The sequence below is a fragment of the Cetorhinus maximus genome, chromosome 21 (genome assembly GCF_964194155.1).
Source record: "Cetorhinus maximus chromosome 21, sCetMax3.hap1.1, whole genome shotgun sequence".
NCBI lineage: Eukaryota > Metazoa > Chordata > Chondrichthyes > Lamniformes > Cetorhinidae > Cetorhinus > Cetorhinus maximus.
Window position 1 is genome coordinate 30,706,794 of NC_135899.1, and position 64,042 is coordinate 30,770,835.

A 64,042-nucleotide genomic window follows, 5' to 3' on the forward strand; every position below is an offset into this window, starting at 1 on the left:
CGTGATACTATAGAACACAATAAGTCTTAAAGCTACAGTCACTACATTCCTTAAAGCTACAATTACTACACAGTTCATCTTTATCCGCTGTATCAACACCCTTCATGATTTTAAACTCTCCAATTAAATCTCTCTTTTACCTTTTCTGTTCTAAAGAGAAAAATAACAGCTTCTTCAGTCTCTCCACATCACTCATCTCTATTGCCATTCTAATAAATTCCCTCTGCATGCTCTCCAAAGCGTTGATGTTTTAAAAATGGCAACATGCAATTGTTTAAGATAAATTAAATTGTTGTCGCCAGCCTGTGTGAAAATAGATGAGTGTAATTGGATAAAATAATTGGAAAATAGATGAGTGCAATTGGATAAACGCTGTGGAGGTGTGGGGGGGGGCGGGGAGAGAAGTTGAGGGGGGGCGTGGTTGTGGAGATAAGCAAGCAGTGATAGGAGCAGATAATCAAAAAATGTCACAGACAAAAGGATCAAAGAGGTGTTGACGGTGGTGATATTATCTAAGAAAATGGTGGTGAAGTTGCCACTAGAGGGCGTCCACATCCCATTAATTGGGCAAGATTTCCCCAGACCACAGAAACCACTGCCATTTACCTTGGCTCCTCATGTCTTCTAGCTTACTCTGGACCTTCAGTTATGAAGCAACCTGTCTCAGAGCAAAACAAAAACAGAATTAGCTGGAAAAACTCAGCAGGTCTGGCAGCATCGGTGGAGAAGAAAAGAGTCGACGTTTCGAGTCCTCATGACCCTTCAGCAGAACTGATTATAGTTAAGAGAGGGGTGAAATATAAGCTGGTTTAAGGTGGGGGGGGTGTGGGGGGGGGTGGGGGGGGGGGTGGTGTCGGGGGGGAGGGGTAGAGAAGTTGAGGGGGGCGTGGTTGTAGGGTCAAGCAAGCAGTAATAGGAGCAGATAATCAAAAAATGTCACAGACAAAAGGATCAAAGAGGTGTTGAAGGTGGTGATATTATCTAAGAAAATGTGCTAATTAAGAATGGATGGCAGGACATTCAAGATACAGCTCTAGTTGGGGTGGGGTGGAAAAACTGACAAGGTATTAGTTGTAGATTTAAAAATAATGGAAATAGGTGGGAAAAGAAAAATCTATATAAATTATTGAAAAAAACAAAAGGGAGGGGGAAGAAACGGGGTGGGGATGGGGGGAGGGAGTTTAAGATCTAAAGTTGTTGAATTCAGTATTCAGCCCGGAAGGCTGTAAAGTGCCTAGTCGGAAGATGAGGTGCTGTTCCTCCAGTTTGCGTTGGGCTTCACTGGAACGATGCAGCAAGCCAAGGACAGACATGTGGGGAAGAGAGCAGGGTGGAGTGTTAAAATGGCAAGCGACAGGGAGGTTTGGGTCTTTCTTGCGGACAGACCACAGGTGTTCTGCAAAGCGGTCGCCCAGTTTACGTTTGGTCTCTCCAATGTAGAGGAGACCGCATTGGGAGCAATGAATGCAGTAGACTAAGTTAGGGGAAATGCAAGTGAAATGCTGCTTCATTTGAAAGGAATGTTTGGGCCCTCGGACGGTGAGGAGAGAGGAAGTAAAGGGGCAGGTGTTGCATTTTCTGCGTGGGCATGGGGAGGTGCCATAGGTGGGGGTTGAGGAGTAGGGGGTGATGGATGAGTGGACCAGGGTGTCCCGGAGGGAACGATCCCTACGGAATGCCGCCGGGGGGGGTGAAGGGAAGATGTGTTTGGTGTTGGCATCATGCTGGAGTTGGCGGAAATGGCAGAGGATGATCCTTTGAATGCGGAGGCTGGTGGGGTGATAAGTGAGGACAAGGGGGATCCTATCATGTTTCTGGAAGGGAGGGGAAGGCGTGAGGGCGGATGCGCGGGAGATGGGCCGGACACGGTTGAGGGCCCTGTCAACGAGCGTGGGTGGAAAACCTCGGTTAAGGAAGAAGGAGGACATGTCAGAGGAACTGTTTTTGAAGGTAGTGTCATCAGAACAGATGCGATGGAGGCGAAGGAACTGAGAGAATGGGATGGAGCTCTTACAGGAAGCGGGGTGTGAGGAGCTGTAGTCGAGGTAGCTGTGGGAGTCGGTAGGCTTGTAATGGATATTGGTGGACAGTCTATCATCAGAAATTGAGACAGAAAGGTCAAGGAAGGGAAGGGAAGTGTCAGAGATGGACCATGTGAAAATGATGGAGGGGTGGAGATTGGAAGCAAAATTAATAAATTTTTCCAGGTCCAGACGAGAGCATGAAGCCGCACCGAAGTAATCATCGATGTACTGGAGAAAGAGTTGTGGGAGGCGGCCGGAGTAGGACTGGAACAAGGAATGTTCCACATACCCCATAAAGAGACAGGCATAGCTGGGGCCCATGCGGGTACCCATAGCCATACCTTTTATTTGGAGGAAGTGAGAGGAGTTAAAAGAGAAATTGTTCAGTGTGAGAACAAGTTCAGCCAGACGGAGGAGAGTAGTGGTGGATGGGGATTGTTCGGGCCTCTGTTCAAGGAAGAAGCTAAGGGCCCTCAGACCATCCTGGTGGGGGATGGAGGTGCAGAGGGATTGGACGTCCATGGTGAAGAGGAAGCGGTTGGGGCCAGGGAACTGGAAATTGTTGATGTGACGTAAGGTGTCAGAGGAATCACGGATGTAGGTGGGAAGGGACTGGACAAGGGGAGAGAGAAGGGAATCAAGATAACGAGAAATGAGTTCCATGGGGCAGGAACAGGCTGACATGATTGGTCTGCCGGGACAGTTCTGTTTGTGGATTTTGGGTAGGAGGTAGAAGCGGGCCGTCCGAGGTTGGCCGACTATCAGGTTGGAAGCTGTGGTAGGAAGATCTCCAGAGGAGATGAGGTCAGTGACAGTCCTGGAAACAATGGCTTGATGTTCAGTGGTGGGGTCATGGTCCAGGGAGAGGTAGAAGGCAGACATTTCCATTTCTGACACTTCCCTTCCCTTCCTTGACCTCTCTGTCTCAATTTCTGATGATAGACTTTCCACCAATATCCATTACAACCCTACCGACTCCCACAGCTACCTCGACTACTGCTCCTCACACCCCGCTTCCTGTAAGGACTCCATCCCATTCTCTCAGTTCCTTTGCCTCCATCGCATCTGTTCTGATGACGCTACCTTCAAAAACAGTTCCTCTGACATGTCCTCCTTCTTCCTTAACCGAGGTTTTCCACCCACGGTCGTTGACAGGGCCCTCAACCATGTCCGGCCCATCTCCCGCGCATCCGCCCTCATGCCTTCTCCTCCCTCCCAGAAACATGATAGGGTCCCCCTCGTCATCACTTATCACCCCACCAGCCTCCGCATTCAAAGGACCATCCTCCGCCATTTCCGCCAACTCCAGCATGATGCCACCACCAAACACATCTTCCCTTCACCCTCCCGGCGGCATTCCATAGGGATCGTTCCCTCCGGGACACCCTGGTCCACTCCTCCATCACCCCCTACTCCTCAACCCCCACCTATGGCACCTCCCCATGCCCACGCAGAAAATGCAACACCTGCCCCTTTACTTCCTCTCTCCTCACCGTCCAAGGGCCCAAACACTCCTTTCAAGTGAAGCAGCATTTCACTTGCATTTCCCCTAACTTAGTCTACTGCATTCGTTGCTCCCAATGCGGTCTCCTCTACATTGGAGAGACCAAACGCAAACTGGGCGACCGCTTTGCAGAACACCTGCGGTCTGTCCGCAAGAAAGACCCAAACCTCCCTGTCGCTTGCCATTTTAACACTCCACCCTGTTATCTTGCCCACATGTCTGTCCTTGGCTTGCTGCATTGTTCCAGTGAAGCCCAACGCAAACTGGAGGAACAGCACCTCATCTTCCAACTAGGCACTTTACAGCCTTCCGGGCTGAATGTTGAATTCAACAACTTTAGGTCTTAAACTCCCTCCCCCCATCCCCACCCCGTTTCTTCCCCCTCCCTTTTGTTTTTTTCAATAATTTATATAGATTTTTCTTTTCCCACCCATTTCCATTATTTTTAAATCTACAACTAATACCTTGTCAGTCTTTCCACCCCACCCCCACTAGAGCTGTACCTTGAGTGTCCTGCCATCCATTCTTAATTAGCACATTCTCTTAGATAATATCACCACCTTCAACACCTCTTTGATCCTTTTGTCTGTGACATCTTTTGATTATCTGCTCCTATCACTGCTTGCTTGTCCCTGCAATCACCACACCCTCAACTTCTCTCCCCCCAACCCCACCCCCACCTTAAACCAGCTTATATTTCACTCCTCTCCTAACTTTACTCAGTTCTGTTGAAGGGTCATGAGGACTCGAAATGTCGACTCTTTTCTTCTCCGCCAATGCTGCCAGACCTGCTGAGTTTTTCCAGGTAATTCTGTTTTTGTTTTGGATTTCCAGCATCCGCAGTAGTTTTTTGTTTTTATCTCTGTCTCAGAGCAATCTGTGGTGTCCAACTGGTAGTCAGCAGGTCAGAGTTACTGTGGATTGCACTGAAGGTAGCAACAAGGAAGTAAAAGGAGACGGAAGTAAAAGGAAGAACAAAAGGGAAGGTCCAGCACCCGCAGTATTTTTCTTTTGCTGCAATAAAAATGAAGGTACGAAAAGCACTGGGGATTGTTAGATAAGGTCATGGCTTAAGGGGGTAATATGAGCTGAGTATTGGTTAGTGGGTAGCAACCAGAGTAGGGAACAAAGGGTAATTTGAGGGATCACAGAGTGAAACCAGTAAGGTGCCACAAGGATCAGTGCCTGAGCCTCAGCTATTTGCATATTATATCAATGTATATCCGAGTTTGATGACGATATAGGTGGGAAAGTAAGCATTGAGAGGAGGCTACAAAGAGAAAGAGAAACAGTCAGGGCAAGAAGATGGAGTATAAAATGGGGAAGCGTGAGGCGATTCGAAAGAAAGAAATGAAAAGCATAATTTTTTTTGAACAGGAGAGACAGCGCAATGTTGATATTCAACGAGATTTGGAGGTTGTTGCACACAAATCACAGGAAGTTCACATGAGTATTGTTGAAAAAAAAACCTTTTTTGTTAAGCTCCCTACCCACTGTCCAATCAAACACTCCCAGGACAGGTACAGCACGGGGTTAGATACAGAGTAAAGGTCCCTCTACACTGTTCCATTAAACACTCCCAGGACAGGTACAGCACGAGGTTAGATACCGAGTATAGCTCCCTCTACACTGTCCCCATCAAACACTTGCAGGACAGGTACAGCACGGGGTTAGACACAGAGTACATCTCCCTCTACACTGTTCCATCAAACACTCCCAGGACAGGTACAGCACGGGGTTAGACACAGAGTACATCTCCCTCTACACTGTCCAATCAAACACTCCCAGGACAGGTACAGCAAGGGGTTAGATACAGAGTAAAGCTCCCTCTACACTGTTCCATTAAACACTCCCAGGACAGGTACAGCACAGGGTTAGATACAGAGTAAAGGTCCCTCTACACTGTTCCATTAAACACTCCCAGGACAGGTACAGCAAGGGGTTAGATACAGAGTAAAACTCCCTCTACACTGTCCCCATCAAACACTCCTAGGACAAGTACAGCACAGGGTTAGATACAGAGTAAAGCTCCCTCTACACTGTCCCCATCAAACACTCCCAGGACAGGTACAGGATGGACAAATACACAGTAACACTAGCTCCACAGAGCTCCATCAAATATCCGAAGAAGGAACACAGGATCTGTTCTGGAGGGTGCTGGCATGATCCCCAGTAAAGTGTTCGGAATCTGAGGAGAATGTGGGAAGAGAATGGAAGAAAATAAATTATTCCCGGGCATTGGCTACTGGGAATGGAAACACAGTCGGTTAGCAGTAAGGAACTTGACAGTCTCAGCAGCATGTATTTTTTGAAGATTTATTTTACATTTACAAATAACAGTTAAGAAGCAGATGAACAATCTTTGCCCCATGAATGTATCAATCTCTGCTGATCGCTGCTAGTCTCTGCCATTCTCTGATGGTTGCCGCCAGTCTCTCTGATCTCTGCCATTCTCAACTGTCTCGGACAGTTGTTGCTGGTCATTGCTGCTCTCTGCCACTATCTGCTGGACTCTGCCAGTGCTTGCTCATCTCCCATCAGTCTCTGCACATCCTCCGCCGGTTGCACCAGTTTCTACTAGTCTCTGTCAACCTCTGCTGGCCTCCGTCAGTCTCTGTCAGTGCCTGCTGGTCTCTGCCAGTCTCTGCCGGTTGCTGCCTGTCACATCACTTGGCCTCTGCCTCCAGAAACCAAACCCAATGATAATGCCAAGAAGAGTGAGTGAGAGGGCTGCTGCTCCAATCACAATTCTGACCTTCACGCCTCCTTGTGTCACTCTCTCTGCTGACACATAACAGTGTTATTAAAATGATATTGATAAATAATAATTTACTACCAATTCTGTACTTCATTAAGCCACAAACTAGTACTGTCCATGTCTGATATTCGAGAAATAATGTTTTACATTTATGTGCAACCTTTCATGAACACAAGATTAGTTTGAGATTGGTGTAGGACTATGGGGGGAAGAGTGGGACAATGGACCATTTTGAGATTGATACAGGGCTATGAGGTCAGAGGAGGACAATAGGATTAGTTTGGGATCAATACAGGGCTACAGGGAGAGAACAGGACTGTGGAATTAGTCTGGGATTGATACAGGGCTATGCAAAGAGAGTGGGAGAGCGGAATTATTTTGCAATTGATATAGGGCTATGGGAAGAGAGTGAGACAGTGGGATTAGTTTGGGATTGAGAAAGGGATATGGGGAGAGAGTGGGGCAATGGGATTAATTTGGGATTACTCTAGCAAACAGCACAATCACAAAGGGCCAAATGACTGTTCCATAGACTTGATCACTCGCTCAATCAAATATTGTTTCTGCAGTATACACCCCACTCGCACCCCAGCTCAACAGTCCTGTTGTCCTCCTGTTGTGGGCCAAGTGAAACAGCTTAATCCAGTCTACATTGTAGCAGCAAAGAATATCGTAAGAACATAAGAAACAGGAGCAGAAGTAGGTGATATGGTCTCTCAAGCCTGATCCATCAATCAATAAAATCATTGCTGAACCTCTACATCAATCCTCTTTTGCACCCTACCCTAGACATAATGTGACTAGAGTCCACAGGGATCAGTGTTGTGGCCTCAACTATCCACTATTTATTTAGAACAGAGTTGATGGGATGGAAAGCTGTATATCCAAATTTTCTGAGGACACAAAGAAATTAGTTAGCAGTGTAGATGGAAACTTAGAACCCACAAGAGTTATTGATAGACTAAGTGATGGACAAAACTATGGCAAATGCATTTCAATGTAGGTCATCCACTTAGGATCTAAAAAGGATAGAACAGCCTATTTTCTAAATGGGGAAAGGGTAAAACAGCAGCAGTCCAAAAAGTACTTGGGAGTCCAGGTACACAGGTCATTAAAATGTCCTGAATAGGTTCAGAAAATAATCAAAGTGGGTTAATGGAATACAAAATTAAGAGGGGAATAGATAGAGCGAACAGGATAAAATTGTTTCCCTTGATGGAGAATTCTAGAACCAGGGGACATAGATTCAAGATAAGTGGCAGAAGGTGTAGGGGGGACATGAGGAAGAACTTTTTTACGCAGAGGGTAGTGGGTGTCTGGAATTCACTGCCTAAGTTGGTGGTAGAGGCAGAAACTCTAAACTCTTTTAAAAAGTACCTGGATCTGCACCTTAAGTGCTGTAAACTGCAGGGCTATGGGTCGGGTGTAGGAAGGTGGGATTAGAAAGGGCACCTGAGTGCCCTTGGGCTAGCATGGACAAGATGGGCTGAATGGCCTCCTTCTGTGCTGTAACTTTTCTATGGTTCTATGGTTTGGAAGTCTCTTCTGCAAAAGGTGATTGATGCTACATCGATTGTTAATTTCTAAAAAAATGGCATTGATAGATTTTTGTTAACCATATTAATAAGGGATTTGGGACAAAGGAGGGTAACTGGAGTTGAGTCACAGCTCAATCACTGGATGGTGGAACAGGCTCATGAGGCCTATATCCCTCATTGTATAGGAATGCCCCAATCCTTCTGACTACCAACACTTAGCAGTCTCTCACCTTTTAAAAAATAAACAGGCAAGACCAGCTAACCCAACCCTGGGGCTTCTTGCTCTGAATGAGCGAACCGAGTGATAAGACCATAAGACATAGGAGCAGAAATTAGGCCCTTCGGCCCATCGAGTCTGCTCAGCCATTCAATCATGGCTGATAAGTTTCTCAACCCCATTCACCCGCCTTCTCCCCGTAACCTTTGATCCCCTTACCAATCAAGAACCTATCGATCTCGGTCTTAAATACACTCAATGACCTGGCCTCCACAGCCTTCTGTGGCAATGAATTCCATAGATTCACCACTCTCTGGCTAAAGAAGTTTCTCCTCATCTCTGTTCTAAAAGGTCTTCTCTTTACTCTGAGGCTGTGTCCTCGGGTCCTAGTCTCTCCTACTAATGGAAACATCTTCCCCAGGTCCACTCTATCAGCAGTATTCTGTAAATTTCAATCAGATCCCCCCTCATCCTTCTAAACTCCATTGAGTATAGACCCAGAGTCCTCAAACGTTCCTCATATGTTAAGCCTTTCATTTCTGGGATCGTTCTCGTGAACCTCCTCTGGACCCTCTCCAGGGCCAGAATATCCTTCCTGAGATATGGGGCCCAAAATTGCTCACAATATTCTAAATGTAGTCTGACCAGAGCCTTATAAAGCCTCAGTAGCACATCCCTGCTTTTATATTCTAGTCCTCACGAATAAATGCCAACATTGCATTTGCCTTCCTAACTACCGACTCAACCTGCAAGTTAACCTTAAGAGAATCTTGGACTAGGACTCCCAAGTCCCTTTGCACTCCAGATTTCTGAATTCTCTCCCCATTTAGAAAATAGTCTATGCCTCTATTCTTCCTACCAAAGTGCATGACCTCACACTTCCCCATGTTGTATTCCATCTGCCACTTCTTTGCCCATTCTCCTAACCTGTCCAAATCCTTCTGCAGCCTCCCCGCCTCCTCAATACTACCTGTCCCTCCACCTATCTTTGTATCATCTGCAAACTTAGCCAGGATGCCCTCAGTTCCTTCATCTAGATCATTAATGTATAAAGTGAAAAGTTGTGGTCCCAACACTGACCCCTGCGGAACTCCACTAGTCACCAGCCGCCATCCTGAGAAGGACCCCCTTATCCCCACTCTCTGCCTCCTGCCAGACAGCCAATCTTCTATCCATGCTAGTACCTTGCCTCTAAAACCATGGGCTGTTATCTTACTGAGCAGCCTCCTGTGCGGCACCTTGTCAAAGGCCTTCTGGAAGTCCAAGTAGATAACATCCACTGGCTCTCCTTTGTCTAACCTACTCGTTACCTCCTCAAAGAATTCTAACAGATTTGTCAGGCATGACCTCCCCTTGATGAAACCATGTTGACTTTGCCCGATTTTACCATGCACTTCCAAGTATTCTGAAATCTCATCCTTAATAATGGACTCTAAAATCTTACCAGCGACCGAGGTCAGGCTAATCGGCCTGTAATTTCCCATCTTTTGCCTCACTCCCTTCTTAAACAGGGGGGTTACATTAGCGACTTTCCAGTCCCCTGGGACCCTCCCTGACTCCAGTGATTCCTGAAAGATCACCACTAACGCCTCCACTATCTCTTCAGCTATCTCCTTCAGAACTCTGGAGTGTAATCCATCTGGTCCAGGTGATTTATCCACCTTCAGACTTTTCAGTTTTCCTAGCACCTTCTCCTTGTTAATAGCCACAATACTCACCTCTGCCCCCCGACTCTCTTGAACTTTGGGGATGTCACTCGTGTCTTCCAGCGTGATGACTGACGCAAAGTACCTATTCAGTTCCTCCGCCATTTCTTTGCTCCCCACTACTACTTCTCCAGCGTCATTTTCCAGTGGCCCAATGTCTACTTTTGCCTCTCTCTTACCCTTTATATATCTAAAAAACTCTTGCAATCTTCTTTTATATTACTGGCTAGTTTACCCTCATATTTAATCTTCTCCCTCCTTATTTCTTTTTAGTTGTCCTCTGTTGGTCTTTGTAGGCTTCCCAATCCCCTGGTTTCCCACTGCTCTTCACCGCATTGTATGCTTCCTCTTTAGCTTTTATGCTGTCCCTAACTTCCCTTGTCAGCCATGGTTGTCTCGTCCTCCCTTTAGTATGCTTCTTCTTCCTAGGGATGAATTTTTGCTGTGTCTCCGAAATTACTCCCAGAAACTCCTGCCATTGCTGTTCCACTGTCTTTCCTGCTAGGCTCGTCTCCCAGTCAATTCTGGCCAGCTCCTCCTCATGCTTCTGTAGTTGCCTTTATTCAACTGTAATACCGCTACATCTGATTCCAGCTTTTTTCTCTCAAATCGCAGGGTAAATTCTATCATATTATGGTCACTTCCTCCTAAGGGTTCCTTCACCTTAAGCTCCTTTATCAAATCTGCCTCATTACACATCAGTAAATCTAGAATTGCCTGTTCCCTAGTGGGCTCCACCACAAGCTGCTCCAAAAAGCCATCTCGTAGACATTTCACAAATTCCTTTTCTTGGGATCCACTACCAACCTGATTTTCCCAGTCTACCTGCATATTGAAATCCCCCCATGATCACTGCAACCTTGCCTTTCTTACATGCCTTTTCTATCTCCTGGTGTATCTTGTGCCCCACATCCTGACTGCTGTTCGGAGGCCTGTACATAACTCCCGTTATGGTTTTTTTTACCTTTGCTGTTCCTCAACTCTACCCACACATATTCTACATCATCTGACCCTACGTCATTTCTTGCTATCGATTTAAATTCATTTCTTACTAACAAAGCAACCCCACCCCCTCTGCCAACCTGCCTATCTTTTCGATAGGATGTATATCCTTGGATATTTAGCTCCCAGTCCTGATCCCCTTGCAACCACATCATATCTGCCAATTTCAATCTGCGCCACAAGCTCATTTACCTTATTTCATATACTGCGTACATTCAGATACAACACCTTCAGTCCTGTATTTCCCGGCCCCTTTCTCATTGTCGTCCTTTTATCTGGTGTGTTTGAAGTTAGATTCCTAGCCCTTTCCAAACACTCTGTCCTATTTTCTACCAGGGCTGGTGGAAGGACCCTGCCACCATGTAACTAGTCACTTACCCCAGGGCATGTCAAGGCCCTGCAGGAGGCTGGCATGCTCGACATGACAGGAGTATCTCTCCCCATCATCTCCACTTAGCTCAATCGTTTTCATCACCCGGTATGTCTCATCCTGGTTGGGCAGCGTGCCACTGGTTTCACTGTCGGAGACCTCCTCGCCATTCCTCAGCCACGTCACATCGATGGGCCATGGATAAAAGCCCGTCACAAGGCAGGAGAGCCTCAGCCCTCGCTCAGCCTCGGTCTTATTCCCAATGAACACCTCCGGGGTGGCTGACAGATTGAAACAAAGACTAAAATCACTGACCTTGTAGTTCTGATGAGAGGTCATCAACCTTAACAATTAACCCCCTTTCTCTCTCCACAGGTGCTGCCGAGATTTACCTGCCTTTTCTAGTTCTTTCAGAACTCCAGCACCTTTTGGATTTTGTCTTTCTATTCATGACAAATTCTCTTTTAATTCCTTTATCATTTCCCTGTCCATCAACCTTCTCAGCTGAAGGCAGGTGACTGGTGCTGTGACATACAACATAAGGAAAGAGAAGCTGAGGGGGTGACCGACTAGATGTTTTTAAAATTATGAAGGGGTTCAGTATGGAGATGTAGAGAAGATGGGGGAGTGGGTGGTGGTGGCATTGTGGTAGCTTCACTGGACTAGTAATCTAGAAGCCCAGGCTAATGTCCTGGGAACAAGGGTTCAAATCCCATCACAGCAGCTGGTGGAATTTAAATTTGATTAATAAAATCTGGAATTATGAAGCATATGAAAAATTGCTGGTCTTGCCAGCCTATGAAAGAATAAAGAATAATGTTGTTCCACTTGGGCAGATGACAAAGACCATAAATATACAATAGTCATGAATAAAGACTTCAGGAGAAACTTCCTTACCCAGAGAGTGGTGAGAATATGAAATTCACAATTCACCCAGGGAGTGGTTGAGGTGAATAGTAGAGCTACATTGTACTAGCTGAGCACATGAGGGAGAAAGGAATAGAAGGACGTACTGATAGGGTGAGATGAAGTCAGCTGGGAAACAGCTCGTGTGGAACATAAATGCCTGCATAGACCAGTTGGGCCAAATGGCCTCTTTCTGCGCTTTGAATTCTCTATAATTCGACACAAAGCCACACTTTTGCATGGCACACAGGTACCCATTATTCACACAATGAGACCCAGGAAGCCATTCAACAAAGTGGGTATTATAGCTTAGGCCAATCCTATCCCATCCTGACATGATGACTAGGTAAAAAAATTGAATTTAGCTCAGCTGCCGAAATCCTACCCCCTCCCCACCTCACACCCTACAGCAAGCACTGCTGTGCATTGTGGCCAGTTGCAGCACCAACTCACTTGTACCCTGTCCAGGAGCAGCTGGCTAAGGAGAGACCCGGGCATAAAATTTAGTCTGTACCACTGGGGGGGCGCTCCCTCTGGTCACCATTCCCACGACGTACCTCTCCTCTGCAAAACCCCTTGCCCACACTCGAGGTAAATCAGCAGCCATTTCACACAGTCCTTTTCCAACAGAGCCTTGAAGTACTTGTTCATGAAGGAGTTGGCATTCCATCGGGCTGCTAACCTCTGGAACTCTGGATTTAGCGCGATCCAACTTCTTCTGTCCTTGTCAAAAACAAATGCATCCTCTCCCTTGTATCCCAGCTTTATAAAGCCATCTGTAGAATTATCGCTGGATATTTTGCAGCCACATGTTCCCTGGACAAAGAAAATACCTGGAAAGAGCATTAGTATTCAAATCAATCCACAACGTGAAAAGGGTTCAATCAGGTAGTTTGCATTTATACAGCAATTTTAACAGCATAAAATGTTCCAAGGCTTTGCAGAGGGGCATCATTGAACTAGATTTGACCCTGGGCCACACGAGAAGATATCAGGGCAGGTGATCGAAAGCTTTTATAAAGGGGTCAGTTTTCAGTAACACCTCAAAGAGGGAGAGAGAGGTGGAGAGCTTAATGGAAGGAATTCCACAGAAACAATTTCCCCTAATGGGGGGGAATCAAGGACAATCAGGATTGAAATGTCTTCAGGGCTCTGCCCTGCAGTGAAAAGAGATGGTAGCTCCTGCTGAATGATTCCTTGAGCAGACTGTCAAAGTTATTTGGAAGAATACCTCATCGCCAGGACTTTCAAACAAGCCGCAAGGCATAGCTTGATGAGAAAGATCCTCCCCAATCAGATCCTCTCTGCAAGTCCGGAGTCACACCCTCTCTGCAGACTGCTCTTGAGGTGGCTGTGTTGGGGAAGAGACCATCACCCACCTCCCTCTGGAATATGCCTTTTTGCTAAGCAGGTCTGGAATAAGATGCAGCAGCTTTTGTCGAGATTCATCCAGAGCAGTTCCATAATGTAGGGCTCTGTGCTCTGCGGGCTGTTCCCAGGGACACATCCAGAGATAAACGTCATCTGTTGCTGGAGGACCATGAACTCGGGTGAACAGCACACTCTGTCCTGCCCGAAACTTGTTGGTCTTCCAGTGCCAAGAGCTGTCAATGATCCAGTGTTGCAGACTGGCACATCCCAAAGTCCAGGACTGCGTGCCCATGGACGCAGTAACATTTGGAACAGCCATTGCAGAGGCTCAATGGGGAAAGGCCACTGTCTAAGGCCCTCCTGCCATTGTATACTGAGAGGCTGGAAACCGTGTAAAACCCCTTGGGCCATACGTTTGACATATAAATGTACATTGTAAGTATAACCTGTAATTTTAAGCGTAGTGAGGCACCTCAGATTGCCACTGCATTGAATGAAACTGATCCATTTTGCAAGTTATATGATGTCAAATTTGAAATGTTTTGTTAATGTACTTTTATAAATGTTAGAAATAAAGTTTAATTTGGGGGGAAAAAAACCAAGGACAATCGCATCATCTTAAAATTAGAGCCAGCACATCTGGGAGCGAAATCAGGAAGCACTTTTCCACAGAAAGGGTGATAATAAGATGGAACTCTCTCTGTCTCTGTCCCTCTCTCTCTCTCTAAAAGTCCATCGATGTTGGGGGACAATTGGAACATCAAAGGCAGAAATCAAAAGATTTTTTACTTCTCTTCAGCTCTGAAGAAGAGCCATACAGACTCGGAACTTTAACTCTGTTTCCCTCTCCACAGATGCTGCTAGACCTGCTGAGTTTTTCCAGCATTTTTCATTTTTATTTCAGCGTCCGCAGTATTTTGCTTTCATCAAAAGATTTTTGTTGGGTAAGGATATCAAACGATAAGCAAAGTCAGGTCGATGGGTCAAAATGCAGATCAGTTGTTAACTAACTGAATGATGGAGTAGGCTCGAGGGACTGAGAAACGTTATCCAGTTCCTACATTCCTAGTTACATTCAACTGAGACTCCATCCACCTGGCTCACCACCACCGTCTCTTCATTTTATAAAGGGCAATAAATACGGCCTTGCCAGCGATGCCCACATCTCAAGAAATTTTTTTTTTAGAAGTCCCGCTGTGCAGAACTTTTAACTTAGTAGAAGCTTACATAGTATTTACGGCAGAGAAAGAAGCCATTTGGCCCAAGCAGTCCATGGTTTAGAAGACAAGAGGAGCATCTTGTGACAAGGAATCACTGATCTCGGGAACAATTTGTCAGGATATGCAGTGAGTGTGGATTGGAGTGTTTGAAAGGAAGCAGGATGATATTTCAAGTTATCAAGGGTTTGTGAGGTTAACAGGGACCAGTCTAGTCTTCTGCACCTTCCTCAATTCGCCAGCAGAGGAAGTTTTTAGAGATTTTGTTCTCCTATATTGCCCAACGTTTAGTTCATACTTTTTGCCTGTCCAATCAGATTTCATAACTCTGACAGTGAGCTAATATTATCACTGTGCCAAAGTAGTATATTGGGCTGACAGTACTGAAGGAGGGCTGCACTGTCAGAGGGTCGGTGCTGAGGGAGTGCTGCACTGTCAGAGGGTCAGTACTGAGGGAGTGCTGCACTGTCGGAGGGTCAGTACTGAAGGAGTGCTGCACTGTCAGAGGGTCGGTGCTGAGGGAGTGCTGCACTGTCAGAGGGTCAGTACTGAGGGAGTGCTGCACTGACAGAGGGTCAGTACTGAGGGAGTGCTGCACTGTCAGAGGGTTGCCAGGTTATTCCAGAAAGTGACAATGAACAGCTAATTTCAAGTCATTTATTAGGCGTGAAGTGGTTCAGAAATTTCTAAGGCTCTGTATCAATACAAATCCTTTCCTCCAGTCATGGTCACTACACTGTCACTGTGAGGACACCTACCTGAAGCTCCACGGCGCTGCCGGTAAAATATCTCGATGTTTCCTCTGACGAGACCTTGGAATCCTGCCATTGTGATAGTCATGGCAGCCCAATGATCCCTCTGGAAGGACTCAGCCATCCATCGCTGTCTGGGTACAATCTGCTGCAGGGTGCTGTCGAAATAGGCTATCTGGCAGTCGTCCAGCATCGCCACCAAACTGTACTCAGGCAGCTCAGCCTGGCCAAAATTCAGTAAGTAGTAGAATGCGAGGATGTGAAAATCTGCAGGGTCACAAACAGGAACCTGACTCAAATTGTCATCGATTGTAAACTAACTGAAAGTGAGAATGGCACATGTTAATACTAAATTAGAGCACAAGACATAGGAGCAGGAGTAGGCCACAAGGCCCCTCGAGCCTGCTCTGCCATTCAATAAGGTCATGGCTAACCTTCTAGCTCAACTCCATTATCCTGCCCAATCCCCATATTCCTTGATTCCCTTACTGCCCTAGAATCTATCAAGCTCAGTCCCAAATATACCTGTTATAGAGCTGCCTTGTCACCAGTTTGTTACAGAGTTGCTCTTCAGACAGACTTCCTTAGTGGAAATATTTGGTTTATTTACTAGACAGCCAGCAGCAACTACATGTGTGCTTTCAACTCCATAACTTCATCTCTACTGTCTGTGGAGGTAACCCACACTGTTAACACATTGGTTTACACAGGTCATGCAATCTTACATCACAGGATATTCTTAAAGCTACAGTCCAACATTTCCCAAAACTATAATTACTACAATATCCATGAATAGGCATCCACAATTTTCTGGGATAGAGAATTCCAAAGATCACAGTTACAATATTGTGTCCAAGTTTGGATCCTGTCAAGGTCAGGGAGAGGTTGTGGAAGAGATTTGCCCAGGTCATTCCCTTGGTCTGAGGGGATTGAGCAACGAGGAGAGACTGGGATTCTTTCCACTGAGACAGACAAGGTCAAGAAGATCTTATTGAGGTGGCAAAGCTATTGGTGGGGTCAGTAAAGTAATGAGAATCAACATTTCTTATTGTTTGGTGAGTCAGTAACAATAGGGGCATAAGCTAAACATCATCATTACAGGAGCAAAGGGAGCGTTTATTTTCACGGAGAGGAATATTGGAATATGGAAGCCGGGGTTTTCTGCCACCTCTCAAAATGGACGCCAGCAATCCTTACTGGAAAATTCCTCTCGTGATTCTCCCGCCACAGGTGGGTACACTGGCATTGTCCGATATGCCAATTTATTCAAATTAACAACACAGTAAGATGATTTATTTTTATATTCATTCACGGGATATGGGCGTTGCTGGCAAATTTGTTGCCAATCCCTAATTGCCCTTGAACTGGGTGGCTTGCTAGGCCATTTCAGCAGGCAGTTAACAGTCAACCACATTGACTGGAGTCACATGTAGGCCAGACCAGGTAAGGATGGCAGCTTTCCTTCCCTAAGAGACATTATTGAACCAGATGGATTTTTACGACACGCGATGATAGTTTCATGATCACCCTACCTGAGACTAGCTTTATATTCCACATTTATTATTTAATTAAAATTCCACCAGCTGCCTTGGTGGGATTTGAACTGAGTGTCCCCAAAAGCTTTAGCTTGGCTTCTGGATTACTAGTCCAGTGACATTACCACTACACCACCACCTCCCCATATCTCAGGAATGTTTTGAATTACTGTAAAGTCAGCAGCGAATTCTCTCCATAATCAGACACATTGTTCACTTTGACCTTGACTCACTCAGACTATAATAAACCTGTAGTTTGCTTAGAAATAAAAATTCATTCTTGGGCAGAGCAGCAGCTTGGGCAGTGCCAAAGTTCATTGTGTTTCTGTGAGGCGAAGGTGGAGCCGGAGGGCAGGGTTAGACTCTACACCGACTTCAGTGTCTCCTGAATGATGGAGGAGGAGGTTCAGAAAGAATTTACATTTATATAGCGCCTGTCACAACCTCAGGACATCCCAAAAGGCTTCAAACCAATGAAGTAGTTCTGAAGTGTAATCACTGGTGTCTTGAAGGAAACTGCATTCATTACATGAGGTGGTTTGAACCCAGAGCTAATGCTGTTATAATATGAGGATATGTTGCATTGATTAGTGTATGCTCCATTAAATAGTGAAGAGTAAGGGGCTGTGTAATTTAGATGGTTAAAGAATTTGAAATGGTGGATAGAGGAAAACTGTTAGGGATGGACAATAAATGTGGTTTTGCCAGTGATGCCCACATCCCATAAACAAATAAAACTAAATTTTAGTGGGGGATTGCAGGACAAGGGGGCAGTGACATCAGGAAGCACTTCTTCACACAAAAGATGATGGAAATCTGGAACTCTCTGTCTCAAAGAGTTGTTGAAGCTGGGAGAGTCAGGTGAATTTTTTGAAACAGATGGATGGGATTTTTGTTAGGCAAAGAAGTTAAAGGTAATGGAAGCAAGACGGATTGATGGAGTGAAGATAGAAGTCAGCTATAATATAATTGAATGGTGGAATAGGTTCCAGGGGTTGAATAGCAACCTCCTGTTTCTATGAGATGCTTTGACTGGGTACAGCAGCTTACATCAATACAGATAGACACCTCAGAGCACCTAGCAGGAGGGAAAGCCAAGAATAAGGAGCGTTAGCAGATTCAAAATCACAGTTCACATAGAAGGATCTACAGCAGCTTCTGGAGGGTGGGAAGAGACAAGGCAGACATACTGAGGAAGAGTGCTGAAGAGGACTGGGGCATGAGAGACTGAGACTCAAGAACTACCAGAGCAGAGGCAATGGAGGTGGAGAATAAGCCAGAGTGGAGCAGCATGTGGCAACTACGACTGGAAGAGGTTGCATAGGCAGGAAGGATGGAGGCCACGGAGGGCTTTAAAATGTAGAAATGAACTTTAAGATCAGTTCCGCGGAGTGAGAGGAGCTGATGAGGTTTGACAAGGGATGGGGAGTGGGGGAAGAGGAAGAATAATCCACCCCAATGCAATATCAGGCGTGACTGTAGCTGAGTAACATCGGGGCAGATTTCCACCTTCGCCACCTGAATGTTAAGTAGCAACTGGGAGGAGAGCAGGAAGCAAAACCCGGAGAGGAGGATCACACAAGGGGGAAAAAAAAAGCTGCTGCACGTTCCTGTGATTGAGATCCAACCCACCTCCAGAAAATCCCATACCCAGGCCAGGTCTCCTTTCTGTTCCTCAGCCCAGCTGATGTTTAATGTCCAGGAGGTCAAGCGAAAATCTGGTCCATTACGTGAGAGAGAAAAGAAGAAACCTACTTCAAACACCCACCGAGGGAAGGGCATAAATATTGCTCAAAGAAATTCTCTCCCTGCCCTTCCCCTTTGCATTCTCCATTCCTAATCCCTCCCATTCTCATCCCTTCCTTTCAGTTCCATTGCCTTTTCCAATCCTCATCCCCACCCCTCACCTTCCCTTCTTTTCCCTTCCAAGTTACAGCTCTAATTCATGCCACCTCAATTACTATTATTTGTATGTCCATTTTGAAAATAATTGTCAGGCCATCAAACAGCTGCCCCATTGAAAAACTTTGCAAACAAATCTTTAACACAACTTCTCACTGTGACCCTCTCCTGCAGGGATCGTCCTTACTCTGAATCACTGACACACCGAAGGCAAAGAAAATGCTCCAGGCCCAGGGGACTCTCGACACTACCTCGTGACACTGCGGGTCTCCCCCTAATACTGTCCACAAATATAAGCTCTTTAAATTGCTTACCAGAGGAGACTGAGGACACAGAGCAAACATTCAGTAAAGTAACAAGCAGCATGTTGTAAAAACACACAGGACACTGATTAACCAGGAGAGAAGGTGCTATAACAGTAATGTAATCTCTTGTGCTTTTGAACACCAAGCTGGAGTGAAGCTACTTATTGGTCGTCGTGCAGCAGATCTGATAACCAGGTCCAGTGAGGCTGAAAGGATTGTTCTGGTCACTGGTTACCTGGGGCTGGAGTCTACTTAGATTCAATTTCAAAGGTGGATTTGAAAGATTACATGAAGTAACTCTGCATTATGAAGTAACTTGTTGCTTACCAGTAAGTTAAATATGTATCAAAAATATAGAGAATGAGTGTTTTTTGAGATTTAACCCTTCCCCTCTCAGGTTGCTTGTGCAAAGCATTGCTCGGCTCTGAAGTACAGCATTCAGTTCTGGGCATTGCACCTCAGGAAGGATGCATTTGCCACTGAAGAGGTTCTGTGCAGGTTTACTACCATGATTCAGTGAAACCTGCTTAACTTCAACCCCAATGGACAACCCCGTAAATTCCAATGAAATGGGTATTTACAAAAATAAAGGTGAGTAACAACCTTCATTTGTCTGAATTTCTAACACTATCTTACATCAGGGAGAATACAGTATCCCTTACCAACTGAAGAGAAATGCTCACCTCCCAGGAGTATTTATAATGCTCCAAAGAAGTCAGTGATTGTTAGGTGGAGATCAGAAGTCATCAAAACCTCGCCCTATCTCACCCAGTGCATAAGCTTCCTCAAATGTTTCACTAGCTTTTGACTTGATGGATCAGCGCTGATATCACAGTGCAGAATCTACCTCTCTACCTTCTGCAACCTCCAGCTCTGGCCCATCTTCATTTGCACCCTCTGTGGCCTCTGTTTCCACTGTGTGCATCAGTCATCTCTTTGCGCTTTTCACATCCCAATGTCAACTCCAAAGCAAATTACAGCGTGTTCTGGAAATCAGACCTAAAAGAAGAGAAACTGGAAATACTCAGTGGGTCAGGCAGCATCTGTGAAAAGTGAGAGTTAATATTTCAGGTCAATGACCTTTCATCAGAACTGGATGTTGCAGATGAACAGCTTTTAAGCAAGTACAGAGGGAGGGAAAGTGGGAGCAGGATAGAAACAAAGAGAATTATTGATGAAGGTGAAAGAGGGTGATAAAGAAACAAGATTAGAATCAAAAGATGGATCCAGGAAACCTTTAGTGGTCAGCATCTAAACTTTTAATAGTCATTGCTAGGCCCAAAAGGCAGTAAAGTGCCTAATTGAAAGTTAAGAGCTTCAATGGATCAGTGTCAGATGCTGAGGACAGAAAGGTCAGAGTGGAAGTCGGGTGAAGAATTGAAATGACAGGTGACCAGAAGCTCAGTGGTCATTGCTTGCAGACTGAATGCAGGTGTTAGCAAAAGAAAGACCCAATGTGCTATTGGCCTCCTCAGTGCAGAGGAGAACATGTCGTGAGCAGCAAGATGAAAGAAATTAAGAAAATCACTGTTTTGTTGAGATGCAATGTTTGGCACCCTGGGCAGTGGGAAACTCTTTCGAGTTATCAACAGTCACAGATTGCAACTCTTTTGAGTACAATCACAGTTCTTGGTTTCGGGGAGTGGGACATGAACCCACAACCCTCTGATTCAAAGGCGAGGGTGCTACGAACTAAGCCACAGCTGACACCTCCCCTGGGTGGTGGGAAGGGGCAACATGAAAGGATCAAATGCATCAACGTGAAACACCACACACCTGCTCCCCCTCTGTCCCATAAGGAATGGTTGCTGACCCTGTAACTGATTACTATTTCAGCACCATTCGGTTATTTGATAGGTAATCAAGGTCCTTATTACAAAGTTGGCAAAAACAGAGAACTGCTGCATTAAATAGAGTCGGGGGCACAGATCCCAGTTCCTCACTTAAGGAACAGGACCGTGAGCAGAGAGAATGGAAGGAAATGGCGGGATCTGAAAATCTCGGCAGCTCTGTCCTGAACACCTGGCTGCACTGCAGGAATTCAATGGCTTTGGCAGTGGGATTAGTTTTGGATTGACTCAGGGCTATGGGGAGAAGAGCAGGCCAGTGGGATTAAATTGGGTTTGATACAGGGCTATGTGGGGATTGAGTGAGACAGTGAGATTAGTTTAGGATCAATATAGAGCTATGGGAAGCGAGCAGAGGAGTGGGAATAGTTTGGGATTGATACAGGGCTATGGGAAGAGAGTGAGGCAGTGGGATTAGTTTGGGATTGATACAGGGCTATGGGAAGAGAGTGAGGCAGTGGGATTAGTTTGGGATTGATACAGGGCTATGGGAAGAGAGTGAGGCAGTGGGGTTAGTTTGGGATTCAGGTCTATGTGGAAAGAGCAGGGGCAGCAGGATTAGCAGAGGAATATGGGGATTGAGTAGGACATTGGGATGAATTTGCTTTATTTTCCTCTCAAATTTTATTTTTGGATATCCAAAGTTACAGATTAAGGTGTCTGTCTGTCTCCATAGAGCCATAGAAAAGTTACGGTTAGAAAGAGGCCATTCAGCCCATCGTGTCTGCGCTGGCCAAAAAAAGAGAAAAAAGTAAACTAGCTGCTCATTTTAATCTCAACTCTCCAGCATGTGGTCCAGAGCCTTGCAGGATACTGCACTTGAGATGCAGATCCAGGTACCTTTTAAATGAGTTGAGCATGTGAGCCTCAACTACCAACTTGGGCAGTGAATCCAGACGCGCACAACCGTCTGGGGGAAATAAAATTTTCCTCATGTCCGCTCTAATCCTTCTAACAATCACTTTAAATCTATGTTCCCTGGTAATTGACCCCTCAGTTAGGGGAAACAAGTCTTTCCTGTCTACCCAATCCAGGCCCCTTGTAATTTTGAACGCCTCAATTAGGTCACACCTTAGCCTCCTCTGTTCTAAGGAAAACAACCCGAGTCTATCCAATCTTTCCTCATAGCTGCAATTTTCAAGCCCTGACAGCATTCTTATAAACAAACACAGAAAATGCTGGAAAAACTCAGCAGGTCTAACAGCATCTGCGGAGAGAAAGAAAAACAGAGTTAACGTTTCGAGTCCGTATGATTCTTCTTCAGAGCTCTGTTTTTTTTTCTCTCCACCGATGCTGTTAGACCTGCTGAGTTTTTCCAGCATGTTCTGCTTTTGTTTCAAATTTCCAGCATCCGCAGTATTTTGCTTTTATCTTAACATTCCTGTAAATCTCTTCTGTACTCTTTCCAGAGCAATTATATCCTTCCTGTAATGTGGTGACCAAGCTGTACACAAAATTCCAGCTGTGGCCTAACCAGCATTTTATACAGTTCCATAATTACATCCCCACTTTTTCATTCAATACCTCACACAATAAAGGAAAGCATTCCATATGCTTTCTTGACTACCTTGTCTGTCTGTCCTGACACCTTCAAGGACCTGTATACATACACTCCAAGGTCACTCAATTCCTCAACACCTCTCAATAACTTGCCGTTTACTGAGTATTCCATTGTCCTGTTTGCCCTCCCCAAATGTATGACCTCACACTTTTCCAGATTGAATACAACTAATTTTGTTTAATTCAGAAATAGAGTCAGGAATTTTTTTTATTCATTTATGGAATGTGCGTGTCACTGGTGAAGCCAGCATTTATTACCCATCCTAAATGCCCTTGAGCAGGTGATGTTGAGTTGCCTTCTTGAACCACTGCAGTCTCTGTGGTGTAGGTACACCCAGAGTGCTGTTAGGGAGGGAGTTCCAGGATCTTGACCCAGCGACTGTGTAGAAACGATGATATATTTCCAAGTCAGTAATGCCATTGAATGTCAAGAGGCGAAGGTTAGATTCTTTTTTGTTGGAGATGGTCATTGCCTGGCACTATCAGTGAACATCCCCACTTCTGACCTTACGATGGAAAGAAGATCATTGCTGAAGCCGCTGAAGATGGTTGGGCCTAGGACACTATGCTAAGGAACCCCTGCAGTGATGTCCTGGAACTGAGATAATTGACCTCCAACAACCACAACCATCTTCCTTTGTGCTAGGTATGACTCTAACCAATGGTGAGTTTTCCCCGATTCCCATTGACTTCTATTTGACAAGGGCTCCTTGATGCCACACTCATTATCACATGGAGTGAATTGAACTGGCAGAAGATTGGCATCTGTGATACAGGGGACCTCTGGAGGAGGCCGAAATGGATCATCCACTCAGCACTTCTGGCTGACGATTGTTGTAAATGCTTCAACCTCATCTTTTGCACTGATATGCTGGGCTCCCTCATCATTGAGAATGGGGATATTTGTGGAGCCTCCTCCTCCAGTGGGTTACTTAATTGTCCACCACCACTCACGACCGGGTGTGGCAGGACTGCAGATTTAGATCTAACCTATTGGTTGTGGAATTGCTTAGCTTTATCACTTGCTGCTTATGCTATTTGACATGCATGTAGTCCTGTGTTACAGCTTCACCAGGTTGACACCTCATTTTTAGGTATGCCTGGTGCTGCTTCTGGCATGCTCTGCTGCACTCTTCATTGAACCTGGGTTGATCCCCTGGCTTGGTGGTAATTGTACAATGGGTGATATACCAGGCCATGAGGTTACAGATTGTGGTTGCTGCTGCTGATGAGGCCCACAGTGCCTCATGGTTGCCCAGGCTTGAGTTGCTAGGTCTATTCAAAATCTATCCCATTTAGCACGGTGGTAGTGCCACACAACACAATGGAGGGTATCCTCATTGTGAAGGCAGGACTTTGTCTCCAGAATGACTGTGCGGTGGTCACTCCTACTGATACTGTCATGGACAGATGCCTCTATGGTATGTAGGTTGGTGGGGATGAGGCCAAGTATGCTTTTCCCTCTTGTTGGTTCCCTCACCACCTTCTGCAGACCCAGTCTAGCAGTTATGCTCCTTAGACTCGGCCAGCTCAGTCTGTAGTGGTTCTAGCAAGCCACTATTGGTGATGGACATTGAAGCCCCCATCCAGAGTACATTCTGTGTCCCACCAACCTCAATGCTTCCTCCAAATAGTGTTCATACAAACATAGAAAAATTGAAACAGGAGTAGGTCATTCGGCCCTTCAAGCCTGCTCTGCCATTCAATATGATAATAGCTGATCCTCTATCTCAATGCCATACTTCCATTCTCTCCTCATACCCCTTGATGCCTTTAGACTCTAGAAATCTATCTATTTCCTTCTTAAATATATTCAGTGACTTGCCTCCCACAGCCCTCTGTGGTAGAGAATCCCACAGGCTCACCACCCTCTGAGTGAAGAAGTTTCTCCTCATCTCAGTACTAAATAGCCTACCCTGTATCCTGCGATTGTGACCCCTTCTTCTAGACCCCCCAGCCAGAGGAAACATCATCCCTGCATCCAGTCCTGTCAGGACTTTATATGAGGATTTTATATTTTATATTGGTGGATTTTAGTCAACCAATATCCATTACAAGCCTACCGACTCCCACAGCTACCTCGACTACAGCTCCTCACACCCTGCTTCCTGTAAGGACTCCATACCATTCTCAGTTCCTTCGCCTCCATCGCATCTGTTCTGATGACGCTACCTTCAAAAACAGCTCCTCTGACATGTCCTCCTTCTTCCTTAACCGAGGTTTTCCACCCACGGTCGTTGACAGGGCCCTCAACCGTGTCCGGCCCATCTCCCGCGCATCCGCCCTCACACCTTCTCCTCCCTCCCAGAAACATGATAGGGTCCCCCTTGTCCTTACTTATCACCCCACCAGCCTCCGCATTCAAAGGATCATCCTCCGCCATTTCCGCCAACTCCAGCATGATGCCACCACCAAACACATCTTCCCTTCACCCCCCCGGCGGCATTCCGTAGGGATCGTTCCCTCCGGGACACCCTGGTCCACTCCTCCATCACCCCCTACTCCTCAACCCCCACCTATGGCACCTCCCCATGCCCACGCAGAAGATGCAACACCTGCCCCTTCACTTCCTCTCTCCTCACCATCCAAGGGCCCAAACACTCCTTTCAAGTGAAGCAGCATTTCACTTGCATTTCCCCTAACTTAGTCTACTGCATTCATTGCTCCCAATGCGGTCTCCTCTACATTGGAGAGACCAAACGCAAACTGGGCGACCGCTTTGCAGAACACCTGCGGTCTGTCCGCAAGAAAGACCCAAACCTCCCTGTCGCTTGCCATTTTAACACTCCACCCTGTTCTCTTGCCCACATGTCTGTCCTTGGCTTGCTGCATTGTTCCAGTGAAGCCCAACGCAAACTGGAGGAACAGCACCTCATCTTCCGACTAGGCACTTTACAGCCTTCCGGGCTGAATATTGAACTCAACAACTTTAGATCTTAAACTCCCCCTTCCCCCATCCCCACCCCGTTTCTTCCCCCTCCCTTTTGTTTTTTTTTTCAATAATTTATATAGATTCTTCTTTTCCCACCTATTTCCATTATTTTTAAATCTACAACTAATACCTTGTTAGTCTTTCCACCCCACCCCCACTAGAGCTGTACCTTGTGTATCCTGCCGTCCATTCTTAATTAGCACTTTTCTTAGATAACATCACCACCTTCAACACCTCTTTGATCCTTTTGTCTGTGACATCTTTTGATTATCTGCTCCTATCACTGCTTGCTTGTCCCCACAATCACCCCACCCTCAACTTCTCTCTCCCCCCGCCACCCACCTTAAACCAGCTTATATTTCACCCCTCTCCTAACTATACTTCAGTTCTGTTGAAGGGTCATGAGGACTCGAAACGTCGACTCTTTTCTTCTCCACCGATGCTGCCAGACCTGCTGAGTTTTTCCAGGTAATTCTGTTTTTGTTCTCCTTCTCACTGTCCTCGAGATACCCCAAAAGGTCTGCCTCCTCTTCAATTCTGATCATCCAGCCCTGCTATTGGCAGCTCTTGTCCTTTTGCAGAAATATGCTCTTGCAACTTTTATACTTTTGCTGCTCATTTTAAACTTTGATACTCATTAATCTTTTTTTGAACCCTCCTCATTGCCTTTTTACCTGTTTTAAACGCCCTAAGGTCTGATTTATCCCAGCTTGAACAATCTTCCACAGATGCTGCTCACTGCGGTTTAGCAGCTAATTAATTTCATCTTCCGTGAGTCATCACAACTGTAACCCACATCCGTCCTCTGCAGACATGTTTCAAATAGCATAGGTATTTAACCCTTTCCATGCAGTTCAATTCGACAGAAACTCCCAATTTATTCAACATAGCTTGATAAATCATAAACTTAGATATAACAGAATGAACTTACGATTAAAGCTAGTACGTACTGTGTGCTGTGCTGAAAGCATACAGAGGCACTGGAGAGGGTGCAGAGAAGATTTACAAGGTGATACCAAAACTGCATGGGTATACCCTTCTTAATGACCTCGTTGAGATTGTTGTTGCTCAGTGTGGAGCTGGATGCAGAGGAGAGAGGAGGTGTTCCTGCTGCTCCAGCTGAATACGACTGACTTACTGCTTCTACTGCTGCTCCTGGGTGCAGTGTCTGTTGCTGCTGCTGCTCCTGCGGGGCCAGAAGAGAGAGAGGAAGAGAGGAAGACCATACTGTTGCTACAGGACAGGAAGACCAGGAGGCCTGACCTTGGGACTTTTAACATCCTAGGTGGGTGTCTGGACTTACTGCTTTGTTTCAGGTGGGGGTTATTAAGAACTGTGTGTTGTAGGGGGAGGCCAGAAGACTACCAGGAGGACTTGGGGAAGGAAGAGGGAGGGGGTGTGTGTGTGTGTGTGTGGCTTCAACCATCTTGCTGCCACCCCCAACCCCCCCACCCCCCCCCCCCCCCCTTTTCCAGTGGCCATTGCTGGCTGAAGGCATCGCCTCCCCCTATCAGAAGATAAACAAGCCCTCACCCACCATCCATCTTCAGACCAGGAGACACCCACCTGGACTTTTCCCCTTTCCCTCCTGTGCCTCCCTGTCCTCTACCCCTCTCCCTCCTCTCCTCTCCTGCATTAAAGGGGGAGGTTATTTCAACCTTTCTCCCCCTCTCCCTTCTCCAGGGAGAACTTTATTTAAAAAAAAACTAATAGATATAATTAAAAAAAATATATCATGGCTAATCCTTCCCAGGGTGGGTGTAGCTCGGGCCCAAAGGCCAATTCACCATCGCCTGTGGCCGGGCCCTCGAGGGCCAATGTGGAGGCGGTGTTGTCACCGGTGGCAGGGCCTCCCAAAAAGACCTATAAGAAAAGGATTAACAGGCTGGGTCTCTTTTGCCCCGTTGTAGCCACTTTGCTATGGTTTCCTCCTTGAAGAGGAACGTTCACAGTAATGGAGACATTGGTGTGGGCTAACAGTTAGAGCTTAGGTATTTAAATGTCAAATGGTGATTAAGTGGGAAAATGTGGACGAAACACAACTTTATAGAATGCCATAATGCAAAAGTGGCAAAAAAAAATCATTGAATCATAAAACAGTTACAGCACAGGAGGCTTCTATACCCCTATTTATAAAGCTCAGATCCCATATTCTTTATTTGACTGCTTTCTCAACCTGCCCTACCACCTTCAGTGCTTTGTGCTCATATATCCCCAGGTACCTCTGCTCCAACACCCACTTTAAAATTGTACCGTTTATTTTAGATTGCCTCTCCCAGTTCTTCTAGCCAAGCTTCACACTTCTCTTCATTAAAATTCATCTGCCACGTGTCCACCAATTCCCCCAGTGTATGTCCTTTTGTAGTTTATCGCTATCCTCACAGTTCACAATATTTCCAAGTTTTGCATCATCCGCAAATTTTGAAATTATGCCATGTACACCAAAGACTATGTCAGAAAGAGCCATCCTAACATGAAGGAAAGCATAAGGAATGCACAGCCAGTCTGTATTGTCTATGTTGGAGCATCAGAACAATTGAGGAGAATACAATCAGGAGACTACTTCTGTTCTTAATGAATATATCATATATGCTTGTTTAGGAAGAAAGGGCTTTAAGTGGTTTCCATTGTGACACTGATCACACACATATGAATATATGAACAAGTGAGTGAAAATATACACATATTGGAAGAAGTATAGCTGCAGCATAGAGCTGAGCGCTCATTGTAAGTGATATGGATACAATATGGTGCTATGTTCAATGCGGACATTCTCATAAAAAGGAAGAGGGTAACTAGTTCAAAGAGAAAAACTTGGGCCAGCTAAGCAAACCAGATCAAACAGCAGGACAACACAACATAAATTATCTGTGAATTTATCAGTCATCTAAGTATGAACCAGACAGGGGTGTTTTAACACTTACTGACTTGTTTAAACAGCTGTAAAAACAAAATTAATACCATCATAAGTTTAAGATGGACTTTCCAGTAATAGCAAGGGGATTGGGGAACCTCAACCACTATTGGGTTCAACAGTATCTCAGTATTGTAACAGTGTAAATTAGAGACTTGGCAAGGCTAAAGTGACACTATATTCGCTGCTCAGTTTCTGGTGGTATAACTGTCCTTCCAGGATATCACTCAAGATACGCAACCTATCATGTAGGAAGGAAGCTGCTGTGATATTGGGCAGTTCCTGCCGAGCTGTTCAGTCTCCATTCCTGGGAAACCTGGAGCAGATCATCATCTATGGTCATTGTCACCTTTCTTCAGTCCTTTTCTAGCTTCAGCTAACCCAGTCAGTGCTGGAATTCTCTCTTTTGTTTCACTACTGCATTCCTTGTTTTTGTTCAGCTAAACACAGCCAGAAGACTTCCAAATTCTGCTTTTAAACTGCTTCTAACTACTGAAGAATGGTCCAAACCTCTTTACAGTATTCTCAAACTTTGAGCCTGCCTGAAAGCTCTTGGCTTCAGAACCTCTTCTGACTTCAGAGGAGTGAAATGTGACTACTTTTAAATATTACGAAAAGAATACTTCTCTAACTAGCCATTTGGTAGTACAGAGCTTGAGTATTGCTGAAAAAAGAGATATGTCGAAGTTTTTCATTTGGACTCCTCAGGACATTTTTCAAGAATACCAATATGAAGGGAAAGCAATTTTCCCCTTATATTGGTATTCTTGCGAAGTGTCCTGTTGAGTGCAAGATGAAAAGCTTTGACATGTCTCTTTTATCAGCAATACTTCTTTAGCTCTTTGTTTTTATCTGTCTCTCTTCTCTACAGGGGAAAGAAGCATCTGTGCTTGCTTTATTTGTCCCTCTGGAGGATGGAAGCATCATGTCTGAAAAAGCATTGCCAAATTGTGGATAAATGAGCTTTCCCCAGTGTTAGCAATCTTTTTTAACTCTATTCAGTCTCTCCCAAGACTTTTCCACCCCAGTGGAAATAATCGCTGATGTATTATTAACCAGGAAAAAAATCTGCTCCATAGTCCATGGTATTACTGTAGGTTAAGTGGTGATCTGTACAAACCACTGCTGAGACACCAGCTTGCAGTGATCTGATCAGTCAAAACTGAACATCTATTCAGCCAGAGGCAATAATTAACAAGCATGATGTGCCTTTGAGAAGGGGATAAGGACAAATCAGACTGCAGTGAAGAATGTGAATCAATGCTGAACATGGTATAAAGAATAGCTGAAAGAATTGGGGTTTCTTTACTATTGAACCTCAGTAATTTACAAAGTTCTGTCAGGACACAAGGCAAGCTATGGTTACATTGGACAGTGAGGCAGTAATAAGAGTGCACAGACTCGGGGGTGTCAGTGGAACAAGGAGGGGGAAGTTGGAGAGCTTATTATTATTGAAATCAGGCAACAATGAAAAAGGCCACTCGGCCCATTGTGTTCAGGGTGGGCTCTTTGAAAGAACTATGCAATCAGAAGTTTTCTTTTTCAAATATATATCCAATTTCTTTTGAAAGCTGCAATTGAATCTACTTCCATCACTCTTTCAGGTATCACATTCTAGATTCTAACACTTTGCTGTGTTAAACAAAAATGTTCCTCATTTCTCCCCTGGTTCTTATACTAATTATCTTAAATCTGTGCGCTCTGATAACCAACCCTTACTTACTCAATTAAATCCTCACATGATATTAAAGCAGCCCCCTTGATCGGCATCCCATCCACTACCTTAAATATTCACTCCCACCACCACCAATGCAAAGTGGCAGCAGTGTGTACCATCTACAAGATGCACTTCAGCAACTCACCAAGGCTCCTTCGATAGCACCTTCCAAACCCGTGACCTCTACCACTTGGAAGGACAAGGGCAGCAGATACATGGGAACACCACCACCACCAAGTTCTCCTCCAAGCCATACACCATCCTGACTTGGAATTATATTGCTGTTCTTTCACTGTCACTGGGTCAAAAGCCTGGAAAATCCTCCCTAACAGCACTGTGGGTGTACCTACACCACATGGGCTGCAGCGGTTCAAGAAGGCAGCTCACCACCATCTTCCTGAGGGCAATTAGCGATGAGCAATAAACGCTGGCCTAGCCAGTGATGCCCACATCCCAGGAATGAATAAAACAAACACTTCTATTCAGTCTTCCCATAACCTTCACTGCTCTTATAATAACAATGCTAACTTCTCTAGCCTCTCCAAAGGTATGAAATGCTTTGCAAGGGGTGGATGTTGGATCAGAGATTATAAAAATACTGATAGGGGAATAGGATGGATTCTGGGCACCTGCACATCAGGAAGGGAATATTGGCTTTGGAGGGGGTGCAGTGCATATTCACTATAATTTAAAGGGTTAAATCAAGAGGACAGGTTTCATAAAATTACTTTGTATTCCCATGAGTTTAGAAGCTGGAGGGGGCAATCTAACAGAAGAACAGATAACAGGATTCGCTAGGTTAGATACAAAGAAACCTCAACAAGCGGCCAAGGTTTTAAAATTAGAGTTAGGACATTCACGAATGAAATCAGGAAGTGCTTTTTCATACACTCTTGAACCACTGCAGTCCACATGGCGTAGGTACACACACACTGTTTATTTACTGCAGCAGTTTGATAACATTGAATGGCTTGCTAGGCCATTTCAGAGTCAGACCCACATTGCTGTGGGTCTGCTGTCATGTGTAGGCCAGACCAGGTAGGCAGATTTCCTCCCCTGGAGGTCATTAGTGAAACCAATAGACTTTTACACCAATTCAGTAGTTTCACAATCATTATTAATTGAGACTAGCGTTTTGTTCAGGCTTACTAATTAATTAATCAGAGGGTTGTGGGTTCATGTCCCACCCCCGGAAACCAAGAACTGTGATTGTACTCGAAAGAGTTGCAATCTGTGACTGTTGATAAAAATATATTTTTTTACTAATTAATTGAATTTAAATTCCCCCAGCTGCCATGGTAGGATTTGAACCTGTGTCTTCAGGACATGAGTAAGGGCACCTAGGTTACTAGTCCAATAACATTACCACAAAGATAAAAACAAAAAGCTAAAAGCTACTGCGGATGCTGGAAATCCAAAACAAAACAAAAACAGAATTACCTGGAAAAACTCAGCAAGTCTGGCAGCATCGGCGGAGAAGAAATCAGTTAACGTTTCGAGCCCTCATGGCCCTTCGGCAGAACTGCAGCATAGTTTCAGCAAGGGAGAAATATAAATTGGTTTAAGGTGGGTGGGGGGGGGGGAAGAGACACATTGAGGGTGTGGTGTGAAAGCAATGAAGGTGAGCAGGGCAGAAGAGACAGTCGGAAATCCTGTCGGAGGACAGAACCATACTTCTTCCAAGAGGGCATTTTTTTGAAGAGAGGTGGCAGTCAATCAAACACAAAGATAAAAACAAAAAGCTAAAAGCTACTGCGGATGCTGGAAATCCAAAACAAAACAAAAACAGAATTACCTGGAAAAACTCAGCAAGTCTGGCAGCATCGGCGGAGAAGAAATCAGTTAACGTTTCGAGCCCTCCCACCCAATAGAGTTAAGATAACAGAAGAAATATAGGGCCGAATTTTGAGTTCAGCGGGTGGGCCCAGCCAGCGAAACACGGCTCCTCACTGGTCGGGAAGGGCTGAGCGGGGGTGGGGCCTGTCGACCGCTAGGTCCAATGGCGACCCGGCGGCCGGTTTAAAAACAGCCCAGGCAGCCCCAGCAATGAAAACATCTTTGGTGCTGTCTACAGGAAATTATGGCTTCCAGTGAGGCTGCAGACGCCAGGCAGGGGGGGGGCAGGTCGGGTGGGCACTCGGTCCCCCAGTTTTCTGATGCGTGCCTCACGGTCCTCCTGGAGGAGGTGGCTGCCAGGAGGGGGCCATCGCACCTTACAAAAAAAGCTTGAGAGTAGGTGGCAGCGCTGGTCAGCAGCCATGATGCTGTGCTGCACACCGGGGTCCAGTGCCGCAAGAGGTTTAATGACCTGCTGCGCTCAAGAAAGGTGAGTACTATGTTGGTATGGATCAGCGTGTTGAAGTGTTAAGGCCTGGTTGTTGCCCCCGTGGAGCTCAGGGGTGTTAGAGTCTGTGTGCCCACCATTAATGATGCCGGAGCTGGCCAAGGGGTGCTTGGACTGAGTGCCTTGTGGCTTGAGGGCCACAACTCGGATGTCCAGAGCGACCTCACATTGGTGCACGAGCTGCCTGATGGGCAGAGCCTCCTTCGGCATTGCATCGCCACCTGTAAACCCTGGCAGCAGGGTAGTGGCGTTTTCTGCGGCCCCTAACACCTTGGACTACATGTTGGCCCTGTACCCCTTGTGCCTGTGCCTCCCCTGGAAGCTGCACTGGGACACCTGGCCTCCTCTCCCTTCTGTCCCTCTCTTCTTCCTCAGAGGAAGTGCCTCCAGTGGAGACCACAATCCCCATTACCAGGGTTACAGAGGCTATCTGATACCTGGAAGGGTCCACCTGGTCTGAATCCTCCGGGGTCCATGGAGACACCAAGGAGGCCTGAAATGAAGCCTAGAATGCTAAGAATGAAGACCCGAACAGAGATGAAGCTGCCATACACCAATAGGTCACCAGCAGCAAACTATCTACCAAGCTCCTCACTACTTGCACTGGCAATGCTGCTGACCCTTTTTATCCTGCCTGTGGATGAGGTTTTGCAAATTGTTGACTGGCCGCCTGCCCATTTTTCCTGTGCAATGAGCGCGAAATCGCACGAGCAACATAAAATCGGCACCAATTGCCTTTTTAATGGCCTTAGCTGGCCTCTTAACTAATGGCGGGCGCGGCTCCAGCTCCCACTCGTGCCCGCCAACCCGAGATATCGCGTGAGTGTGCAATGACATCGGGTCGCTCGCCCGACATCATCACGTGCTATTTTATGCTCCAGCGGATCGGTCGTACGCCCACCCACTCAGCGAAAAATACTGCCCATAGAAAATTTATGCTACAGGAGGAGTTGTGACTGCTTTTTCACCAATATAGCTTCCTTTTCAAAACCCCACTCTCTATCCTGTCTGAATACTCTATAACCAACAATGTTGAGCTGCCATTCTTGCCTTTAAGTTACATTTCAGTAATAGCTATGATATCATTCTTCCAAGTGTCTATCTGACCCTCGGTTAGCTTTATCAACTACACTCCTTGCATTGAACTATATACCACTAATCACTGAATAACTATGTTGTTGTCTGCTCTCGGGCCTCTGTTTCCTCGGCCTTCCATACATGCTTACCAATTTCCTGTCCTCTATTTCCAGCTTTGCTTATCTCCCTGCTGAACCTATGCTCAGTCTTCCATCCCCCTGTCAAATCTGTTTTAAAGCCTCCCCAACTGCCCTAACAAATCTGCCGACCAATATGTTGCTCCAGCCCTGTCAGGTTGCAACCCGTCTGGCTTGCACAGGTTCCAACTCACCCAGGTCAGATTCTAATGCCCCAGGAATCTAAAGCCTTCACTCTTGCACCAGTTGTCCAGCCATACATTCATCTGCGTTATCCTCCCATTTCTATCTTCTTTATCACATGCCACCGGGAATATATAGATCAGCCATGATCTAATAAAATGGTGGAACAGGCACAAATGGCCTATTCCTATGCCACAGTTTAGTACTTGTTGACCACTTTCCAAAGGTATGATTTGGAAAAAAAATGTGTTTTAAGGACTGGTTTAAGAATAAAGGAAAGCCACATCAATTGCAAAAGAGGCTGTAGGTATTTGTGGAATAGGCATTGGAAACTCAGACATTAAATCTCTTCCCAATGATCATTCAGAACAAGAGAAGCATGATTTCAACTAGGGCTCCAGAGAAACATTCCCACCATGACATTTTGGAATGTCCCTTCTTATTCCGCTTTACATGGAGCTTGTTTCAAAATGGGGAGGGAGAGAGAGATGGGAAATAGTAGCCTTGAATAGCAGGTTAAAACAAGAGACAGAAAATACTGAAAACACAAAAGGCCACATAGCATCAGTAGGGTGGCGAGAACAGAAATCTACCTTTCCACACATCCAAGAACAGTTCTGCTCTCTCCATTGACACTGGCTGACCTGTTGTTCCAATTTTCAAACTAACCCCCAGACTTAAGGACAAGTCAGGAACCAAGCCCAACTTCCTGATGGACAGGAGACAAGAGTACAAAGACCCACAGGTCAACAGGCAGTATTTTAAATAGAGAAAACTAGAGGTGGCACAAGGAAAAAGAAATTTGCACAGTGTGTTGCTGTGATCTGGAAAACGCTGCCTGAAAATGTGTTAGGAGCAGATTCAATCATAAATTTCAGAAGGAAATTGGATAAATACCTGAAGGGAAAAAAAATACAAGAGTATAAGGGCAGAGCCGGGGAGGGGGACTAACTGGATTGCTCTTTCACAGAGCGGTCACAGACATGATGGGCCAAATGGCCACTTCCTGTGCTGTGTCATTCTGTGAACTATGATGGCTCTTACTGAGATTCAGCAGGTTAGGAATTAAATTATTTGGTTTAACTCAAGCAGGGCAATAGGGCAGCATAGTGTGATTGTTATTCTATGTTAATATGTGAGCGCATTGTACAGATTGAAGTGAGCCCCTTTGGAACTTCTGCTTTGTATGTTCACTTACTGTAAATAATGTTGTTTAATGAGTTTCCCAAGTGTTTTTGTGCACTCATTTGGAAAGACTGGAGAGGCATTTGCAAAAGACTGGGATATCTGCTTCAGCTCACAAAGGGCTATTCATGTTACACGTGCAGGCGACACTATTGTAAGATAGGGTATCAGGCAGTTAGGGCAATCGCTGAAACATAAGGCGCTGATTCCTTACAGAAATGATAACAACCGCTGTACTCAAGAGAATATCTAACAGCAGACTCAATTCATAGAATCATAGAACATTTACGACACAGGAGGCCATTCTACCCATCATTTCTGTGCCTGTCAATGAAGAGTTACCCAGCCTAACCCCACCTTCCTGCCCTAGATCCGTAACCTGCAGGTCATTGCTCTTCAAATAGGCATCAAATGCTTTTTAAAAGTGATGAGAATTTCTGCCTCTGCCACCCTTTCAGGCAGTGTTCCAGGTCCCTACCATCCTCCCGTTTCATCCAAAAAATATGTTTCTTCACTCTAATCCTTCCTCTAATTATTTAAAATCTATGCCCCCTGGTTTTTGACTTCCCCTAATTACTCAATCCAGGCCCCTCATAATCTTATACACCTCAATTAAATCACCCCTCAGCCTCAGGGTTTCAGATGATCCAGGCTGACCATTCGTCAACACTGCAGTGCTTTGCAGTGTTGCCACGGTGATCATTTGCCCCAGGGTATCCAAGCAGGCTCTGTCTATCAAAACCGAACAAAATTCTGTGGCTCACCCCACAGCAACAACCCCCTCAATCCCTCTGAGTCAGGCCCAGGTTTAATTTATCACCAGCAAAGCTGAAAATATCTTTCCACAGAAGAGTCAGATTGGACACAAAACCTTAACTCTGTTCCTCTCTCCACGAATACTGCCAGACCTGCTGAGCTTTACCAGCGCTTTTTCTTTTTATGTTGAAAATATCTTTTGCCAGGTTCTCCTATATCAGGTGCAGGAATGGTCATGGTGGTAAATTCAGGGGTGCCTACACAGTGTCAATGTGTCATTACCCACGCCAGCTCTCCTGTAACCTCTCAGAGCCAAGCTGCTGAGTTTAAAAAAATCACTGCTCAATTAGCAACCACCCCAGAGCAGAGAAACCATCCAGTCATGACGGACCACAGCCTCATCACATCAGATATCCACCAATCAGCTTGGGCTTAATTCAATTCCAGAGGCGATTGTTTCCCAAGCTCTAAAGCAGGATTTTTATTTCATTGGGCGGGCGTGGTGGACAGGCCTGGCAAGGGTCGCAAAGTCAACTGCGATTGGACCCTGAAATAGATTTCATGGTTGCTGCCCAATTAACAACCAGCCAGCCAGGTACCAGATTGGAACTCGATATCAGAGAGACAGTGGGACAATGGGATTAGTTTGGGATCGATACACAGCTACAGGGAGACAGTGGGGCAGTAGGGTTAGTTTGGGATTGATACAGATTTAGAGTGTGGGGGAGTGGGATTACTTTGGGATTGATACAGGGCTATGGGGAGAAAGCGCAGCAGTGGGATTAGTTTGGAATTGATACTGAGTTCTGGAGAGCGTGTGGGGGAGTGGGGTTAGTTTGGGATTGATACAGGGCTATCGGGGGGAAAGCGAGGCAGTGGGATTAGTTTGGAATTGATACTGAGTTATGGAGCGTGCGTGGGGGCATAGGGTTAGTTTGGGATTGATACAGGGCTATGGGGGGGAAAGCGAGGCAGTGGGATTCGTTTGGAATTGATACTGAGTTATGGAGCGTGCGTGGGGGCGTAGGATTAGTTTGGGATTGATACAGGGCTATGGGGAGAAACCTCAGTGCCATTTTGTTTTACATGAATCAGTGCTCAGGGAAATAAAGATTTGCCAGACACTTTTGTCTGATGACAATGTTCCTTTAAGAGGATGGATTTGGAAGTGAGTTTCACAATAAACTGGAGAAATGAAACTGAAACTCGGGTGAGTGACAGAATAAGGAGCAGCAACTGAGATGGCTGTCAGTAAATCGATTTTATCCCTGACTGAGGAATTAACCTGCTCCATCTGCCTGTCTCTGTTTGTGGAGCCTGTGCGGTTGGACTGTGAGCACAACTTCTGTAAATCCTGTATCCAGAAGTGTTGGGAAAACCAATGGTTTGCTGTGTCTTGCCCAGAATGTCGAGTGGTTCTCCCCCGGGGATGTTTTACCAGTAACAGGGTGTTGGCCAATCTCTCTGAGAGAGCTCGACAACTGGAACTGAACCTAAAGCTGGAGGATTGTCTGCCTCACTGTGAGGAACACGGGGAGAAGCTGGTGCTGTTCTGCGAAGAGGATGAGATTCTGATCTGTGCCAGTTGTGTCGGTTCTCCCCCACATTCAGCCCACAGGTTCCTCCCTCAACAAACAGCAGTTCAAAAGTACAAGGTATGGGGACACAGTGAGTCAAAAACAAAAAGCTAAAAGCTACTGCGGATGCTGGAAATCCAAAACAAAAACAGAATTACCTGGAAAAACTCAGCAAGTCTGGCAGCATCGGTGGAGAAGAAAACAGTTGACGTTTCGAGTCCTCATGACCCTTTGGCAGAACTGAAGTATAGTTAGGAGAGAGGTGAAATATAAGCTGGTCTAAGGTGGGGGGCGGGGGGAGAGAGAAGTTGAGGGTGGGGTGGTTGTAGGGATAAGCAAGTAGTGATAGGAGCAGATAATCAAAAGATGTCACAGACAAAAGGATCAAAGAGGTGTTGAAGGTGGTGATATTATCTAAGAAAAGTGCTAATTAAGAATGGATGGCAGGATACTCAAGGTACAGCTCTAGTGGGGGTGGGGTGGAAAGACTAACAAGGTATTAGTTGTAGATTTAAAAATAATGGAAATAGGTAGGAAAAGAAGAATCTATATAAATTATTGAAAAAAAAACAAAAGGGAGGGGGAGGAAACGGGGTGGGGATGGGGAGTTTAAGATCTAAAGTTGTTGAATTCAATATTCAGCCCGGAAGGCTGTAAAGTGCCTAGTCGGAAGATGAGGTGCTGTTCCTCCAGTTTGCGTTGGGCTTCACTGGAACAATGCAGCAAGCCAAGGACAGACATGTGGGCAAGAGAACAGGGTGGAGTGTTAAAATGGCAAGCGACAGGGAGGTTTGGGTCTTTCTTGCGGACAGACCGCAGGTGTTCTGCAAAGCGGTCGCCCAGTTTGCGTTTGGTCTCTCCAATGTAGAGGAGACCGCATTGGGAGCAGCGAATGCAGTAGACTAAGTTAGGGGAAATGCAAGTGAAATGCTGCTTCACTTGAAAGGAGTGTTTGGGCCCTTGGACGGTGAGGAGAGAGGAAGTGAAGGGGCAGGTGTTGCATCTTCTGCGTGGGCATGGGGAGGTGCCATAGGTGGGGGTTGAGGAGTAGGGGGTGATGGATGAGTGGACCAGGGTGTCCCGGAGGGAACGATTCCTACGGAATGCCGCCGGGGGGGGTGAAGGGAAGATGTGTTTGGTGGTGGCATCATGCTGGAGTTGGCGGAAATGGCGGAGGATGATCCTTTGAATGCGGAGGCTGGTGGGGTGATAAGTAAGGACAAGGGGGACCCTATCATGTTTCTGGGAGGGAGGAGAAGGCGTGAGGGCGGATGCGCGGGAGATGGGCCGGACACGGTTGAGGGCCCTGTCAACGACCGTGGGTGGAAAACCTCGGTTAAGGAAGAAGGAGGACATGTCAGAGGAGCTGTTTATGAAGGTAGCGTCATCAGAACAGATGCGACGGAGGCGAAGGAACTGAGAGAATGGGATGGAGTCCTTACAGGAAGCGGGGTGTGAGGAGTTGTAGTCGAGGTAGCTGTGGGAGTCGGTAGGCTTGTAATGGATATTGGTGGACAGTCTATCATCAGAAATTGAGACAGAGAGGTCAAGGAAGGGAAGGGAAGAGAAGTGTCAGAGATGGACTATGTGAAAATGATGGAGGGGTGGAGATTGGAAGCAAAATTAATAAATTTTTCCAGGTCCCGACGAGAGCATGAAGCAGCACCGAAGTAATCATCGATGTACCGGAGAAAGAGTTGTGGGAGGGGGCGGAGTAGGACTGGAACAAGGAATGTTCCACATATCCCATAAAGAGACAGGCATAGCTGGGGCCCATGCGGGTACCCATAGCCACACCTTTTATTTGGAGGAAGTGAGAGGAGTTAAAGGAGAAATTGTTCAGTGTGAGAACAAGTTCAGTCAGACAGAGGAGAGTAGTGGTGGATGGGGATTGTTCGGGCCTCTGTTCAAGGAAGAAGCTAAGGGCCCTCAGACCATCCTGGTGGGGGATGGAGGTGTAGAGGGATTGGACTTCTTGTCTCCATTGCTCATTGTGTTATTGGGCCGTAATTAGGGCTGTTTCGAGTTAGTGGACAAAATTTCATCGCATGACCTTCTGTTTGTAAACATCCCACCAACAAGCTACCCCCTTTGGTTGCCCAACCTGTCTATCCTCATGAGGACAGACTTCCCAACCAATTGGAAAATAAACACTCATTAACTGATTGGACGACTATTGCCTCTCAGTCAAACAGTATCTTTCCCCATTGACAATATATTGATAACCAGAAAAAACAAATATGTGTTCAAAGAAAACAAAAGAAAAGCCCATAATTTTTTTAAATTATGTTTTCTCAGGTTGCTCTCAGCAGAGTCCTGCAGATTAATCTTCAATTCCTGGAGACTCCAGGACATAATGGGGGAGATGGTAACTCTAGCTGTTGCATAATGTAGCTTGAAGAAATTTTCCTTCATCACACATTGTGGGCAGAATTTAATGCCTTCTCCTGGGGCAGGCGGGTGGACAGGAGTGGACCCTGCCATCTTGCCCTGATTAAGCACGTTACGGGAAGGCCACCTCGCCGCCAATTGAGGCTCTAAAGTGGGCAATTAATGCGGAGCACGACAAGCAAACTCGTGCGGGGTTATCTGCGAGCTCCCAGGTGCCGGGAGAGCTGCGAGTGGGAGCTAGGCAGGGGAAATGTGATTGTATTTCTAGACTTTGAGGGAGGCAGTAATCGGGCCTCGGAGCACATTTCCGCCACCGAGCCACAGCAGCAAATAAAAGAATCGTTCTCAGACCTGTTGTCAGGCCTCTGATCTGATCGCAAGGCTGTCCTGCCCGACACTCCCCTTTGCTGCCTCGGAGCTTGCGACGCGATCGGGCGACCCATGGTTTGGGAATCCCCGCTGCAGTATCATGTAGCCTTTAGTAAGTTTCTTTAATTACACACCGTGGTAATACTATTACTGTGGTGTAATGTAGCTTTCAATAAGTTTTTTCCATTACACATTGGTCCTACTATTACTGTGGTCTTCTTATCGTGTCCACGGACAGCCCATACACGGCCCAACCAGAACTGGACACATTTTTGCGCCTTATTGTTGAATTTGGCAAGATCTGCAACAGTGCAGTGTTCCTCTAGTGATAGGCATTGCAGGAGATGTTGCATAGTCTGTGGCTCAGTTCCACATTCACAAGTTGTCGGGCTGGTTGTATATCCCCATTTGCTTAGTGACACCTTTGAACGACCTACACCAGTCCTAAGTCTGTTAAGGCATTTCCACGTTGCCCAGTTGCAATTAGCTCCTGGGGGAAGGCTTTCATCTGGTAGAATTTTCATCACTGGGGGCTGTTGGAGACTGGCGAGCCAGTCTTTCCACAAGGCAATGCGGGCTTCACATGGGGTTGATTGTAATGGAACAAGACTGTTCATGAAGCTCTTCCTTGACTTTAGGTGGCTGGGTGTAGGTGTATGATCATGTAGAGGGTGCCTCTCATCTGATGTTTGACGGAGTCGCTCTTTCTTGCTGGCTACCGTTCTTCTTATATCAGGGGGAGCGAAACCCGCCAGGATATATAGGCTGTTGGTGTTTGTATTACTGTATTACTGTGGTGCAATGTAGCTTTAATTCAGGCATCCATTTTCAATGAGGTACAGGCTACAACTCCACAATAACAAGAAGCATTCATTCCCTCCACCATCGACACACAGTGGCAGCAATGTGTACCATCTACTAGTTGCACTGCAGAAACTCCACAATGGCTCCTTCGAAACCTTCTAAACCCAAACTGCTGCCATCTAGAAGGACAAGGGCAGCAGACACATGGGAACACCACCACCTGGAAGTTCCCCTCCAAGCCACTCATCGTCCTGACTTGGAAATATATCGCTGTTCCTTCACTGTCACTGGGTCAAAATCCTAGACCTCCCTAACAGCACTGTGGCTGTACCTACACTGCATGGACTGCTGCGGTTCAAGAAGACAGCTCACCACCGCCTTCTCAATGGCAATTAGTGATGAGCAATAAATGCTGGCCCAGCCAGCGAAGCCCACATCCCATGAAAGAATTAAAAAAAACACTGTAACATTCCCTGAACACCAGTCCCCACAGTGTGTGATATAACAGCAAACATTACAATGATCATGGTGAGGTCTGATTCCATTTTTAGGACCAGCTGAAATTATCTTTGGATTCCATGGAGAATCAAAAGAAAAATAAAAGTGAATTAAAACAGCAGCAGGAGAGGAAGATTTCCGAACTAGATGTGAGTATTACTTCAGTTCCCTTTAAACACTGCGATCCTTTAACAATCCACTGTTTAAATGATCTCTCCCAACTTTAGGAACTCACTGGATCCCTGGAGCAAGACATCTTCACACAATTTGCTAAAATCCATCAATATCTTGAAGACAAAGAAAAACATTTAATTGAAGAGCTGAGGAGACAAAAGGAGGAAGATCTGCGACCAATGGAGGAGAACTTGAAAAGAATTGAAGAGGAACTGACGTCACTTGAGGAGAAGATATTGAGCCTTTGTGTAGACATCGAGCAGCAGGACAGTATCTCCTTTCTCAAGGTGACCCTTTATAACCTAATGCCCAAGCTGTTGATCTAAGTGTAAACAGAATTTTATAATAGGGCTTAAACCCCATCACAACAATGCCCAATGCGCAGTATGACTGAGGACAAACAGGTATCAATCATGATTGAGTTCAAAGTGTTAGGGATACAGACCCACATGGTCAGCGCTTCACACCAGCAGCAATATAACCGGAACCAAAGTGCATTGCACCTTAAACCATCTTCTTAAACTGATCTCTTCTGTCTCCTCCACCCTCACCTCCGACAAGGAGCTCATGGATTTGTCATCAAGACTGAGGCCATCTGATCAGCTGCCTCTACCATCTCTCTCCCTTCCCCTAGCCCACCTGGCAAAATTTCCAATAAGTCTCCCCACTTCCCTAAGCCCTGAACATTTTTCTTTCTCTAGTTTCTCTCCAAACTCCACTTAGGCCTCTCCAAATGCACTTTGTCCCTGAGACCCACCTCCTGTGCCCTCGACCCTATTCATACTGGACTGTTGACCGCCCACCTTCCCCTCTTGGCCCCATGTTGGCTGATCATGTTAAATACAGATATTGTTCCCACCTGATTTCACCCCTTTCCTTTAAAATAAAATCCTTGGCCCTCCATCCTTGCAAACTACACTATCTCCAACCTCCCTTTCTTCTCCAAATTCCTTGAACATGTTGTCAGCTCCCAAATTCATGCCCATCTTTCCTGGATTCAATGTCTGAATCCCTTCATCAGGCTTCTGTCCCTGCCACAGTACCAAAACAGCTCTTATCACAGTTACAAATACCATCCTATAGTTCTGTGAAAATGATAGACTGCCCCGCTGTGACCTTCTCGAATAGCCTTTCAACTTTGACATGGCTGACTATACCATGCTCCTCCAATGCCTCTCCAAAGTCATCCAGTTGAATAGGACTGCACTCGCCTGGTTCCATTCTTACCTATATAATCATAGCCAGGGAGTGACGATCGATGTCTTCTCTTCCAGCTCTTGCTTCATCACCTCTGCTGTTCGCCAAGTATGTATCCCTACCATTCCTCCCCCCTCCTATTTCTCATCTACTTGCTGGCCCCTTAATGGTCCCCTTTGATCCAGCTGCCCCATCTCATTCCCAAAAGTGTCAGTTTTCACGTGTACACTGATGACACCCACCTCTACCACCTTTCTCAACCCATCCAGTGTCATTAACTCACCAGGTGGCTAATCTAAATTCCACTACTAGTTGAGCAGAATTTTTCTCCAATTAAATATTGGGGAGACCAAAGGTATTGCCTTCGGTCCCTGCCAAAATCTCCGCTCCCTAGCCATCATCCCTCTCCCTAGAAACTGTCTGAGGCTGGACCAGACTGTTCATAACCTTGGTGCCATATTTGGCCCTGAGTTGATCTTCCGACCTCATATTCATGCCATCGGTGATATTGCCTATTCCCACCCATGCAACATGATGGGGTGGGGAATGGGGGAGGAGGTGCAGTTAGTTCAGTTGGTGTGATGGCTAGTGTATGGATCAGATTAGTGCCAACAGCATGGAGTTCAATCCTTGTTCTGGCTGACATTGGCCAGAGGCCTGCCTTCCTGGCCTACCCATCGTAAAATCAAGGCGTAAAGCAATGGTTCAGCGACCCTTGAATTGAGGGTGCTACGTGGAGAAGAAAGAACATGATGAGAACTCTGATGAAAGGGTCACAAAGCTGAAACATTACCTCTGTTTCACTCTCCGCAGATGCTCCTGAACTGCTGAGCATTTCCAGCATTTTTCTGTTTTTATTTCAGGTGTCCAGCACATGCGGTATTTTGCTTTTGTTCTGGCTTCTGTGAAGCTGGGGACCTGAGGAGGAGCCAGAGGTGGATCTTCCATTTGGCACTTCTGGCTAAAGATGGTTGCAAATCTTTCAGCACTCATGGTTTTTGCTCCGCAATCTTTGAGGATGGGAATGTTCATGGAACCTCCCCATCTCACTATTTGTTTAATTGTCCACCACATTCATGACTGGATGTGACTGGACTGCAGAGCTTTGATCTGATGCATTGGTCGTGGGACATTGAAGTCCACTAGCAAGAGTACATTACCTGCCCTTGCTGTCCTCAATGCTTCTTCCAACTGGCTTTCAACATGGAGGGGTATTGATTCATCAGCTGAAGGAGGGCAGTGGGTGGTAATCAGCAGGAGGTGTCCTTGCCCATGTTTGACCTGATGCCATGAGTCTTCATGGGATTCCTAGTCGCTGCTGATTGTGTGTCACTACATCTGGTGGGTGTGTCCTGCTGACCGACAGGACATAACTAGGGATGGTGATAGTGGCATCTGAGACATTGTAAGGTATGATTTGGTGAGTATAACTATGTCAGGCTATTGCTTGACTGGTCTGTGGGTATGAACCCTGAGAGCAGTGACATGTGGTAATTCAGTCCCAAAGATACTAGCTAGGTCCTTTCCAAACAGTGATACAATACAAAGAGTAGGCTACTTCGTCCCTCAAGACTGTTCCACCAGTCATTCAGATCGTGGCTGATCTGTGACCTAACTCTATATATTCGCTCCACATTCCTTAATCCCTAGCATTAACTTTTAAATCTGAGGTTGATAGTTTCTTGTTAATGGTTGATCTCCATCAATTGTGATTTGTGAAAGAGCATTCCAAACCTCTACCATCCTTTTTCTGTGAAAGAATTTCTCAACTTCAATCCTGTAATGTCTGCCTCTGATTTTTGAACTATGTCCACTAGTCCTAGACTCCCCAGCCAGTGAAAATAGCAAGCGATTTGACTGTATGGACATCACAATGAGCTTAACCCTGTTCACATCTGGTGTGTACACAGGTATACATTGTCCCAAAACTGCCTGGAAATGTCCAGGAGCTGGTACACTGGCTGCTGCCTCCTTATTGAGGGGATGCTGAGTTTAGATGTAGCATCATGATCACCAACTCAGGGCTAAACAAACCAGAGACAGGCTCTGAATTATTTTGAGGGTAACTGATGTGGTATTACATCAATGGAACCTGTCAGCGAGAACTCCATCCAGATCCCTTCATGTTTTACTAAAATCACTGGTGGTAATTTTTAATGATGCATAATCTAAACAACACAGTATATTTATTAAAATGTTTCTGATTCTCTGTCCCGTATGCAGGAACTGCAAAGATTGAGAGAAAGGTGAGTATCTAAACCAAACTTTCACATGGCTTTACACTGTGACCACAGTTTGTATCCAGCAATGACTGATTGAATCAATCCTATTTAAACAGGTACCTGGACGAAGAGGAAGAAGGGGAAGGTGCAGAGAGAGGTGACGTTGAGGAGATACTGATGTTTCCAAAAAGGAAATACACAGGATTTCGAGGCCCATTACTCTACTCGATGTGGAAGAAAATGAAACAGGTCATCTGTCCAGGTAAGAAACTCCACAGCTTTGTGTCACTTTTCTGTAGAGTTTCCTGCTCTCTTTCCCCCTCTCCTGAAGGTGCTGCCTGTTACTGGGTACAGATCACTGGGGCAGCAGCATCTTGGACCTTACTCAAGGAGGCATTCTTTATTTGGGACCTGAAAGATTCAGGAATGAGGGGATAAGAACATCTTATTAGACATCCAGCACTTGGACAGTGATCAGACTGGGGTGCTTCACTGATTGTGTTCCTTCCTGCCCCAGGAAACTGAATAGTGATCATAGGAACAGGAGAAGGCCATTTAGCCCCTCGAGACTCTTTTACCAATTCATTGAGATCATGGCTGATCTACGAACCAACTGCATAATCTTGCCTCTCTCCCCCATCCCTGCATACCTTTAGTTAACAATATATCAATCTCAGTTTTAGAATTAACAATTGAACTTCAATAAGTTGCCATTTTGCAGAAATGAGTTTCAAACTTCGATTATCCCTTGTGTGTAAAATGTTTCCTAACTTCACTCCTGCAAATTCTGGCATGATTTTTATACTATCCCCTCGAGCCTTAGGTTCTCCAAACAGCCAAAATAGTTTCTCTATTTACGCTATTTGACTAGAGCTAAGAAACAAAAGTGGTACCATTACATTTCTTGGTGTATTCTATAGGCCCACCAGCTAGTGGGAAAGATGTAGAGGAACCAATTTGTAAGGAAATTATAGAGAAGTGCAAGAATTATAGAGTAGTTATAATGGAGGACTTCAATTATCCAAATATAGACTGCGATAGCAATCGTGTAAAGACGGAAAGGGGCGAGAATTCTTAGAATGTGTCCAGGAGAACTTTCTATGTTTCCAGTCCAACGAGAAAGGAAGCATTTCTCGACCTGGTTTTTGAGAATGAGATGGGCCAGCTGGATCAAGGGGGAACATTAAGGGGACAATGATCATTGTATCATAAGATTTAGGTTGGCTATGAAAAGGACAAGGAACAGCCCAGAGCATGAATAATTATTTGGGGGAAGACCAACTTCAATGAGGTGAAAACAGATCTGGCCTAGATAAACTGCAGCGAAGATTGGCAGGCAAAACTGTTGTTGAAAAATTGGTTGCCCCCAAAGGATAGTTTGGGTACAGTCAAGATAAATTCCCACAAGGGGGCAAGCTAAGGCAAACAAATCTAGAGCTCCCTGGATGATGAAAGAGAGAGAGAGTAGGTTAAGCAGTAAAAGGGTGGATATGAAATTTTCAGGTGGCTAATGTAATTGAGAACAGGCTCAATGTAGAAGGTCAGAGGGGAACTGAAAAAACAATAAGCGAAGCAAAGAAAGAGACACTGGGAACTAACATTAAAGGAATCTAAAAGCCTTCTAAAAGGATATGAATAGTAAGAGGGCAGTAAAAAGAGGAGTAGGGTTGATTATGATCCTAAAAGGGAATTTATTCGTTAAGGCGAGGGGTACAGGTGTGGTACTAAATGAGTACTTTGCGTTGTCTTTACCAAGGACAAAGATGCTGCCAAAGTTATGGTGAAACAGTAAGTATTTGACACCCTTGATGTGTTTAAAATTGATAAAGGGCAGGTATTAGATGGGCTGGCTATACTTGATGAATTACCAGGAACTGATGAAATGTATCAAAGAATGCTAAGGGAAGTAATGATGGAAATTGCAGTGGCACTGGCCATAACTTTCCAACCTCTTTAGATTCACTGGTGGTACCAGAGGACAGAAGAATTGCAAATGTTACACCCTTGTTCAAGAGGGGTGCAAGGATAGGCCCAGCAACTACAGGCCAAGTATTTTAACTTTGATGGCGGGGAAACTTTTAGAAACATTATTTGTATAAAATTAAGTCATTTGGGCAATGCGGGACAATTGAGGAAAGCCAGATTGCATTTAAGGGAAAAATGTGTTTAAGTTGCTTGAGTTTTCTGTTGAGGTAACAGATAGGGAGCTTAGGATAATGTGCTTGATGTGGTGTACGTGGACTTGTAAGCAAAGTTAGAGCTCATTGAATAAAAGGGATAGTAGCAACATGGCTGAGTAAAAATGAGTGAAATTGGCTGAGTACAAGAAACAGAGAGTAGTGGTGAACGGTTGTTTTCAGACTTGAGGAAGGCTTATAGCGGGGTTCCCTGTTAATTGTATCAAATGAGGTTAAGTGGAGGGCATTGATTGGATGGGTACTTGAGCACATATAAAAAGACACAAAAGAGTAGAGAGGATTCAGGAGAGATATACCTGTGATGTTTCACTCTGTGAATAAATCTACTCCAAGTTAAGATTGGTCCTGGTTTCTTCCTTCACCAACTGACTATCAGGAGTATAACATGGTAGCAAAGAATGGTTGACTAAAAGTTGGAAACTAAATGGATTATAACACTCATGGTTATTGTGGCAATGGCATAAAATAACTGTAAATTGTCAATTGTTATTTACCTCCAATGTTTTCAGAGTCTGAACCAATGACCAATAGAAGAATGAAGTGGGAATGTAGATGCGGTTACATCCTACCAAGGAGGATACAAGCTATTGCTTTGGCATTGTTGCTTCCTAACAGAAGTAAAATAGGAAGCAATGTATTTTGTGAGCTGGATGCCCTTCAATTGGATACTAATGAAGATTTGGATCCTCTAGCAGGGTTCATTGATGAAATTTACAAGAAAGCTGATTTGGGTATTGCTGAAAAAAGACATTTTGTCAAAGCTTTTCATCTTGTATTCATCAGGACAATCGCAAGAATACCAATGTCCTGAAGAAAGAGGAATGTGCTCCTGAAAGCAGATTTTAGAGAACTAGGAAAGAGATAAGAAAAGCAGGACTTCAAAGGCAGTAATCTCAGGATTACTCCAAGTGTCAAATGCGAATGAATACAGAAATAGGAAGGTAGAGCTAATAAATGTGTAACTGGATGGAAGGCTTTAGATTTCTGAGGCACTGGGATCATTTCTGGGGTAAGTGAGACCTGTACAAGTGAGAAAGACTCAGACTAATAGCTTTGCCATGAGATTTGCTAGTGCCGTTGGGGAGGGTTTAAACGATCTTGGCATGGGAATGGGTACCAGAGAAGAAAATCAGATAGGAGAGAAACAAAGCTGGAAATGGTAGGAAGAAAAATAGTAAGCAAAATTGGAAGGAAGCAGAAACAAGGGCCAGCATCATAGAGTCAAAATGCATAAATATGTCAAAAAAGCAAAATTAAAGGCACTTTATCTGAATGCTTGCAGCATTCGCAACAAGGTAGATGAGTTGACGGCACAAATAGAAGTAAATGGGTATGATCCAATTGCCATTATGGAGACATGACTACGGGCTGATCAATTCTAGGAACTGAACGTTCAAGGGTATTTAGCACTTAGGAAGGATAGCCAAAAAGGAAAAAGAGGTGGGGTAGTACTGTTAATTAAGGATGATATCAGTGCATTAGTGAGAGAGGGTCGTGGATCGGAAAATCAAGATGTAGAATCAGCTTGGGTGGAGCTAAGAAACAGCAAGGGGCAGCAAACATTTGTTCGAGTGATTCTGGGATGGCGGGATTGTTCTATAAGGAGAGATTGAAGAGACTAGGCCTGTATTCTCAAGAGTTTAGAAGAATGACAGATGATCTCATTGAAGCATACAAAATTCTTCTAGAGCTCGACAAGCTTAGATGCAGGAAGGGTGTTTTGCCTAGCTGAGAGGTCTAGAACCAAGGGACACAGTATCAGAATAAGAGGTAGGCCTGAAATGAGGAGGAATTTCTTCACTCAGAGGGTGGTAAATCCTTGGAGGGGTGATGGGGGCTTGTGGGGGTGGGGGGCATTGGAGATTTGTGGGGAGTGATGAAGATTTGGGGAGATGATGGGTGTTTGTGGAATTCTCTACTCCAGAGGGCCGCAGAGGTTCAGTCATTGAGGATGTTAAGACAGAGTTTGATAGATTTCTAGATAGTGAAGACATCAAGGGATATGGGGATAGTGTGGGAAAATGGCATTGGGGTAAAGATCAGCCATGATCTAACTGAATGGCGGAGCTGGTGCGAGGGGCTGAATGGCCTACTTTTGCTCCTATTTCCTCTGTTTCAAGAAGAGAAGTGCCTGTACTAAAAAATTGTTGGATGTCCTGGAAGAGGGGCATCTTATAATGTAATGTTTTATGCAGAATATGGACAAAATAATTTTTTCTCTTTGATTTGTTTTGAAGTATTGCTTGTGCATATTATCTGATAAGTCCTATTTATGGAGAAAGAAGGAAATCTGTTAATTGCTTCAATTGAGGTTAAGTACGTATACCTGGACTGCATTGATTAGAGGGTACTTGAGCACATATAAAAAGACATTTACTGACACAGGCGTACAGTCAGGAGATATGTACCTGTAACATTTCAATCTGTCAATAAATCTAGTACAAGTAAAGATTGGCTCTGGTTTCTTCCTTCACCAGCTGGCTAGCAGGAATCTTACATTCCTCAGGGAATGATGTTAGGAACCCTGCTGTCCTTGAAATATATTAATGACCTACATTTTGGTGTACAGGGCACAATTTCAAAATTTGCAGATGACTCAAAAGTTATAAATATTGTGAACTTTGAGTTACATAGCATTAAACTTTAAAAAAAAAATGGCAATTTAAAGCTAGTCTCGCTAATGGTGACCTCTGATTGTGGTAAAAGTTGATCTCATTCACTAAAGTCACAAAAGCCCATCTTGTTTACTAATGTCTTTTCGGGAATGAATTTTGCCACCCTTACCTGGTCTGGCCTACATGTGACTCCCACAGCAATCTTGTCGACTCTTAACTGCCCTCTTAAATGGACTAGCAAGTCACTCTGGTACCAACATACTACAGAAAGACTGCATCGGTTCAAGAAGGTAGGCAACCAACCACCTTCTCAAGGGCAATTAGTAATGGGCAACAAATGCTGGCCTTGCCACTGACGCTTACATCCCTTGAGAAAAATAAAATTATGATCTGGTTGTCGAGTCCAGTTATACAGACATCTGATATTAACTTATATGCATACGCCTTCCTCTGTCTAAAATATTTAACATGATGACTTTTTTATTTTCCCCAGTCCCAGCCTCACTGACCCTGGACCCAAACACAGCGCATCATAAGCTCATCCTATCTGAAGACCTGACCAGTGTGAGATACAGTGACACAGAATTACTGCTTCTGGATAACGCAGAGAGATTCGATACAAGTGTCTGTGTCCTAGGGTCACAGGGATTCACATCAGGGAAACACTTATGGGAGGTGGAGGTTGGGGACAAAACTAAGTGGATTGTGGGTGTGGCCAAAGAGTCAGTCAATAGGAAAGGATTAATAAGAATGGGGCCTGAACATGGTTACTGGACTGTGTGGCTTAGCAATGGGAATAACTATGGAGCTACAGAAAACCCATTAGTCCAACTGACCCCGAGTGTAAAGCCCAGGACCATCGGAGTTTACTTGGACTATGAGGGAGGACAGGTGAACTTTTACAATGCTGATGATATGTCCATTCTCCACACTTTCACTGACACATTCACTGAGAAACTCTTTCCTTTTTTCTATCCTGGATCATGCGATGAGGGTAAAAATGCTGCTCCTCTTAAACTGCATCATTTTGAACCATAGATTCCTAAATTTTTGTTTCAGAGAATGTGTCCATTGCTGAGTGAGGAACTGTAAGATACAGCAGGATTGGGAAAGGGCCTTGGCAATAAATGGTGGAGATGAGAGTGTCGGAAGAGTGAATTGTAAATGTTCCTTGCTCTGAGCTCTTGGGCTATGATTGTGATATGATGTCCATACACCTTTAAGGTTACATATCTTAAACTACTGTCAATCATTACATACCTTGACAGAATGTGATGTATTAGCCCCATGACTTGTTAGTCGGTCAGCAAGCAGCAGGGGAGAAACCAGATGTACTATTCTTAGCCTCCTGGTAAACCCATCTGCATATAGTCTTATCTTTAAATAAAGAACCCACATTATTGTTTTACCAATCCTTGTGTATGATTGGTACTTTTACGTCAAGCAGAAGAAGAATGTAACATGGCGGCACTTAGTGGCAATACGGTCTTGAAGATTTGACTGAGTAGAGCGCAAGCCTCAACCCCTTTACATCCAGCTGAAGAAAAGAGCTGGTGTGAAAGTGAAACAACCAGCAAGTCTCAGTGTGTAAGGATTCGGCAGCTTTATAGGGATTCCACGTACACCACACCTTCATTCTGGGATTGAACCTCACTCCAGGCAGCAGGCATTGGGTCCAGTAACGTTGTTGAAATCTGGGGGAGCTTAATTAATGTAAGTTCAACTGCTGCAAAGTTTAAGCAGTAATAGAAATTAAACAGCAGACTGCGGGTGGTCTTACTTTGAGTAGCATTCCACAGACAGAAGAATTCATTACTGCTGAAGCTAAATACAGCAGACTGGTCTGGGAAGAAGTATTTAGGTGGGAGGGCATAAGGAATCTGCAAAGGGATATAGACAGGTTGAGTGATAGGGCAAAAATTTGGCAGATGGAGTTTAATGTAGGAATGTGTGAAGTCATGCACTTTAGGATGAAAAATCAAAAGACAGACTCTTTAATTGGAAAGAGACTCCAAAAAAGTGCAGCACAGAGAGACCTCGGTGTTCTTGTGCATGAAACACAAAAAGTTAACATGCAGGTACAACAAGTAATTAAGAAGGCAAATGGAATTTTGGCCTGTATTGCTAGGGGGTTGGAGTTTAAAAATAGGGAAGTATTGTTGCAACTGTACAGAGAGTTGGTGTGGCTGCACCTGGAGTGCTGTGTACAGTTATGGTCCCCGTATTTAAGAAAGAATATACTGGCATTGGAGGCAATTCAAAAGAGATTCACTAGGCTGATTCCTGGGATGGAGTTGACTTATCAAGAACGGCTAAACAGGTTCGGCCTTTATTCATTAGAGTTTAGAAGAATGAGGGGTGATCTTATTGAAATTTGCAAGATTCTGAGGGGGCTTGACACGGTAGATGTTGAGAAGATGTTTCCACTAGTGGGGGAATCTTGAACTAGGGGACATAGTTAGAGCATAAGGGGACACTCATTTAAAACTGAGATGCAAAGGAATTTCCTCTCTGAGTGTAATGAATGTCTGGGATTCTCTACCCCAGAGAGTTGTGGAGGCTAGGTCACTGAAAGTATTTAAAGAGGAGGTAGATAGATTTTTGAAATATCGGGGAGTTGAGGGCTATAAGGAGCTGGCACGAAAGAGCAGTTGCAGCCTGGGGCAGATCAGCCATGATCTTATTGAATGGCGGGGCAAGCTTGAGGGGCCAAAAGGCCTACTCCTATTTCTATGTTAAAAGCTGGAAGAAGCCTGTGAAAAAGATTTTTTCACTGTTTGATTTCACTTTGAAATCTGCAGCTGTTTTCCCACCCAAATCACTACTTTGTGGGTGGAGCTTAGAGTTAAAATGGGGGAAAATCAGACAGAGCTCAACAGCGACACCAATGTAGTTTAAGCAGCAACCTATGACCAGCTAAGGCAATGGCCAGGAAAAGTGCCACAACTCAGCACAATCAACTCCAAAAGAGCTGGAAGAAACTTGCATAGCTGTTTAAAAACTCCAGTCAGCATTAAAAATATGACCACAAAATTTCCAACACTCAATTGGAAGGCAACAGGTCTATCCGAATTTACTTTGTTCCATCAACATGCTGAACAGTATTTGCTGGACCGCAATATTTCTGAACCAGATAAGAAAGCCATTAAAATTGCTATAGGCAATGAAGTCCTCTTCATACTGAACATGTCAGGTCTATCCGAAAACTATCTTAAGAAACCAGAAAAAATATGGTCAACACTTGAAGCTCAACTGTGAGTGATGCTCAACTTCAGAATAGAGTGTCTGGAATTCATGTCCTTTAGGCAACAACCGATGGAAACCATTGACAAATTCATAAAAGATATACAGACAAGGGGCATGTTTGCGACTTCACAACGGCAGAGCTAGCCAACAGAATAATTGAGCTCATGATAGCATCTACCCCAATGGAAGTTTTCCAAAAAGACATCTTGGGCAAACCCAAAGGTTACGCTGTGAAAGCACTACAACAAAGTAAAAGCAAGTATGAATCCATACTGATGAGTAGACAAAGTCCACAGGCTATTCCTAATTCGTTCACCATTGGCTCAGGAGCCAATACAGGCAGGCCTGGTAAGTAATGTGGGCAGCCCAGTCTCATTCATGTACCAAGAAAATGTCTAGCTTTTAATGCTGTATGCAGAGGACATTGGAAGCACCAATGCAGAAATCAAAGGCCAGAACAAGCTGTTTTACTCCACGAGAAGCCACAAGCAAACGCCAGACAGGAACAGCATTTTAAACAACTGAAGGAGCATCTCAGTGTCCAGTCAAGATCCATCAAACATTTAGCCAAGATATACGATCAGCTGATGAAGATGACCAGCACATCAATACAAAACGTGAGCACACATTCAACACTGTGAACATCAAAGAATGTAGTGGCACAGAAGCCATTACCACTGTCCAGATTATAAGCCCACAGATGCATATAAATCATGCTGACAATGCAACATAAAAGTAAGGATGTTGTGCTTCAGTTATACAGGGCACATCTCGAATACTGTATGCAGTCTTGGTCTCCTTATTTAAGGAAGGATGTAAATGTTTTTGGATGCAATTCAGAGGAGGTTTACAGTTTAGATAAACTAGGCTTGTTTCCACTCTGAGGGGTGACTTGATTGAAGTATATAAGATCCTGAACGTTATTGACAAGGTGGACGTGGAAAGACGTTTCCTCTTGTGGGTGAGTCCAGAACTAGGGGGCACTGTTTTAAAATTAGAGGTCGCCCTTTTAGGACAGAGATGAGGAGACTTTTTTTCTCTGAGGGTTGTGTGACTTTGGAACACTGGCTCAGAAGGCGGTGGGAGTGGGGTCATTGAATATTTTTATGGCAGAGATAGATTTTTGTTAGGCAAGGGAATCAAAGGTTATCGCGGATAGATGGGAATGTGGAATTCGAAACACAAACAGATCAGCCATGATCTTAACGAATGGCAGAGCAGGCTCGAGGGGCCGAATGGCCTACTTCTGCTCCTATTTCGTATGTTCGTAAAACTAGATACTGGTGCACGTGCAAACATCCTTCCATTTCGTACACTGAAATATATGTACTCTCAGAAGTGGCAAGCAGTGAACCAACCAATCAATGCCAAACTCAACATGTAAAATGACTCGGTGATTCCATCCCTGGGATCCATTACACTCAACTGCCGCTACAAAAATTCACCCTGGTCACCCCAGATGTTTTATACTGTGGACACCACAGGCCCAGTGATCACAGGCCTATCTGCTTGCAAGAATCTGTCTTGGGTCACTGTCCATGGCAACGTCAAGACCAAGACAAGGACCAGAGACCACAAGGAGCACTATCGGAAACCCTGTGCTTACATTGGGAGAAGTTCACCTAACTCTAGAACGCAGCTCAACAGCCAACAGGCTACTCGACACTATATGAACTGAATACATATACCCGTTCGGAACATGCACACTTCATTGCACTGTGGAAGCAATGCAGAATTACTTCTCAGCAGTGCATCATGCTCCCCAGCCGTCACTCATCGATAGTCCCAGGACCACGTATGTGATGCATCAGAAAATGCCCATATCCATGATCATATCAAATATCGACACCAAATGGCGACGAAACAGATACCAAATCAGAACAACACAGCAACCAGAAACACCGAGCAGTCCTGTTGTGACTAGAACACAGTCTAATACGTAACACAAAGCAATGCAAACCATCATTCTGAAAAGGTACTGTAGCCTCCGACAAAAATCACCTTAACGAAAGCTGGGCGGATAAGCAAACAACCAATTTCTGAGTCTTGTATACTTACTGCAATGTGTTCAAGTGCATACGGACGCAATGTTATTTTCTTTTGCTGTCATGTAAATAGTTTGATTCCTTAAAGGTAAACCTTTGGTTCGGAAAAAAAAGGAGACGCTGTGATCTGATGTGCACATACCTTTAAGGGTACATATCTTAAACTACTGTCAGTCATTGCACCTCAACAGGATGTGATGTATTAGTCCCATGACTTGTGAGTCAGTCAGCAAGCAGCAGAGTAGAGATGAGATGTACTATTCTTAGACTAGCAAAATCTGTTGGTATATAGTCTTATCTTCAAATAAAGGATCCACGTTATTGTTTCACCAATCCTTGTGTAGGATTGATCCATTTACGTTGAACAGAAGAAAAACATAATTATCATGGATTTGGACGTGTGTTACAGTGCAGGTTGACGGGGAGCCAATGTGAGCTTCTGGCCCCTTGCACCGGCTGTTCCATCTGGAACTCTTCATTCCTGGTCATTCCACCACGAAAGGCTCTGCTACTCTTTCTGAATTTGGGTGGAACCATGTTACAACTTCTGGCAGTGCCATTCGCTGTCAGGAAAATGGAGTAAAGGCATCCAGGAGCCTCACACTGCAGGGGCTAGTATTAGTGAAAATACATATAATCGGGAGCAGCCAAATATCCACATAAACTGACTCCAGACAAGGTGCTACACCACAACCTGGGAGCAATGAGATATTTTGAGGGCCTCAGGAAGTCTAAGCCAACCATAAATAGGCATAAAACGTTTCTGTATGCTTGTTACGGCATTACTCTGGGATGGGCATTTGTTTTCAGATAAGGGAACGGATTTTAGGAGTCAGAAGCTTTTCTTTTGTTGCTAAAACAATTCAAAATCTTGCATCAATTGTAAATATTGTTTAATTCTGAGGTGGGATTTTTCTACTAAATAATAAATTTCTTCTTTGTGCATAGACACAGTTTATCCCTGAAATTTATTTGAAAAATGAGCCATAAAGTTAAATATAACGGGGTTGACTTTCCACTCATTTATCAATGCAGCTGAGGTGAAATCAGCTGAACCAGCACAAACAACTGTCTCAACTCTGCTCAACCATGGTGTAACTTTAACCCTGGTGTAAAAATCATTTCCACTCAATTCCAGCCCCAATGGAAATAATGAACCTGGTGTTATTGCTGGTTATATCTCTTTGAGGAGCATTTTCTAATTGAACTTCCACAAATTACTAACAGCTCAAACTCAGTTCTCAGCATCAAAATGCGTTTATGCTTGACACCAACCCCCCAACTCTCCCCTCCCATTCTCTCGCCACCACTACCCCCCTTCCCCACTCCCCCCTTCCCCCCCACCCCTCCCCCTTCCCCCCACCCCTCCCCCTTCCCCCCACACATCCCCTTCCCCCCCACTGCCCCCTTCTCCCCGCCCACCCCACCACTACCCCCTCCCCCCACCACCACCCTCCCCTTCTCTCCCCACGACTCCCCCCTTCCCCACTCCCCCTCTTTTCCCCCTCCACTCCGCCTTCCCCTCACCCCTCCCCCTTCCTCCTTCTATTGCTCCCCTCTCCCCGCCCACCCCACAACACCCCCCTCCCCCCCACCACTCCCCCACTCCCCCCTTCCCCACCACTCCCCTCTTCCCCACCACTCCCACACCACTCCCCACTTCCCCACCACTCCCCCACTCCCCCTTCCACCTTTCCCCCCCACCACTCCTCCTTTCCCCCCCTCCGCTCCCCCCTTCTCCCCCACCCCACCATTCCCGCTTCTCTCCCCAACCCCACCACTCACCCTTCCCCCACCGACATCCAGCCACTTGCCCCACCCACTCCCCCCTACCCCCACTTGCCCTCCCACCCCCACTACCCGCCCCACCTCCCTTCCCACCTCCACCCTCCCTCCCACCTCCCCCCAACTACGCCCCATCCACCTACCCACTACCACCCCACCCACTTTCCCCCGCACCCCCACTTACCCACCTTCCCGCCCACCCCCACTTCCCCCTTCACTACCCCCCACCGCCACTGCCCCCCCTCCACTCCCCCCAATCCCCCCCACTCCCCCCTCACTTCTCCCCCACTCCCCACTTCCCCCCCACCCCACCCCTACTCCACTCCCCCCACCCCACCCCTATTTCTCCCTCCCCCCACCCCACCCCTATTTCTCCCTCCCCCCACCCCACCCCTACTTCTCCTCCCCCACCTCTACTTCCCACTACCCTTCACCCCACCCCAACTTCCCCTACCCCTCACCCCACCCCAACTTCCCCCTACCCCTCCCCCCACCCTTACTTCCCCCTACCCATTCCTCCTTCCCCCTCGCACCACCCCATCCCTACTTCCCCCTCCCCCCACCCCATCCCTACTTCCTCTCCCCCCACCCCTACTTCCCCTACCCCTCACCCAACCCCAACTTCCCCATACCCCTCCCCCCACCCCTACTTCCCCCTCCCCATCCCTCCTTCCCCCTCCCACCACCCCATCCCTACTTCCCCCTCCCCCCCACTCCACCCCCACTTCCCCATCCCCCCTCCACCCCTACTTGCCCATCCCCCCTCCTCCACCACTACTTCCCCCTCCCCAACCCTACTTCCCCCTCCCCCCACCCCTACTTCCCCCCCACCCCTGCTTCCCCCCCTAACCCCACCCCACCCCTACTTCCCCCTCCCCTCACCCCATCCTTACTTCCCCCTCCCCCCCACCCCACCCCTACTTCCCCCTCCCCCTCACCCCACCCCTAATTCCTGTCCCCCCACTCCACCCCTAATTCCCCCTCCCCCCACCCCTACTTCCCCCTCCCCTCACCCCTACTTCCCCCTTCCCCCACCACTACTTCCCCCACCCCCCACCCCTACTTCCCCTCCCCACCCCTCTACTTCCCACTCCCCACCTCTACTTCCCCACACCCCCCTTCCCCCCCACCTCCCACACCCCTACTTCCCCCCTACCCCCCACCCCTACTTCCCCCCCACCCCTACTTCCCCCCACCCCTACTTCCCCCCCACCCCTGCTTCCCCCCCACCCTGACTTCCCCCCACCCCTACTTACCCCCCACACTCCCACCCCTACTTCCCCCTTCCCCCGACTTCCCCCCTACTTCTCCCCCTTCCCTCTACTTCCCCCTTCCCCCTACTTCCCCCTTCTCCTCTACTCCCCCTACTTCCCCTTCCCCCTACTTCCCTCCTACTTACTTCCCCCATTCCCCTTCCCCCCACTTCCCCTACTTCTTCCCCCTCCCCCACTCCCCCCTTCCCCCTATTCCCCCTCCCCTACATCCCCCCCACTTTCCCGCTTCCCCCCACCTCCCCCTTCCCCCTACTTACCCCTTCCCCCTATTTCCCCCCTCCCCCCTTCCCCCCACTTCCCCTTCCCCCCTACTTCCCCCTTCCCCCCACTTCCCCCTAATTCCCCCCTTCCCCCTACTTCCCACCCTTCCCCACTCCTTCCCACCCTACTCTCCCTACTTCCCCCTTCCCCCCTACTTCCCTCCTACTTCCCCCCTTCCCCCTTCCCCCCACTTCCCCCCAACTTCCCCCCTTCCCCCTACTTCTCCCTCTCCCCCTACTTCCCCCCCACTTCCCCCCTTCCCCCCTATTTACCCCTTCCCCCTACTTGCCCCCAACTTTTCCCCTTCCCCCCTACCTCCCCCTACTTCCCCCTTCCCCTACTTCCCCTTCCCCCTACTTCCCCCTTCCCCCTTCCCCCTACTTCCCCCTACTACCCCCTTCCCCTACTTCCCCCTACTTCCCACCCTACTCTCCCTACTTCCCCCTTTCCCCCAACTTCCCCCCTACTCCTCCTACTTCCTCCTAACTTCCTCCCTCCCCCCTATTCCCCCCTTCCCCTTCCCCCCACTTCCCCCTTCCCCCATACTTCCCCCTTCTACCCCCTACTTCCCCCCTTCCCCCTACCCCCCTACTTCCCCCTTCCCCCCTACTACCCCCTTCCCCCCACTTCCCCTCTACTTCCCCCCTACTTCCCCTCCCCCTACTTCCCCCTCCCCCTACTTCCCCCTCCCCCTACTTCCCCTTCCCCCAACTTCTCCCCTTCCCCCCTACTTCCCCCTTCCTTCCCCCCCACTTCCCCTTCTCCCCACTTCCCCTTCTCCCCACTTCCCCCCTTCCCCCTACTTCCCACCCTTCCCCACTACTTCCCACCCTACTCTCCCTACTTTCCCCTTCCCCCCCACTTCCCCCCTACTCCACTACTTCCCCCTACTTCCTCCCTCCCCCCCTATTTCCCCCCTTCCCCTTCCCCCCCACTTCCCACTTCCCCCTTTCCCCATACTTCCCCCTTCTTCCCCCTACTTCCCCCCTACTTCCCCCCTCCCCTACCTCCCCCTACTTCCCCCCTCCCCCCCACTACCCCCCTTCCCCCCACTACTCCCCTTCCCCCTACTACTCCCTTCCCCCTACTACCCCCTTCCCCCTACTACCCCTTCCCCCTACTATCCCTTTCCCCCTACTTCCCCTCGACTTCCTCCCTTCCCCCCTACTTCCCCCTCCCCCTACTTTCCCCTCCCACTACTTCCCCTTCCCCCCTACTTCTCCCCTTCCCCCTACTTCCCCCTACTTTCCCCTTCTTTCACCCCCACTTCCCCCTACTTTCCCCTTCCTTCTCCCCCACTTCCCCTTCTCCCTACTTCCCCCTTCCCCCTACTTCCCCCTACTTCCCCCCTACTTCCCCCCTACTTCCCCCCCCATACTTCCCCCCTTCCCCCCCTTCACCCGCTCTCCCACCTTCACCCCTCCCCCACCTTCACCCCCTTGCCCACCCCTTCGATTCCTTTAAGAGGATAGAGGCTCCTCCTGGTTTGAAGGACTCAACCCAGGTGGTCCAAGTTGATAGTAAAGATACGAATTAGGAGCAGGAGTAGGCTATTTGGTCCCTTGAGTCTGCTGTGTCATTTGATAAGATCATAGCTGATCTGACTGTGACCTCAACTCTACTTTGCTGTCTATCTCCTATAACCTTTGACTCCCTCATCAACCGAGAATCCATTTGACTTAGTCTTGAAAAATATTCAATGTCCCTGCCTCTGCCGCTCTGTCTAACAACCTCCCAGCTCTATCTTAAATGGGAGACCCTTTATTTATTAATTTTTAAATTGTGACCCCCTAGTTCCAGTGTCTCTTATAAGAGGAAACATACTCTCAGTATGCTCCCTGTCAAGTTCCTCAGGATCTTATATGTTTCAATAAGATCACCTCTCGTTCTTCTAAATTCCAATGGATCTATGCACAAACTGTCACAGAATCACTCAGTGCAGAAGAGGCCCTTCGGCCAATCGAGTCTGCACCGACACGTGAGAAACACATGACCTACCTACCTAATCCCATTTACCAGCACTTGGCCCATAGCCTTGAATGTTATGACGTGCCAAGTGCTCATCCAGGTACTTTTTAAAGGATGTGAGGCGACCAGCCAACTTTTCTTCATAAGTTAACCCCTTCATCCCAGGAATCAGTTGAACGAACCTTCTCTGAACTGCTAATGCACTTATACCCTTTCTTATTAAGGAGGCTAAAACTTTACAGAGTACTCCAGATGTGACCTCACCAATGCCCTGTGAAATTGTACCAAAACGTACCTATATTTATATTCCATTCCCCTTGCAAGAAACTGGCAATTTCACTCTAGAAGGCAGCTTGGACCTTGGCACTCTTGTCTTTGAAACTGTCTGTGTGAGAGCAAAATTCCTCACCTTTTTATTTACTTTTTCCAAATGGGCTCCATTCACATCCCAACTTTCTTGGTTTCCCTGAACACTTGCTCCTGTTTCTCAGCCTCCCTGTCCTTGGTTGTACCATCCTCCAGCTCTGAACATCAGTCATTCACTCTTGGGGTACAGTACCACCCTGGTCACTTCACTTACCTCTGATGTCTCATTGTGCTCATTGACCCCTCACTTCATCCTGCCCTCCTCAGTTCCCACACTTTCCTTTCCAAACCATTACCCTTTCCTTATTATATACCTTTTATACCTGTTTTTGTTGATATGTCTTTTGATCCTCCCCCAAACAGCACCACGACAGCACGTGTGCCATCTGACCCATCACGTCCCATCCCTTTTAAACACCGCTGGACGTGAGACCCATTTTAGTAGGGTACATAGGAAAATCTGTTTCCAGCAGGAGGTGAGTCAGTAACCAAAGGGGACACATTAAAGATCACTTGGGTGGTGGGGGTAGTGGGCGGTGGGTACAGGGTCAAGGCAGGATATTGGAAGCAAAACCAGTATTTGATCATGAGGGAAGGTTGGACAGGCTGGGGATGTATCCATTGGAGTTTAGAAGATTGAGAGGTGATCTTATTGAAATATGTAAGATCCTGAGGGGACTTGACAGGCTGGATGCTGAGAAGGGGTTTCCTCTTTGTGGGAAAGACTAGAATTAGGGGACACTGTTTAAAAATAAAGGGCTCCCCCCATTTAAGATGGAGATGAGAAGCAATGTTTTCTCTCAGAGGGCCGTGAGTCTTTGGAATGCTCTTCTGCAGAGACTGATGGAGGCAGGGTCAATGAATATCTTTAAGACAGGGGTAGATAGATTATTGATCAACAAGGAAGTTAAAGGTTATCAGGGGTAGTCAGAATGTGGAGTTGAGGCCACCATTTGATCAGCCATTATCTTGCTGAATGGAAGAGAATGGGCTGAATGGCCTACTCCTGCTCCTAATCCATATGTTCATATGCAAGTCCCATTCAACCATCACCCCTGTGTCACTGAGCTACACTGGCTCTTTGCCTGGCAAAGTCTCCGTTTTTAAAGTCTCACTCTTGTTTTCAATCTCGTCATGGCCTTGTGTCTTCCTATCTCTGTAACTTCCCCCAGTCTTACAACACACCAAGATAGCTTCACACCATTGATTCTTGCCTCTTGCGCATTCTCAGTTTCCATCATGACACCATTGGCTGCCAGTTTCTTCAGCTTCTTGGGCTGGAAGTTTTTGAATTCCCTCTGTCTCTCTTATCTCCTTTAATATGCTTTCTTTGGATTTTATTCAGCTATTGAAAATTGCAATACAGAGGTCGTGTTGGGAGCCTGATGCCCCAAGACAGTTTGCAATTTTCAAAGCGCCAGCAGAGTAAATGAAACAGAAAATCCATTTGCCTCCAATTAAAAGCCTTTGAGGTCCTTGTTAAGTGGTCAGTCCAATGCAGAATTCAAACTTTATTTCGATGAACCCGTGCCATTGTGAACACCGTATCTTCATTTTTGCTTCACATCCTTTCCAGCCTCGTCGCTGCTGCTGGCCCTTTGAGAAGTTGCCTGTCCTCTTTGGCAAGGCAGCATCAGCCCCAACATGGTTGCCTCCTGCTTTTGCCCTTGGCGCGGGAAGGCAGGCAGATCCTGCCTCTTGGAGGTGCTCGTCAACTCTACTTGGGCCAATTAAGCTGAAAAATTTAAACATTGCACTGCCAGATTGATGTTTTTGAGGTGCGGGGTTCAGAGCCTAAATTCAACCATGTATCAGGTTCCTGATCCCGCTTTGGAAATCCAGCCCACAGTATAGAGAAGCAGCCATTCAGCCCATCGAATCCCTGACAGATCTCTGTAGAGCAATCCAGCCCGACCCATTACCCCTCTCTGTTCCCGTAGCCAAACAACTTTGTGTCCTTCAAGTTCCCATTCACTTTCATTTTTGAAATCGTAAGCAGTAGGGCTCCAGGTCATTATTTCAAGTCATTTTTATTTCTTTCCAGCATCCGCTGTTTCTTTTACTTCTGCAATGGTGCTTGCTAATGATGTTGAGCTGCAGAGACAGTAATGGCGGCTGGATTTCCCACAACGCCCCGCGCCCGGGAAACCGCTCTATCCGGGCCCGGCGCGCATGCGCGTGTTGCCGGCGGTCGGCAGTGCCGGCGGATGTGGAGCTGAGCGGGTGAAGCTGTCGCTGGAAAGCCCGAGGCCGCGGCCCCTTCTATTCCCCCCCGCGACGAGCCCGGCCGCAGATGGAGGGGAGAGAGCGGGAGGACGGTAGGTAGGCAGGCCGCTGCCTGGGAGTCCCTGGGGGCCGGCGCTGACAGAGCGGCCGCCAGCTCCCGGGCCCGGACAAAGAGGCTGCGGCGGCTCAGCTCCCGGGCCCGGCCCCGGCCCCCAGGCGCAGAGCGACAGGAGGCTGCACGGAGCCGGCCACAGCACCCCAGACACGCTGATTCCCCACCATCCCAATCCCTAAAATGCCCGATCTCCCCAAGACCAAGGATCTCCCTGATCCCAATCCCAGAGATTCCCCTTCGTCCCAATCCCGGAGATTCCCTCTCCCTTCCCAATCCCGGAGATTCCCTCTCCCTTCCCAATCCCGGAGATTCCCTCTCCCTTCCCAATCCCGGAGATTCCCCCTCCCAATCCCGGAGATTCCCCCTCCCAATCCCGGAGATTCCCCCCTCCCAATCCCGGAGATTCCCCCCTCCCAATCCCGGAGATTCCCCCTCCCAATCCCGGAGATTCCCCCTCCCAATCCCGGAGATTCCCCCCTCCCAATCCCGGAGATTCCCTCCTCCCAATCCCGGAGATTCCCCCCTCCCAATCCCGGAGATTCCCCCCTCCCAATCCCGGAGATTCCCACATCCCAATCCCGGAGATTCCCCCTCCTAATCCCGCGGATTCCCCCTCCCCTCCTAATCCCGCGGATTCCCCCTCCCCTCCCAATCCTGCGGATTCCCTCTCCCCTCCTATCCCAATCCCGCCGATTCCCCCTCCCCTCCCAATCCTGCGGATTCCCTCTCCCCTCCTATCCCAATCCCGCCGATTCCCCCTCCCCTCCCAATCCTGGAGATACCCCCCCTCAATTCCGCGGATACCACCTCCCTTCCCCTCCCCTCCCCTCCCCTCCCCTCCCATCCCATCCCAATCCCGCCGATTCCCCCTCCACTCCCAATCCCGGAGATTCCGCCTCCCAATCCCGTGGATTCCCCTCCCCTCCCAATCCCGCCGATTCCCCCTCCCCAT

General features: G+C 46.6%; 2 protein-coding genes across 2 annotated transcripts; one reads left to right on the plus strand and one right to left on the minus strand.

Annotated features, from left to right (window-relative positions):
- Positions 1-5,904: 5,904 nt before the first annotated feature.
- LOC144695154 (major histocompatibility complex class I-related protein 1-like) lies at positions 5,905-40,176 on the minus strand. The gene is made up of 5 exons (XM_078566050.1): positions 40,079-40,176; positions 15,372-15,632; positions 12,583-12,858; positions 11,128-11,400; positions 5,905-6,309 (listed from the first exon to the last, which is right to left on the minus strand). Exons 2-5 carry the CDS (start codon positions 15,556-15,558, stop codon positions 6,146-6,148), a joined length of 900 nt encoding a protein of 299 aa, XP_078422176.1. The 5' UTR covers positions 15,559-15,632; positions 40,079-40,176; the 3' UTR covers positions 5,905-6,145.
- LOC144695813 (zinc-binding protein A33-like) lies at positions 36,992-51,216 on the plus strand. Its single transcript, XM_078566823.1, has 6 exons — positions 36,992-37,414; positions 41,452-41,547; positions 41,626-41,859; positions 44,993-45,015; positions 45,108-45,253; positions 50,298-51,216. Exons 1-6 carry the CDS (start codon positions 37,001-37,003, stop codon positions 50,840-50,842), a joined length of 1,458 nt encoding a protein of 485 aa, XP_078422949.1. The 5' UTR covers positions 36,992-37,000; the 3' UTR covers positions 50,843-51,216.
- Positions 51,217-64,042: the final 12,826 nt, after the last annotated feature.

Bases quoted from the DNA above. Each gene is read 5' to 3' on its own strand.
- LOC144695154 (XM_078566050.1), bottom strand. From the start codon at position 15,558: ATGCTGGACGACTGCCAGATAGCCTATTTCGACAGCACCCTGCAGCAG. The intron at 11,401-12,582 runs GTACGTCGTGGG...TCAATCTGTCAG, and splicing joins AGGGGTTTTGCAGAGGAGAG to CCACCCCGGAGGTGTTCATT. The intron at 6,310-11,127 runs GTAAGTGACTAG...ATGTGTCAGCAG, and splicing joins GGGCCTTGACATGCCCTGGG to AGAGAGTGACACAAGGAGGC.
- LOC144695813 (XM_078566823.1), top strand. From the start codon at position 37,001: ATGGCTGTCAGTAAATCGATTTTATCCCTGACTGAGGAATTAACCTGC. The intron at 37,415-41,451 runs GTATGGGGACAC...TTCCATTTTTAG, and splicing joins CAGCAGTTCAAAAGTACAAG to GACCAGCTGAAATTATCTTT. The intron at 41,860-44,992 runs GTGACCCTTTAT...TCCCGTATGCAG, and splicing joins ACAGTATCTCCTTTCTCAAG to GAACTGCAAAGATTGAGAGA.